Genomic DNA, 72,089 nt, shown 5'->3' with positions numbered 1-72,089 from the left:
TGGTGGAGCTTTGGATACTTTAAACATTTCCTTTTCTTTCTGAGAACTACTAGTCGAAGCAGTGGCTGCTTGAAAACTTGCTTTTATGGCTTTGATTTTTTCTTCCACATCTGGAAGAGGATGTAATGTGTCCCATTCTAATATTGTTGACTGCAGTTCTTTTAAATGTTGAATCATTCGGTTTTTCCTAATATTTAGATCTTCAGTGATTTGAAGAGTTGTAACTATTGCATTTTTTTCACAAACTTGCTTTTCTTTTTTTTCATCGATATGTATAATTAAATTGTCTTCAATGTTATCTACATTTTGTAGTGAGTTATCATTCTTTTCTAATTTTTGACAAATATAATGAATATGTTTGCAAATTAAAAATTTTATTGAATAATCAATGCAGGTGCAAGACATAGAGTGTATGCACACATTGCATTGGTCACATTTTATTGGGCAGCATTCTGTAGCATTAATTTTTTCTACACTGTAAGTAAAAATTGATTCTCCAATTGTTTTCGTAATAATAAATGTATTTTCATTTAATTGAATAGAACTATAAATATCTTTCATTTCTATGCTGCTGGCATGTCTCTTTCGAATTGAAATCATTTTATGAGTCAGCTTGCCTCTTTCTATTGATATAACTCTTGCCAGGAGTTTCTTAGCGATGGCATTCGTAATAACTGCGATTGATTTATCTAACCTTTTCATAACAATTCCTCCACTTTCTTCATACTTTATCTGGCGGTGCCACCTTTCTAATTTCATATTTGTATTTATACCTAATCCTTTTCTATAGCAGTAGGCCCACTTTTCTGGTCTTTTTTTGTAGGTTGTTTCGAAGTACTGAACAAAAGAACTTTCTTCTTCTTTAAATTTTTCGATCAAAGAATTAAAAGTTGTTGTATCTAATTCTGTTACAATATCATTCATTTGTTTTTTAATATTTTCCCTATTACAAGTTTTCACTTTTGAATTTATATTACGATTAATGTTTCTATTGACATGCCAAATACATAGCAGATGTAAAGGTTTAGAATTAAAAATGGATTCCCAAGCATTTAAAAATGAATTGGTGTCATCACTCATTAAAACTTTAGTTGTTAAATTTGGGATGCGTTTTTTAATGCTATCAAAGAAAGGCAAAAGAATGTCGCTTGCGGTTCTCGAAGAAAAAAATACAGCAACTGGCAAACCTTCATGATTTTCGTCGTGCACCATTACCGTTGTTAACTCGAACCCATATTGATTTGTTCCATGGGTCGAGTCAATCATAATGCATGCACTCTCGTATATTTCAAGCAATTTTTCTTGGGCATCATTCATTAGTCCAAATAAAAAATCGTTTTGACGTACAGAAGGATAATCTTGTAAAATTTCTCCAACTGGCTTATAAATAAGCACCGGATTTTTCTCGTCATTTTTTAATTTTTTAACTAGTATGTCGATGGATGTAGTATCATCTTGATGCATAACTGTTTCCTCTTGAATTTTAAAGCCACTCTTTATGTTACATAAATCTTTCCTGGTTGTCAAACTGAGACGATTTTTTGGAGAAAAGTTACGTCTTGTTTCATCTAGTATTTTTGTCATGGGTATTCCGAGATGAAGATTTGCAGCAATATCTGTCCTTTCTTCTTCTGTCAAGCGCAATCTTCCAACCTCCATTTCATGTCCGACATGAACAGATTGGTACAAAACCTTTATTTCAGAAATCCCATAGATAGTTTCTGTACATACTTTTATAACTGCAGGGCAAGTGAAACCAGATTTGTTCGAACCCGACGCTTTGAGTTGGCGAATTTTTCCTCCCTTTGGCTTAAAGCAGCCACTGCGATGGCAGATGTAATAAGATAATTTTTTTCCTACATCTTTTTTTTCAGAGGAGTTTCGAAGTATATAGGACGACTGGCTTTCTTTCTCAATTCTCACTTTCCAGTTCAGAAAATCTTGAGCTGAGTAAAAAGTCTCATTGATGTAGTTGAGATTTATGGAATGTTGACTCTGCATATGCTCTTGCAATTTAACTATCGTCCTAAAAGCCCCACTACATAGTCCACAAATTTGATTGCTCTTGATGAGGTAATTTTGCTCTGGATGGAAATTTCTACAGTGAGCATTTAAATTTTTCCTTTCTTTAAACGTTATCCCACATTTTTCACAACTAATGGCTGCAGAAAATGATTTTCTTTGCTCCATTTCCAAATAATAAAATTTCACAATGTATGAAATGCTGTTAAGTTTATTATATTCTAATATTAAACATAATTAAATAGCCTTGTGCAATGAATGAACCGTTAGTCCGTGAAATATATCTCGGGATCGGGTAGTTTCGGTTCGCAAATTTGACGAGTTCGCAAATAACTAAAAAACTAGTAACTCTATGGCAAAGGATACCGATGTGCTCTGATTGGTTTAAGCCTTGGCATCTTTTTGGCAATGTTTTGCACACATAATAGTGTAATTAACGCTTATTTGGCTCAAACCTTGCGGTTTTCATTATTTTTATGAAAGATAGGAGTGAATTTCAACAAGATCTAATTTTTATTTAAATAATTGTATTAAATAAATATTGTGTTTAATAAAACATTAATTCCAACCAAATAGAAAACTATTTCAATCTCAAAAAACGTTTCTATTTCTAATTTATGAAACTATTAATATAAGTAACTAATGTTATTTATGCACAGAAGTATAAAAACTATATAAACGTAATTGCGAAATATATGATGCAGCAATTAAATACTTCTTATTTTTCCGTGATTTTCGTGCCATTATTAGATAATTTTATGCAGCCATTGAAACATTTGTTACTATCGTATCAACTACATATGGGGGGGGGGAGATGATTACTTAATACCCCAAAACGTATAAACAGAATATGTGATTTCGAAGCTAATTTTTTTTAGTTGCATCAAAATTGGAAACACAAAAACATTTGTATGAAATTGTAATTTTCATATTTCCTGAATTTAGGTTTCAGGATTTGATCTTTTTTGCTGTATATGTGTTCCAGATTAATATTACATGTAAACCATAAAAAAGTGGAGAGGAGATAAATGTAAATATTTCATTTATTTATATAAAAATATATTTCATAGTAATAAATAGCATTAAGAAATTTAATATATTTTGCAAAATATTTATTAGCACCGTTGACATAAATAGTTTTAATGAAAAAATGTATACTGATTTTTAAACACAAATTTTCTAAATACTTAGTCTCTTTGTGAACTATATTTATGCAGTATATCTAAAAAACTGAAAATGAAAAACTTAATTAGGACAAGATCTCTTTTTACAAATAAATTAAAACATTCATTCTAGTTTGAAAACTTTTGTACCTATTTATTTTTAAAAAAATAAATATTTTTTTGGTATCTCACAGTGAAAATAATTCATATGTATGAAATATTACTTTTTAATATCTCGTAATAATAGCATAACACTGATTATTTTTACAATTCTTAGATTGAAAAATTTTGTGGATTAGGGATACATTTTTCCGTAATGCTTTTCCTCTCTTTGTTTAATTGATAGATTTATGACTGATATATTAATACAGCTTTACAGAAGATAGAAAAACTATAAATACTTCCTATTTTTTATATTTGAAATTTAAAAAAAAAATAATCAATTTTTGATATTCTAATATATTTTATCATTTTTAAATTGAGGCACTTTGTTAAATCCCTTCCTCACTTCTCCTTTCATCCTTTGGCATGGCTAGCCAATTTAATTATAAGGATAAAAAAGAATTAAAAAAAAAACTCTCCCCAATTACATTAAATAGATGTCTAATCATAAGTATCTAGTGTTTTATATTTTAAATAAGCACACACTATGTTTTATGTCACTAACTGCTTCCATTTTCAACCAGAAAGGAAGATGAAAGTCCTTTGATGTTATGTGCTACCCAATGCCCCTTCTCCATAACTAGGAAATAATTTTTAAACTATATTTTTGATTTAAAAAAAATCATAAATTATGTCTTTTTTTTTCTTTTTTCTATACTTAAGAGCATCTACTTTGAAAACCATTTATTCAAGAGTTTTGAAGAGTGTTGCAGAATATAATAAAAAATAAGAGAAAAAAATCCACATGGGAAGAATGACTTCAATGCACAGGAGTAAGTTTTAGAATACACATATAAAGAATAACTTCAAATCCCATCAAATAACAACTCTAGTTTGATTTTATGAAAACTTTGATTAATATATGTGAATACATATAACATGAATAAAAAAAAAATCAGGATTCTTTGGCTTCAAAGGTATGAGGTTATTCATCTTCTGAAAATGCCTCGATACACAAAAAAGCAACTTGTAAGTACTTTTTTCAACTACTTTAATTTTTAATATATGTAGGACTCAGAAATCACTACTATTTTAGAACGCACATTTAATTACATTTAGGACATATATACATTAACATAAAAGAATTGAACATTCAGTAGATTTCGTCGAATACGTCGCGTCTCGTCTTTACTTTCGTCCAGATCCGTCTGATCTGACACGTCTTTACTCTCGTCCAGATCCGTCTGATCTGCCACGTCTTTTCTCTCGTCCAGATCCGTCTGATCTGCCGCGTCTTTTCTCTCGTCCAGATCCGTCTGATCTGCTCTACGTCTAACCAGCGTCAACTCCGTCTATCAACCAGCAGATGGCGCTCGCCAACAGGCGCTCGTCACTACATTCGGCGATCCTGACGTCTCTTTCGTCCTCGAAAGTTATATCAAAGTAGAGAAATCTGAAAGAATAAAAAAAAAAAGAAAACAGTATCTGGATAAAACAATAAACATTTTTTTTTTTCTTTTAGTCTGAAGACCATGCTTTCATGAAATCAGCTGCTGTGGAAGTTGTATTTGGTCCCTCATGACATCCAACTTTTTCAACGTCATACCGATCCTTAGGTTTAACCTTGACAATCCGATACGGTCCATGAAACTTTGGTCTTAGTTTGAGTCCAGTTCCAAACTGCGTCCGTTGTATGGCCACTAATTCACCAAGTTTGTAGATGCGCGCCACTTTTCTTCGTTTGTTGAAACTTTTCCGATTCTCTTCTTGCATCTTCAAAATGTTTTCCCTTGCTTCTTCTCTCATATTATTTCGATCTTCCATCATTGCTTTTGTGTATTCTTCTTCCAATATTTCCTTTAAATGTAAATCAGTTGTATCTTTTAATTTTACACCAGTTAAAAGCTCAAACGGGGTAAACTTTGTACTCCTCGAAACAGTACTATTGATTATTTTTTGCACTGATGCAACATGTTTATACCATTTGGTAGGGTCTGTTATTGAGAGTTTTGATAGAATGGGTATTAAAATTTTATGCATTACTTCAATTTGCCCATTTCCGCGAGGAATTCCAGTGCTAATTTTGAAATGTTCAATATTTTCATCCTGACAGTATGTTTCAAATTCTTTTGAGGTAAAAGCTGAACCTCTGTCTGTTATTATTCTCGTCGGATTTCCAAAAGTAGATTGTTGAAGCTTAAGTTTAGTTATTGCATCCTGAGTAGATGTTGATTTAACCGGGTACAACCAGACAAATTTTGTAAAAGCGTCAACTATTGAAAAAATATGCTGATAGTTCTTATTTGTAGAAGGCATAGGGCCAATGAAATCTATGTGATATGTACTTAAAGGCAAATTTTCTTTTGGGATGGGGTTAAGGAAACCTTCACCTTTCCCACGTTTCTTATTACAAAGAATACACTCCACGCAATTGGCAATCACACTTTCTATTTTCGACCTCAACTTTGGTATGTAAAATTCTTGCTTTAAAATTTCTTCCGTCTTAGCCACAGCGTAATGTCCTTTATTGTGAATTTCTCGAATAATTTCTCTTTGTAATGCTTCTGGGACTATGAGCAATTCTCTACCATTATCGTATTTGTATAAAACTCCATTTCTCACAATGTGTTCACCGTCTTCTTGTTTATCTATCAAAGCTTTCAATTTCTTAAGGAATTCGTCCTGATTTTGAGCATTGGCTATTTTAGTGGTCACTTCACTATATGAACGAGTAACAACAAGTACTGCGTTTCGACTAAGAGAATCTACGTGTGCCATTTGTTTTCCTGATCTGTGAACAATTTGGTAATCTAATTCCTCTAACTGTAAAGCCCATCTTGCAACTTTTGGTGTAAGATCTCTTTTACTCATAGTTTGTTGAAAAGCGGAACAATCAGTCACAATTTTAAACTTAGAACCCAGTAAATAATGTCTAAATTTTTTTAATGCTTCGATCACAGCCAAAACTTCTAATTCATAGCTACTATATTTTTCTTGTTGTGGAGATGTTTTTCGACTAAAATAATGAATAGGATAAAACTTATTGTCGGTTCCCTGTTGCAGCAGCACTGCTCCGAACCCCTGACTGCTAGCATCTGTATGAAGTTCTAAAACTGATCCCTGTTGATAGAGATGCAAAATTGGCTCTTGAGTTAAAATATCTTTAAGTTTTTGAAAAGCTTCCTTTTGTTCATATTCAAACTTAAATGCAACGTCTTTTCTTAGTAGATCACTAAGCGGTTTTGCGATTTTTGAATAGTGGGGTATAAATTTCCGAAAATAACTAGTAAGGCCTAAAAAGCTTTGTACTTGTTTAACAGTTTGTGGTTGTGGAAATTTTTGTACAGCTACCGTTTTAGATACAGAGGGTTGTATAGTTCCGTTTTGGATTCTATAGCCTAAAAATTCTATTTGTGGTTTTAAAAACTGACACTTCTTAAAATTAAACTCCAAACCGTACTCTGATGCAACCTTTAGAACACGTTGTAATTTTTCTAACCCTTCTTCCTCGGTTTTGGATGGAATAATAATGTCATCCATATAAATCAGTACAGTTCCATCTAGCATCAAGTTCCTGAATATCACATTAATGTAACGCTGAAATACACTCGGACTATTGGAAAGTCCAAATGGTACTTTAAGAAATTCCCACTGGCCATGATGTGTTACAAAAGACGTAAATTTTGTGCTATCTTTCTCTACGTCTACATGAAAAAATCCGTTTTTCAAGTCCAAAGTAGTAAATATTTTTGATTGCTCAAGTTTGTCGAGAAAATCTTCTATGAGGGGTAAAGGGTACCGATCTTTAATCATCTTTTTATTTAGCTTACGATAATCAATGCATAACCTATAACTGTCATCCTTCTTCTTACACAAAACCACAGGTGAAGAAAAATTTGAACTACTGGGTTTTATTATCCCTTCCTGTAACCATTTATCAATCTGAGTTTCAACGAATTTTTGTTCTTTAAAAGGCAGCCTTCGAGGGTTATGACTAATCGGAATATCATCGCTCAATATTATTTTCATTTGCAAATCCGTACTTTTTGTTTTGTTTGGCGAATACTTATTTAAAAGACGATTTATTTCCTGTCTCAACGGTTTTTTTACATGACTCATGTCGATTTCATCATAGTTTATCGAATCCGTTAAATGAATGAAGTATGGGAGAGGATGTGTATTTATTTTATTGCCAGTCTCAGCAAAAATAGGTGCCTGACTGTCTCTTTTCAGCTCCGAGGAACGTAGTGATACGACCTTGACCTCGTTTCTCACCAGCCGGGTGTAATTTATTTGGGCTCTTTTTTCATGAATGATAATTTGATTTTCTTGAAATGAAAAGCTTAGATTATTTAATACGTCCATGCCAATGATTATTTCGTTCGGCATTATTTCTAACACATACACATTAGTTGATATTACATATTCATCAATTAATATATCACAATAAAAAAAATCTAGAGGAGTAATGCTATCTCCACTTATATCAGCTAATTTCACATTATCAGTCGTTAAATTAGGTTTACCAATTTTCAAATAAAAATCATAATTAATCATAGTAATATCACTTCCAGTATCAATTAGTGCATCACAATTTACACCATTTATTTCAACATTTTTACTAAGCTTATTTACAGTTTTTGGAGAATTACGAGTATATACTTTATTAGAGAGAGACACTTTAAAATCTCTTTGCGGGCAGTTACTGGCTTTGTGGCCAAAGTTACCACATTGGAAACATTTCAATCCTTTGTTTTTAAACTTGCAATTAAATGATTTATGGCCAGTCTCATTACAATTAAAACATTTATTATTACTCTTGTTATAGTAATTATCATCAACATAATTCTTTTGAGCACGAACGAACGGCAATGGTGAATTTTTAGCTTCTTTCGCGATATCAAATTTACTTCTGTTTTCGGAAACACGCCAATTTCTGTTTGTTTCCTTTTTAAGGTGACTTCGTGCAGCTTCATATTCGTCCAGTTTATTAACCAAATCTTCTACTTTCTTTATTTTGGGCAAATCGTCGAGAAAATGATCGCGTACGTCATTTGGTATTTTACTCTTTAACTGGTCAACGACCATTAGCTGCTTTAAATCTTCAAAATCGGTTATTTCTAAACAATTTATCCATTCCTCAAAAAAGTTATTCAGTTCAAAACCGAAATCCCGCCATGATGAAGAAAAATCTCGTTTGTGAGTAAAGAACTTCTGCCTGAGTTGTTCGGAAGTTAATTTAAATCTTTTAAGCAACAGTTTTTTTATGTAATCATAGTCATTAGCTGATGGATCAGGTTCGCGAGCAATTAAATTGACTATATCCAATGGTAATAACCCGAGTAAATAAGAAATCCAGTTTTCTTTTGCAATGTTAGCCCTACTTATTTGTTTCTCAAATAACGAAAGGTAAACACTTATGTCTCCGCTATTATCATAATTATTTAGCCATTTTAATATATCATACTTAGGCATATCTGATACAGTTAAAGTATTTTCTCTACTTTTTAACTCAAGTTCTAACTTTTTCAAAGTATATTCACGCTCTATCTGTTCGGCTTCGGCTTTTTCAGCATCTAACCTTTCGCGCTCCTGAGTGATAGTTAAAAGTAAGTTTTTTACGAACTCTTCGTCATAGTCTTTCGACTCTGTTATCATTGTAACTAACTGTCGCACTTTGGCATCCTGTGGTGCCGTTAGTTCTAATTCGTCTACTAAAGTTAGTAAGTCGCTCTTTCGTGCTCGTGTAAGAAATGCCATACTTGAGAATAAATCAAAATTGTACTCACAATTTCTTCAACGTCGATCCACACTGCGTCAGTCCACAAGTAGTTGATATCCAAAAGGTTTATTGTAGCACGTCAAATTTCACTCCTGTTTGGCTCTTTTTTCGTCTATGTGCCGGTCTTCATTAATATCTCGGCCGAACCCCCATATTTGTAGGACTCAGAAATCACTACTATTTTAGAACGCACATTTAATTACATTTAGGACATATATACATTAACATAAAAGAATTGAACATTCAGTAGATTTCGTCGAATACGTCGCGTCTCGTCTTTACTTTCGTCCAGATCCGTCTGATCTGACACGTCTTTACTCTCGTCCAGATCCGTCTGATCTGCCACGTCTTTTCTCTCGTCCAGATCCGTCTGATCTGCCGCGTCTTTTCTCTCGTCCAGATCCGTCTGATCTGCTCTACGTCTAACCAGCGTCAACTCCGTCTATCAACCAGCAGATGGCGCTCGCCAACAGGCGCTCGTCACTACATATATATATAAAAAATAAATTGAAAAATATATAACTTATAATAGTTTCATGAAATAAGTGCTATTTAATACCATAATAGTATTAAAATTTTATGCCAAATTAATACAAATTATTTTAACCCCATACAAATCCTGTTGGAATGTTCTAGTGCTTTTTTTAAAGCATTTATAAAAAAAAAATTACAACTAACAAACATATTTTTGAAGCATGATAATAATAAAATAAGTAAATTAGCTAGAAGTATAAATTAACTTGGAACAGATACACTCTTTTTAACACAGTGTGTCAAACTATGTTTTATTTTTGGATGATTTTTAGGTAACTCAGAGAAAATTCCACATGCATGTTCTTTTAAGACAGATGATAATACTCGCTTCAGTGGTCTTCCATTAACTTTAGTTTTTCTTCCACTATAAATTGATTTTCTTCTTGAAATTACTATAGGTTGGACAGGTATTTGATTGCCTCTCCTTCTGCTGCACATCAAAATTCTGCTTAAGTAGTTAAGATTTCTAAAAGGAGGGGGAAAAAAAAAGAAGAAATCTAAGTAAATTTCTTTCAACTTTCATCATACAACTGAAGAAGTTAGTGGAAGAAAGTTCTACATGACATTTGAATGAATTAAAGAAATTTAGCTTTAGAATATATAAAAATACAAGAAAGCCACTTACAAAACCCCTTTTCATATTGAAACTATCTTATAGAATTTTCTAGAGAATAGATTCTAGCATATTATTAAAGATGAATGTATGAGTTTTCAAACTTCCATTTGACACTTTCTTCAACTAAACCAGACCAGACTGCTTTCAACACATGAAACTGACAAAGTAAGTTCTCTTTCTTTTAGATCATCATCTGTCATTACAATCAGTGGCCCATTTTGCAAATAAAAAACATTTTTCAGGAAAACACTCACAAAGAATTTCCACTCCTTCATGAAAAACAATAGTTTCTTCTGTATTTGTGATGATGCACCCAATATGTTCTCCTCCAGCTACATCTGGAGACATAAAAAAGTAAACACGACGATTTAATCTGTCCATGTGGCCAGATGCATCAACCATTATCTATCTTGAACCAAGAAAATCCATACTTCGCATCATTATCAGAGCCACTATAACAATTGCCAAACTGTTCTTTTCTTTTGAAAAAGCAGCTTTACAGAATGGTTGCTGATTGTAAGAAAAAAATATTTTTCAATTTCTCTGATGATATCACTTTTTTTTCATCACCCATAGATTTTCGTTAATTTATTATTCAGCAAGTGATTTATGACAGATAATGATGGTAGCTTAGAACTGTCCACACATGCTTCATAATCTTCATTAATATGAAGCTTTAATTTTATTTGCAACATCTGTCTTGCAAAAACTGCGGTATACCCTAATTTAAACAACTCTATCAGATGCTTTCAGGTTAGCTCTGATAATGGTTTGAACTTTTTAACAGCAACACTATCAAGCAAATTATTATGCAAATACAAAAGCTTGCATAATGCAGGAAACTCTACAACTTCTGGAAGTGGTTCTTTGTGTTTTGGTAGTGAAAAGTAGCTGTAAACAAAACAATTAGAATATTTTAACATGGAGTTTATAAATTCCAAAAATAAAAGCAAAGCAAACTTAAGATTTTTAAAATATAATTCATAATAATATTAGAGATAAAAACTTATTATTGAAAATATAAGAAATAATTATTGATATTGAAAAATAATTAATTAAATGAAGGAGATATTAGGCATTAACAAATATTAAGAAAAATGTAATCTGATTTTTTTTAAAAATTAGTTTTATAAGTAACTAAGTGACAAATAAATCCAACAATCACACTAAATACAAATTTCTTATCTCAATCTTTTGACAACTCATGATAAAAATGTATAATAAATTCAATTTTATTTCTATGGAGCACAGGTTTAATCATAAAAATGAATTCATTAGTTAATTATTGATGAAGTTTTATATTAGAAGCTTAGATCACAATGTTTATAGAATAGGATAACCATTAGTTAAAAGTTACGAAAATAAAAATATTTTTCATGTACAGATTATATACATTACATGACAAATCAGAAATGTTTTATGTTTATTTTTATTTTATGCTTATGAATTTAATTTATATTTGTAAGCTATTAAAATAATTCAGAATTTCTTTTTAGTTAGGAATTTTATTTTACACTTAAGATATGTAATATTAGATAAGACTGGATTATGAAATATTGAAATTTGCTGCAAAGGTACTACATAAAAGTTTGAAACTTAAAAAAAAAAGAAAAGAAAAAAAGACAGAAATTTAAGGGCAATTCTTAAAAAGCCAAACTATGGAAATGTTGTTCCTGCATTGTAAGACACAGCAAAAATATTATTTTTTTTTAAAAACTGAGTTCAAAAGCCAGTGCTTACCACTGTACATCAAGTATCTGCAATCTGTTTCTCAATAAATACCATCAATGTTTCATATATTTTATTATATATATTATTTGTTATTATTATAAATCAAATTTAAATAATTAAAACTTACCTTTGAATAGTAATTTTAAGAATTAAAAAGCAGCAAGTATTTTTACTTTCTTTCTTACATTTTAGTAACTGTAAAAATAGTTTTCATATAATTATTAATAATGAGAGCATTAAGTGTGGATGAATTTCAGTAGAAGAAAATAAATATTATTTATAAAGTATGAAGTAGTGTTTTAAAAATTTCAACTAATAATAAACCAATCTTAAGTCTTTTTTTTATTATTTTATTTTAACAATATTTTAAATGTGTCTAAAGATCATAAATTTATTAAAATCATAAATAAATCAATATTTTATTTCAATTCTTAACCCTTCATTGGTTGCAAATGGCCTATCAGGTACAGCTTTTAAATTCAATTCAGGTCCAGATCTGAAATTTTAAAAATGTTTTCTTAACATAAAATGTGCTCTTATTAATGAAATGTGCATTGTGCAAATCACAAATAACAGCACACACACAAAAAAAAAATCACTGGATTTTCTTTTGTTCATCGAACTGATCGGAAGATTGAAAATAGAATAAAAAGAAAAAATATTTCCATACCAGGAAAATACATATAAACTATGCACCATTTGCAAAGTGCTGTGTAACAAGGGAGGCATCAAATATCATTCATGCCTCAAGCAAAATGAACTTTAGATCAGACTTTGGTTAAAAATATATGTCAATATATAGTAAAGAGTATGGAAGCTCTAAAACTTTTAAGAATTTGTAACATTAAAACAATTTAAAAAACATGAATAATAAAAATATTAGAATGAAATTTGCTGCAATTAAATATATCTGTAGCTAGACAGATACAAATATGTCTCTTGCCACATGCAAATAAACTTTAAATCTAACCTGTTATTATCTAAATAATAAAATAAAAAGTGTCTAAAATCACACATGTAATGTATTTGAAGCAATAAAATATGAAATATTAGTTATTACTTGTCACACATTGTACTGGCATATTAAGTCACATTTATAAACATTAAGGCACCCAGTTGATTTGTGTATTTTCTGAAAACGCCTGTTTCTGATTTTTATTCATATTCTTTAATCCATTCCTAACATATGTTTTACAAAAATGCAAGCAATAAGTATTCAAAAGAGATATATGAACTATTTATATATTTATAAATCTTGATATTAAGTTAATAACTAAACAAAATTCAATTCTCTGTTTTCTGAAAATTCCAGTTTGCCAAAAAAGAACTTCCTAAAAGTTTACAGCTCAAAGAAAAGTCAGAAATCTCTGGGCAATCCTTAAAAAATGAAACCATTGGGAATGTTGTTTCTTAATTGCAAGATAAGTCAAAAATATTGTTATTTTTATCCATAACAGAGTTGAAATATTCGAGGAGCAACTGGTGCTCACCACTTTACTACATTTATCTCTTTCTTGATACATACCATTAACGTTTCATATTTTACAATATGAATTTATAAGTGAAGTAATTTTTTTATTGCCACAAGTAAGAATTTTATCTAAATTTGAACTCTTTTTTTTAATAAAATTATATATTTTGTTTTCAGATAAACATAGATAAATTTTAATATCATATTTAAATTTAAAAAATCAGCAAAATAAATAGTTCGATTTTTAATTCATCTATTTTGAATCTCTATGGATTCAATATGTCTCCTCTTGTGATATTTCATATGCATATTCAGAGTGAATTGAAATGATTTCTATACCATTTAATTTCATTGAAAATACCTTAATAAATATAATACATTTCCAGATAGACATCTAATGGTAATAATTTTGATATAAAATTTAAAAAATAAATCTCTTCTTGCACATACATATTCAGTAGGAATTATAATGATTTCTATACCGTTTAATGTCATCGAAATATCTTAATAAATATAATATATCTGCATATAGATATTTTATGGTAGCTTATAAAAGCTTGATTTTCAAGTCTTATTTTAATAATTCTCCACGCTAATTATTTATAATATCGGAAATACGGAAAACAGCCAAATTCCCATCAATCTCAATTACTATATACTTATATTTCTATGAAGATTTATTTTCTCCGTTTTGAAAAAGAGCAGACGAAAAAGAACGCATAAATTAAACTAAATAACACGTATTGGTTGCAGCAAATACAGCACAGAAAATTCTGTGAGAAAGAAATCTACCAATTAGAGCACGTCGGTATCCTTTGTCTGTACAATTGGCTAACTCCTGCAGTTTTGTAAACAAAAACTAGTCTCCTCCTCTTAAACCTTATCCCTACGAAAAAATACGTCATTCAATGGACTCCTCCGTCTCATTCACAGCGTGTTGTGCTTTAGATGCTAGTGTAGTGTGCACAGTGAAGGAGATCTCTTTCTTTCTGGTCGAGTGTTACATTTTATTACAGGCGTTACGATCCCAAATTATATATTCATAGTAAGGAACAATCCATTGCAAGCATTTGACAGAGTATGGCACCGGGGATAAGTATTGTTTTATAAATGTTGAGTTTTATCACAACGTTTGTCGTGGAGCGTTGTCAATGGAATGGGTATTAGTTTCTAAAGGATATGAATACGAATTAGCTTAAAACATATTTTTTCAGTAACCTTTCTACTTATTTATCGGATATTAAATGCACATTCCATTTAATCTTATTTATGGAATGAGTAATTAATATAAATTCCGTTTCATATTTTATAAGCTTTTCTTTGTATAGTGTTTCATTACAGCGAATGCTGGAGAAAAATTTATGTTAATCATTCAGTACAAATGAAAAATTTTAAACTGTTTATTTTTTTCTGGTGGCTTTTACTTATTTTCTACTGTTTTTAAATGACTTTTATTGCTGCTTTTACAGGGTTCTGAATTTCCTGATATGAATGAATCTTGAAATTAAATAAAAATACTTTTTGCCTGACGAATATTTTTATCGATACATCTTCAAAGGTGGTGATTTACTGGGTTTAAAAAAAATTAATAGTAATTTATAACGCCCTGTGGTTGGTTTCAGGCGCTGGGTTAAATAAGGAATCTTAATCGATGCTTGTATACTGTACAAGCTCCTCAATAGCAGTAGCTATCTCTATGGGATCGGCGTATCCATCGCAAACTTTACTTTTCACTGGTAGGAACGTTTGCGAGTTCGCAGACTTAAAAAAAAATCAGGATTTTTTTAATTTATTAAACTTAATTTTCCTAATACCAGTATAAGAATTTCTATATAAGACCTGTTTTTTACTTAATTCCCTTTGAAGGTTTTGGATTGAATGGAATAAAAATGTATTCCATTATGCTCGTGCATTTGTATTTTAAGTTCTAAGGAAATTTATTACTTCCTTTTAAAAAAATAATATGCAATTAAAAAATATATAAAACATGTATTTGCTAAATATCATAATGATAAACTATCAATTGATAATTTTCGACATACTTTGAAGCATATCTTTGTACACTTAAAATCATAAATGAAATTCTGATCCCAAATATTAGGTTCCGAGAAACAACAAATGAGCATGGCCTGGTTCCATACAATAGCTATGATTATTTAGATTATATGAGTACTATTTCTATCTGAAATTTTTAAATCTAAATACAAATATGTTTGTAATTCAACTTTATTAAAAATAAATTTACCAGAGCATGTTGCTTAAAAAATTTACAATTAAGTTATTAACAAAATTATCACATAAAATTTAATTTTTACTAAATTTTTCCTACTCTAATACATATCAAAATATTTTGTAGATGGTTAACATATAATAACATTGCAACATTGGTAATGAAGGGTTTAAAACTTCAATATAAACTGCTTAGATTTAAAATGAAGGTAATATTAAAAATAACTGTTGTAAAAACAATAGTAATAGTGAGGTACTTGGATTTTTATATTTGTAATGAATTTATTTTTAAATTTATTACATGAAATACCTGCATTAGTGCGTAATATGATATTTTTATTTACATTGAGCGTAGAAATGAGGTAAGGAAAAATAAGCAGGTATACAGTTTTAATTTTATGAAAATCTTTACAACATTAATAGAAAAAATAAATGCAACTATGTATGTTTCATACAAAATTTAATTTAAATATTAATCCTTATAGTTTGTACCAATTAAATGAATAACAATGTTGTAAAGAAGTTTGATTTTGATTTGTACAGAAATGAATTATTTTAACTAATTTAAAAAAAGAAAATGTTGAGTTTTTTTTAATAAAAGAGTTGATAGTGAAAACTAAAATTTAAGAATTGGTCATAATTCTTTTGGGTTTCTTAGGTTATGGTTTAAACATTAATCTGAATGAAATTAACATTTCACAATCAGCGGTCACAAGTTTGAATTTCAGATAAATTACATACATGAATTAATTTTTCCTAGCTATCTTCTTCATTTGTAAATGATTGGGCATTTTCTTGAATTGTATTTTTATCTTTTTGGTTCAATAAATTTAAATTTCTTTTTTTCAATTGATCCCATCATCCCACTGTAGAAGCTTTTAATTATGTGATCTGTATTTGAGAATAGCTGCTTTATCAGACGTCAGACTTTTTTTTTTTTTTTTTGCATTTTTTTTTTGTTTATTTAAATTTTTTTTAAATATAAATAATAAGCATATTTTTTCCTCTGAAGCAATAACAAAAAAGTTTAATTAATTCTAACAAAAAAAGAGCATGATGAATTTAATATATGGTGATACAGCATATAAATTTAGTAACACCTAACAGAAAAAAGCTTTGGTAAAATATCTATGTAGCACAAAAGTTGAAAATAAAAAAAATTCCCTCAATTTTATAAAAACTGGAAATGAAAAAGACATAATAAAGCTGATACAAAAATTGGTTTACCATAAAATGACCAAACTGCTGCAAACCGATTTTGAATGTGAGGAGTTCACTGAAGTTTCTTCTAAAGAATGAATATAACAAAATTAAAATTTTGAGTAAATTATCATTAACTGTAAATTATATTTTTGAGCCGGCGTCCTGGCATAGGGGTAGCGCGTCTTCCCCGTGATCTGGGCGTCCCGGGTTCGAGTCCCGGTTTGGGCATGGTTGTTCTTCTGTTGTCCTATCTGTGAGATGTGTGAATGTGCCCTCCTGTAAAAAGGGGTTGTGCAACCGAATGAATGATGCGTGAGTGGCAAAGTCGTACTCTTGGCCCTAGTTGGCGCTGCTATAAAAAATAAGAGACGTTCCCCCTCAGGCTTAAATCGCTGTCTTCGTAACAGCGGGCTTGTCAGTGGCAAGTGCCATAAGAAACAAACAAACAATATTTTTGAGAAATGTGACGAATATTTGAACAAGTAAAAATAAAGCATAACTTTCTTCATTTATCAATTATAAACTAGTTAAAAGTTTGAAACTTGGTAGATTTTTTTTCAGACTTCAGCATTTTTTACAAAATATGGCATTAATTTTTTTGATTTGTTAACATCAAAATTTTATTAGTTGAATGGTATTACCAGCAAATCATAATATTGATCTTTGTTCTTATTTATGATCTTTCCATGTTCTATAATATATATTGTAATGATTTATAATCATACAAATTGTTAAAACAAAGCAATTCCCTTGCCTTTGGTAAGGAATTCACAAAATGTTTATAACATTTTTGTTTAAAGTGTTTATTTTGTTAGAGTGCATTTTAATGAGCAATTGATTAGTATCCTGAATTTTTAATATAATAGAGGGAGAGGAAATGCAGTATATAAATTCTTGCTTACAAAGCATTATGACTTTCATATTAGTAAATTATTTTCATTTACACAAAACATTTAAATTTCCAAAGGCTATTTTAATTGCAATTAAAAGCAGTGATATCTTTGACAATCCCATATAATTGTTTGTATGAAGTTTATAACGTATATTACAAATTTCTCTTTATTTCACTTTCAGCATTTATTGTAAACAAATAAGTTTTAAACTTCCACGATATGTATAAGCTTCCAATATGTATTATATTTCCAAAATATGTTATATTTGAAAAAAATAGTAATATTACTTTTGGTGTCAATATTTAAATATGTATTAGCTGTCAACATTTTCGGTAGTTTTGGAAATAACATTTTTTTTTTCTTTTTTCTTTTTCTCAAAGCTGAAAAAAAGTAAAAAATGCTTATTCTTTGCTATGCTTTTATTTCTGAAGTAAAGCAAATATGAAAAAATATGCTTATTGATTATCAAAATATTAAAATTTTACATGTATAATTGCTAAAAAAGATATAAATTTATACATATAAATGTCAGAATATATACATATTAGAAGAATATATACATTCAGCATATATGCTGCAAATCAGAAGATTCAAATTATAAACAAAAGTCATTGAAAATTGTAGATGAATATTGAAGACAATAGCTATTTCACCAAAATAAATATTCATGTAGTAAATTTATATAATATATTGTTATTGTGGAAGTGAAGAAGCTCATTTATACCTCATATCTAATACTTTTTGTAGACAATGAATTTAACAAATCTTTAAATTTGAATGAGATAATTGTTAGCTTGACAACAGTACTTGACAATCTTGGCGTTACAAATCTGTATAAAAATAATATAAATATTGATGAGAACCATACTTATTTTAGAACTGATATCCCTGAATAAAATAAATATTTAATTTGTACATCATAAGCATTCACTTTTGTTCAAATAAATTGAGTGGCAAAACATTTATAATTAACAGTAAATTTTTTTAACACTTTCTGCTTAATGATTCAAACTGAATGAAAAAGTATCACATGTTAACTTGATTAGCCTGTCAGAAACTAGTAATGACATATTAAATCTTTCAAGAAAATGTGATATTTTCCATTTGTTTCAAGAAGCTCTTGCCTCAATGAAATGCTCTATGAGGTTTGCGTAGTATAGTAAAAAACTGTTAAAGATGAACTCTAGTTATAAAAGTAATATTAAAAGTTAATTAAAAATGATTTTAAAAAATACTACATACATACATTATCAATTTTTATTAACTTATATCGCCATAATAACATAATTAAAAAACACTCTTAGACTACACAAATGATATGAATATGTATAGATACAAAACAACTTATTTTACTAGCAAGTCATTATATTACTCAGATAGAAAATATGAAATTAAATGTTTCTAATGAAAGCATTTTAAGGAACAATCATTTGACAAAAAACAGTATAATCATACTAAACTTGATGAGTTTTCTAAAAGGTATTAATAAGGTTAGCAAATTCTTTTAATTATAATTCATTTGCTTCAAAAAATTGAATGTTCAAGGAATTATACAAATGACAGATTCTAGTTTTAATTTCTAGGAATTAATTCTAGAAAATAATAATCAAAAATCGACTCGTATATAATAATAACAAAAAGGGATTCCCATATGAAGGATATAAAAGAGATTAGTGTAAACATACCTCAAGTCGCTCAGATTCATTATTTGGTAGGTAAATGAATCTTGGCCTCATTTCAGCCATACATCTAGATACTTCATTTATAGCCCGGTAACATGATGACTGGCTAGTTGGATTGAAATCACCAATTATTTGTTGATAACTTCCTGAAGCAAAAAAACGTAAGGCAATACACAATTTCTCTTCAGTAGTTACAGCACTGTTTCGTAAAATATTGGTGCTTAATTTCTCCTTCTCAAAGATAAAATGCATTCAGCAGAATTACGGGGAAGTCTGTACTTCGAAACAAAATCATATTCATCTAACAAATCCAAATCAGAAACTCTGTAAATTATTCGCGACCTCCTATCTGATATCAACTGCAATAGTTCCAATGTATCTAAATCCTCCATGTTTGTTTCAAAACTAATATAACAGTTGTCCTTCTTGAGAACTGCGCATGCGGAAAACCGTTGATGAAATTTGATCATCGGAAGTCCATGAATCAAAAAATAGGGCAAAACAGTGGGAAATCGGCAATCAGTTTGGTCTTGTGAATACCGATTTGACTGCTGATCAGCGTTTAATCATCAGTTGATGTTTAACTATGATTGGTGAATACGGCCATAAGTCATTTGATTTTTATTTGATAGTCACTTAAGAATCGATACGATATTACTGAAATTTACTGGAGCGGTGACTTCACTGGAAAGTAACAATCGATACGATCTGTCCAATGGAAGCTCTCGAACAAAACAGAAAAGGAGAATCTGTGAATGGATTGAAAAGTGAATGAACCGGTTATTGGAATCATCGTATCATTGAATTAGGGATGACGAATATTTTCAGAGCGGTTATTACGTAACCAATATCAAAAAGTCACAAATACAAGTTATCAATACTTTCCAAAGAGGGGTGTGATTGAAATCCTTGATACGATCTTACTGATGATATTTCGATTACAGGTTTTGGATCACGATAGGAAGTAACAATTGATACGATATCACTGAAATTTGCCGGAGCGGTGACTTTACTAGAAAGTAAGAATCGATACGATCTGTCCAATGGAAGCTCTTGAAAGAAATCTGTGATTGGATTGAAAAGTGAACGGACCGGTTATTGGAATTATCGTATCGTATCATTGAATTGCATATCACTGAAATTTATCGGAGCGGTGATTCCACCGGAAAGTGCGAGGCTTCACTTGAAAGTGCGAAGGGCATTTCTCATGCACGATTCAGTTATAACTTTAATGCTTTCTTTTCATGCAATTTTGAGTGAAAGTATGAATTATAGAATGAATAATAAAAATAAATTGATAATTGAAAAATATAAAGAAAAAATGCTGTGTATGAAATAATATTAATAATTAATGAAAAATTTAATAAAAGATATCAAATTGAAAGTAAGAAATGAAAAAATATTACTTGCCCTTTATTCTCTCTTATTAATGTTTAATTCTAAATTTATTTTACTGAACTAAAACTTTTTTTCCTAGGAATCGTGAAATAGTCATTATAATTTTATGCTACTTTCAACATAATGCTGTAATCTTACTAACAAAGAGGATCTTTAGTAACCGTTTTTTTTTTCCATGAGAAATAATGAAATCCTTGGAATATGCATCAACAGATCCTAGAAAGGTTCTTAACAGAAGATAATGCAGTATAAAGTTTATCTACTAAAACAATAGACAGCACTGAAAATACACTGAACAATTGATAAATATATAATTTTTCCTCTCGCTCCACTTTTGTTGTATGAGGAAATCACGCAGCATTTAAAATTCTTACTTCCGATTCAGAAAAAAAAAATAATAATAAATTGATCAGATAAAGGAATTCTTTTTTTTTTTTTTTTTTTTTTTTTTTTGCCTGCCTAAATTGAAGATTATATTCTGCTTAGGAGAAAAGATTGGGAAGTAGAATTTTCAGAAGATTCTTCTAAAAAACAAACTCTAATAAATATTTCCTCCATAAACTTTTACGTTTAAATGAAAAAAGGGCATTTAATTTAAATTTTTTCCAAATCTAATGTAGGCGTAGATACACAACCACCAATTCGGTGATCTCATGCTAATCTGATAACTGGAAGCTGGCTTTCTACAATTTTTCTCGCTAAATAATAGCCTCCCAATAATAACTATTATGCAGCAGAAGAGTTGCTCCCTAAAATGTGGACTATATCATAATGCATTTAAAAAACGCCATTTTAATTTCATAGCTTTATTGCGAATGCGACACTTGGGAGCTCCTCAGGTTTCACCAACACTTACAACAATTCAAGTCATAACAAACTACAAAGTTCATGCATATTTTGGCGATCGCAGCGCCACTTCAACGTAATTAATGAAGAAATTCAATACACTTCCCAGAATTAATTAAAATAATTTCAATAAAGCTCCAAGGAAAATTAAATGTTAACAAACACAAACGAAGATATTTAAAATATAACATCAGTAAACAACAAAATTTTGATATTGCACTGAAATTTTGTCATTCATTCCGATTGCCCTCTGTGTTTGGAAAAGATTTAAATTAGTGGTACTGTATTCGCTTGCACAACTCCAAAATACTTTTGCTTTTATGTATATTTGGTATTCTAAATCAGAATAGTTTTTAAATTCTAAAATCAATTATATTTTAAGTAATAAATTATTAAAATAATTTTATGTGAAATATATCCTAAATTTTGCATATGTATATGTTTTGTTATCTCTTTCCAGTGGTACAATTAATGGATTTATAAAGAGATACCAAAGTAATAATGCTTCCTTTGCCTCTCTCCATTGGTTGTCTGATTAAGGGGTTTGAAATACGAAATTATGAAGCATGAAATCATATATAAAACGAACATAAGAAATATTAAATAAATTCCATTGTGTTAGAAAGCATTATTCAATATAAAAAAACATTTCATATTTCAGCTTACATCTATAATCATTGTTCCGAAATATCACTTTTTGAATACAAAACTTGTATTTTTTTGAGAATTTAAAATTAATAAGAATTGTAATATATGTTTTTTCAACTGACCGAGGAGACAAAAGGGCACTATACCTGTGTAACACTTGAGTCAAATATAGACGGCAATGAAAATAATTTTCGAAACAAGCAAAAAGTGTGGAGTGTTTTTAGCGTAGAGGGTAATGCTAATTTCTGATAAAAACGACAAAGTATATCTGCAATAAATTTCAGCACTTTCATTTTCCATGAAGAATATATTCAATTATTTCTAAAAATAAATCAGAAATACATAATTATTAACCCGTGGAAATGTATGTTCAGAAGTAGATGACGATTAATCAAAATCACTGGTTATTGAAGTCGAAAGGAGAATATTTACATTTTGCTAAATCAATTAAAAATAGTGTTTCGTATAGAAGCATTAAAATATTTATCTTTCATGCAGAGATATTTGGTTTCCTATCTTTAAGAAATTATTCATAGATATAAAAAAGTAGTATTAAAACATTTTTTCTGATATAAGATTACATACCACTATTTTTAAAATCTTTGACATTATAAAAGTTTAGTACGACATCCTCCAGTTTCTTCTTACCCAACCTTCAAAATATTGTCAAACAAATTAAATAAAGAAATTGTCGAAATTAATAGAACAAAACAATTTCATTAATAAAATAATCAACGCGAATGTTGAAGATAATAGAATCTGGGAACTAGTTAAACCTCTTAAAAAGAAATTCAAAAAGATTTCACCACTTAAAGACATATATACTCTTGATCTTACAGACGAGGATAAAGCAGAATGCATAGCTAATAACATAGAAAAACAATTTCAAAATAATGGTACAATAGACTTTGACACAGACAATATGGTAAATGAAACAGTAGCCCAATTTAAATTTAATAATAACATTCTTAAAGAAATCAGAACACCTCCCACCCCCATTGAAATTAAACTAGCAATTAAAAAACTTAAAAATAATAAATCCCCAGGACACGATGGAATTAACAATAAAATGCTTAAAAATCTCCTTGACAATATTATTTTTGAATTAACAATATTAATTTATAAAATTTTAATTATTGGATATTTTCCCAAAAGATGGAAGACAGCAACTGTGGTACCTATTCACAAACCCGGCAAAGACCCAACCAACCCCACAAATTACAGACCCATATCCCTGCTACCTTCAATAAGTAAACTAACTGAACACATAATTCTTAATAGACTAAATATCTTCCTAGAAGAAAATAATATCCTTATCCCAGAGCAATTTGGGTTCAGGAAAAATCTTTCGACAACTCACCAACTATACCGTGTTACCGAATTCATCGAAGAAGCCTTTAATAACAAAGAAAAATCTGCAGCAGTCTTTTTAGACATACATAAAGCATTCGATAGAGTTTGGCAACTCGGTCTAATCTACAAATTAATTAACTACAAAACCCCCAACTACCTTATCCAAATAATTCACTCCTACCTATCAAATCGTAAATTTAAAGTCAAAATAAAAAACGCAATCTCCTCTGAAAAATATATTCAAGCTGGCGTAGCCCAAGGATCCAAAATTGGCCCAGTGCTGTTTTCCATATATATCAACGATATACCCAAACAATTCAATACTATGCTATGCATTTTTGCGGACGATACAGCAATACTTGCTAAAAACAAAAATCCAAAGTACATACAGCTAGCTTTAAATAGACACCTCAAAAAACTTGAAGGTTGGTTCGATAAATGGAAAATCTCTATTAACGTAACGAAAACAGAAGCCATTATTTTTCATAAATCACCGGTAAATAAATCCTACCCCCAACTTAAAATTAATGACAAACTTATACCGTGGTCTCAGAACTGTAAATATCTTGGAGTTATCACAGATAGAAAATTAACCTGGAAACCCCACTTTTTATGCATCAAAAATAAATTCCGTGATCTAACGCGAAAATTCTACCCCTTACTTTCATGGAATTCAAAAATGAATAGGGATAATAAATTACTTATTTACACAGCCTATTTGCTTCCAGTACTCACTTATGCCTGCCCAGTGTGGGGGTATACTGCCAAAAGTAACTTAAAACTATTGATTCAACAACAAAATCAAATTATAAAAAGTATATGTAAAGCACCCAGATATTTCTCCAATTCTGAAATCTATAAAGCTATCGATTACCCACCACACAAAAAATTCATTCAAAAAATAGCCACTAACTTCCATAAAAACCTTGTAAACATAGATAACGAAGCAATAAAATTAATCCCTATGATCCCAATCCGCGAATTAAAAGACCAAAAAACGTGCTCCTTTAACCCATTTAACCCTTTCACTAACAAGTGTAACCCTTTCACTTTACCTGTCTAAATTAAGTAAACATTCAACGTCCATGGCGCCATCTAGTGCTATTAAACTTAACCTGTAACTTCCCCTGCACTGGACACAAGGAAAATATTAGGATCGCCGGCGCCGATAGGGCGCCATCTCCGATCGACTAATACTTTCAGCAGGACGAAAGATGGTTTGCACAAGAGTGGGGAAAAGTCTTGAATGCCAATGCCAATGATGATGGGGTTTTTTGGAAGCGCCTAGGCTCGGCGGCCTTTCATCTTCCGCTCAGCTGAAATGGTTATTAGTGACAGACAAATTATGTTGAGCATGAACTAGGGTAGAATTAAATAACAATTTACCAATTTACAGATATTATAACTATTATTATTGGGTGCGTTTAAGGACATGGACGACACAGGACACACAACAACAACGACAAAACAAAAGAAGCTATTTACTATGAAGGGTTTTTTTAGTTGTCCTAATCAGTTCCATTGGCTAAATGGCGTGAGTGTAATCTAGTTGAGGCGTAGGGAGACTAGGTGTTTAAATGAGCAGGATTCTCGGTCTTCTCCTGTTTCTGTTGCTCCTTGGATCATAGGTGGGGATCTCTTGCAACGCCAAATTAGTATTTGAGTCAAGTTTCTGGTAATATTTGTATGAAATGTCTTTGTGATATTTTTCTATTGTAGGAAGTCGCAGGTCCTTGAGTATATTTTTATTACGAACATATCAAGGCACGTTAGCTATTTGCCTTGCTGCTCCGTTTTGGAGGGCTTCGAGTTTTCTCACGTGGGTTCTTGCTGCTGCCCCCCACACTAAGGAAGCGTAGCTAATGAGTGGTCTTAGCAGGGTCTTATACAATAGGAGTTTATTTTTCAGTGATAATTTGGAGTTCCAGCCCAGAAGTGGGTATAATGCGCCTTTTGCTTTTTTAAATTTATCTCCGATTTTCTTAATGTGGGGTCCGAAAGTAAGCGTTTTATCTAGGATGACTCCAAGATATTTGGTGCTATTTTCCCATTTAATGGGGCGTCTGAATAACTGTGGAGGGGGAGTGAGGTTCTTTTTCCTAGAGAAGAATACGGCTTGACATTTGTCAATATTGATTTTAATTTTCCATTTAATCAGCAATTTACCTAGTTCCAACAGGTGTTCATTCAGTGCTTCCATTAGTTTATCTCTATTTTTGTTTGAACTTAAAATCGCTGTATCGTCTGCGAAAAGACAGAGGCAGGTTGCTGTGTTTTGGCTGATGTCATTAATGAAGATATTGAAACAGAGGGGTCCTAATTTTGAGCCTTGTACTACCCCGGCTTCTGTTATCCTGTGCGATGATAGTTTTTTGCCGACTCTCACTTGGAACTTTCGACCTTTTAAGTAGGATTGCAAGAGCTTTACCAGCGTGTCCGGGATGTTTGGTTTAAGTAGTTTATAGATCAGGCCGTCGATCCAAACCCTGTCGAAAGCCTTGGCAATATGCAGGAATACTGCTGCGGTTTCTTCAGAGTTGCTAAATCCTTCCCTCACGATTTCTGTTACTCTGGTTAGTTGTTGTACTGTGGAGAGGCCTTTTCTAAACCTGAATTGATATGGAATCATTTTGTCTTCTGTTGCCTCCTGCAATCTGCTGAGTATAATTCCCTCTACTACCTTACTCAGGGAGGACAATAAGCTGATTGGCCTGTAATTTTCGGGGTTACTTGGGTTTTTTCCTGGCTTGTGAATGGGTACTATTATTGCTTGTTTTCAAGGTTGCGGGAAATATCCAAGTGTAAGCATACTATTTACTAACTTGGTAATTTGAAAGATACTTTTAACTGGAAGATTTTTGAGCATAACGTTACTTATTTTATCAAATCCAGGGCTTTTCCTCTTATTCAATTTTTCTATCGCCTCTGCGACTTCCGCCGGAGAGCATGGGGTTAATTTTGTTTTTATTTTCTTCTTAGCAAATTTTTCAATTTTCTTTTGGACTCTGTATTCAGTAGGCGGGTGGGAGAGGTTATTGTTTTGAAATTGCTTGGCTAGACTATCTGCTATTATTTCTGCCTTTTCTTTATCTTTATAGACTATGGTGTAATCTGTGCGGAGTGGGGGAATTCTAAATTTGTCATTCTTATATTTTTTAACCAGTTTCCATAGTGAGCCCTCAGCTGGATCTAGGCTTTCTATGTAGCTACTCCAATTTTTCTGCTCTCTTTCGTATTGCATTTTGCTTAGGTAATTTTGTGCTCTATTTAAGTTATTTTTGTCTGCTGGGTGCCTCGTCCTTTGCCATATTTTTCTAAGTCTATTGCGGGTTTTAATTTCCTCTCTGATTTCTTCGGTCGTTTCCCTCCTTTTATTTTCTTTCCATTTGCCTGATTCTTGGTATGCAGTTACAATTTCGTTAGTCAGCCTTCTTACTTCTTCGTCTATATCGGTTTCATCTGCAGGGTGTTAATCTATTTCGGGGTAGGCTAGTATCGTTCTTTTAAACATTTTCCAGTTGGGGATAAATTTTCTACTATTTTCTGCAGGCGAACCCGTGTCTAGCCAGAATTTGACAGGTAGGTGATCACTGGATAACTCATTAATTGTTTCTGCGGTAATTTGACATTTAATGTTTCTTACGAGGGCAAGGTCTATTGTGCTGGCGCTTCTATTGTTGTAGTGCGTGGGCTCGTCTGGGGCTATTATTTTTGCGTCAGTTTTGTCAGCAAATCTGGCCAACTGCGCTCCTATTTTGCAGGTGTTAGGGCAGTTCCATTTTCTATTTTTTGCGTTGTAGTCTCCGGCCGCAAACACTGCTGAATTGTATGCATATAGCTGCTCAAAGTCCAGGGTGAATGCCGTATTTGCTCTGGGGGGGGGGGTTGTAGATCGAGATAAAGTTGATAGGAGGTAAATTTGGGATGTTCACAATGACCATCGTGGCTTCCATATACCTCAGAGTCGGATTTGGGTGGTAGGTGTGTGGGATGGAATTTTTGACTAATATTCCTGTACCCCTTCTCCTTAAGTGGGTTCTACTGGGTGTTGAGTAGAATTGGTAGTTAGCTATTCGGACCCTATCAAATGCGGCGAGGTGCGTTTCTTGAATGAGAACCACGTCTGGGCCGGTCCTATCAATGTATTCCCGCAGGTCATTTATTCTTCCTATCAGTCCATTAGCGTTCCAAGAGATTACAACTACCCCGGAAGTATGTGCAGTCATCATTAATTGGTGTTGGGGGACCTCAGTGCTCAGTGCAAGTATCAAGCTTTTCCCACGCATTATCTTTGCTTTGCATAGCCTTTAGTGTTCCTGGTATGTCACTGATGATACTAAAGATGTTGTTTACTTCAGCGGCGAGCGCCAGAACGTCTTTCAGTCCCCCACGTGCTGGGCACGTGGCTCCTGTTATCAGTGCCGTGCTATCTTCCCTTTCTACTCCCGCGGTCGGGGGGGAGGGGAGTGTATTTACTCTTCTCTCTATTATGTCGGTCGCTTCCTCTCTGGTGGGGTTGCTCTTGCTTGACTCTGGGTTCGCTTGTCTCCTAACTGCCTCGGCGAAGCTTTTCCCAGGTTGAATGGCTCTATTGTTCGCTGCCTTAGGGTATCGCGGGCATCCTCTGTAGTTAGCTGTGTGGGGTCCTCTGCAATTTGCACATTTTACCTCTGTTTCTTTTTCCCCCTTCTTTGGGCATTCTTTAAGCAGCGGTCCAACGGCCGGATGGTCTTCACAGATGTGGTCATAAAACTGTCACCCTTCCTTTGTGGTGCCACCCCCGCCTGTGGCAGCGGACCCACGACCAGAGAAATCTTCAGACGGCACGCGTTCCCCTTTCGACCGCTCAAAACCCTCAGTTTCTTTGACTCCCTTCCCCCCCATAGCCCAAACATATTTTCCGGCTCTTTGATGTTTATCCATCTACCGACATTTTGCGGGAAACTACAGGCGTACCGCGGGCGACGGGGGAGTGTGGTCCCCTAGTGGGTTGGATGTCAGATTTATGACCAAATCCGTGAGGTCGCAGGTTGTTGGACCGCCGCTTTAGATGGATGGGCTTCAGCGCAGATGACGCACTTAGGTAGCAGTTTACACCCGTTTGATCCATGATTCCAAAGCTGGCAATTATAACACTGGTGGTTCTGCTTGGTGACATATTTCTCCACCCTTATCATAAAATACATTATCGTGTCTAATTTATAAATTTCTTGTATATTATCGGTTTTGAATAGATGTATTTGATAGATCGGCAGGGGCTCTTTGGTTTTAAATCTTCTAAGCTGGTTTATTTTGTCTACTCGGAACCCTCTCTCCGTGAGTTCGGTTTTTAATTCTTCGGTATCTAAATTTAATGGCAGCCCGTTTATTACAACCTTGGCTGGTTTTTCTGCCCTGTCAGCAATAACAAAGTACTCCTTGCTTTGTTCGTCGAGATATTTGGTCAGTTTTCGGACGTCGTCCGGTGTCTCTGCAAATAGCTTGATAAATTCGCCCGCTTCTTTTGCCTTGCATTTTATGTTGTAGGTAGTGTTAAGTCTTTTTATGATTTCCCTATATTCCGCCGTTCTTCTTAACATGATGGGTGGGATTTTTGGCGATATTTGTGTTTCTTGGGAGGGGTTGTCTACTTTATCCGCTTCCAGTGGACTGTATCTATTTTCTGTTGCTATGGGGTCACTGGCTATCATTTTTTTATTAGGGATGAATTCTTTGCTATTTTTAAAACTGCGTTTACGCTTGGGCAGTTGGAATCCGTCACTATCTATGTTTACGCTTTTTTGGCCTGATATTTCCCTCACTATTTTAATCTCCTCGTTATTTTTATGTTTTGTTCCTTCCTCCCCCGTGGGGGTAGCATTTAATTCTATTTCCTAAGTTTTACTTAATTTGTTTTTATTATTTTCCTTTTCCTCTCTATCGGACTCTTTGCCTGGTTTTTTATTCTGGCGGTTGATTTTGGTTTTGCCCTTATTGCTATCACTGGCCGGTTCATTTTTATTTTTATCCTTGGGGACATTTTTTGGGGTTGCATCATTTCCATCAATTTGCATTTGGTCGGAATTTTTATTTATTGACCTACATACATCCTGCATCATTTCTAATACTAAATTTTTATCATTTGGGCTAATTGACTCATCCTCATCGCTGGACTCACTCATTGGTTCCGTATCGGAACGAAAGCCGCATTCGAATAATCTATCTTGGAACTCTATACAAGTACTCTTAAAGTTTTCATTATCGTACAGGTTTGGGGGAATGCTCAACATAAGAGTCTGCCACTTACCCATTTGTTGGTGGAACAGTCTGTAGAGTCTCTTCATCAGTCGGGTGGGGTCCATTACGTAGTCCATACTCTTGACGACCTCCATGTCATGTAGGATCTTCCTCATGCTTGCTTGTTGCTCGTGGTCTCGATTAAGAAGCTCCACGAAATCCGGGGAGGCCTCCGTCATGATTTCTTGTTCTGCGTCGTCCATCATCTCAGGAACGTTTGGCCCTTCCGACACTAATCCTGAAAAGGATGGGTCGGGCCTATTAATCGTCGGCGGGTCTGGCGCCAGCAGGTTGGCAAGGATCAGAGCGGCTGAAAAAGACGTCCGTTCAGTTCAATCCCAGGCACTCGAATGCCAATGACTCGAATGACTGAATGAATGGCCAATGATGTTGGGGTTCTTTGGAAGCGCCTAGACCCGGCGGCCTTTCACCTTCCGCTCAGCTGAAATGGTTATTAGTGACAGACAACTTATGTTGAGCATGAACTAGGGTAGAATTAAATAACAATTTACAGATATAATAGCTATTATTATTGGGTGCGTTTAAGGACATGGACGACACAAGACACACAACAACAACGACAAACAAACAAAACAAAAGAAGCTATTTACTATGAGGGGTTTTTTAGTTGTCCTAATGAGTTCCATTGGCTAATTGGCGTGGGTGTAATCTAGTTGAGGCGTAGGGGGGCTAGGTGTTTAAATGAGCAGGGTTCTCGGTCTTCTCCTGTTTCTATTGCTCCTTGGATCGTAGGTGGGGATCTCTTGCAACTCTAAATTAGTATTTGTGTCAAGTTTCTGGTAGTATTTGTATGAAATGTCTTTATGATATTTTTCTATTGTGGGAAGTCGTAGGTCCTTGAGTATATTTTTATAACGAATATACCAGGGCATGTTAGCTATTTGCCTTGCTGCTCCGTTTTGGAGGGCTTCAAGTTTTCTTACGTGGGTTTTTGCTGCTGCCCCCCACACCGGGGAGGCGTAGCTTATGAGTGGTCTTAGTAGGGTCTTGTACAAGAGGAGTTTATTTTTTAGTGATAATTTGGAGTTCCGGCCCAGAAGTGGGTATAATGCGCCTTTTGCTTTTTTAAATTTATCTCCGATTTTCTTAATGTGGGGTCCGAAGGCAAGTGTTTTGTCTAGGATGACTCCAAGATATTTGGTGCTATTTTCCCATTTAATGGGGCGTCTGAAAAACTGTGGAGTGGGAGGGGGGTTCTTTTTCCTTGAGAAAAATACGGCTTGACATTTCTCGATATTTATTTTAATTTTCCATTTGATCAGCCATTTACCTAGGTCCAATAGGTGTTCATTCAGTGCTTCCATTAGTTTATCTCTATTTTTGTTTGAACTTAGGATCGCTGTATCGTCTGCGAAAAGACAGAGGCGGGTTGCTGTGTTTTGGCTGATGTCGTTAATGAAGATATTGAAACAGAGGGGTCCTAATTTTGAGCCCTGTACTACCCCGGCTTCAGTTATTCTGTGCGATGATAGTTCTTTACCGACTCTCACTTGGAACTTTCGGCCTTTCAAGTAGGATTGCAGGAGCTTTATCAGCGTGTCCGGGATGTTTAGTGTGAGTAGTTTATAGATTAGGTTTAATTATGCTTAAATTCACCCCAGACTACCATAGGGTCTTAGAAAAATTGCATTCCAGTTGAAAGATTAAAGACTCCAAATTAGGAAATGGTTTTATCAGGGATTTCCCTGAAGATAAAAATGAACACATAAAAATCCAGGAGTGCTGTAAGAAAAATAATTTTGAATATTACATAATACAGCCGAGAGCCGAAAGGCCGGTAAAAGTAGTAATAAAAGGATTACACATCGAGCAAATTGAAGAGGATCTTAAGGAACACCTGGTTGAAAAGGGATTCTCTGTTGATAAAGTCACCAGGCTAACCCAGGCAAAAACCCGCCGCCCTCTCCCCCTCTTCCTAGTTGAGCTGAGGAGAACTAAAAATGTGCAGGACATCTACAAAATAGAACATATCAGGTACCTCAGAGTCACTGTCGAGGAGTACAGGGGCAGGAACACCGTAGCTCAATGCTACAAGTGCAATTATTTTGGCCACAGAGCCTCCAACTGCCAAATGAACCCTAGATGCTTAAAATGCAATTTAAATCACAACACTAGGGAATGTCAGATTAAGGAAAAAGTGGACAACCCTGTCTGCATAAATTGCAAGAAACCAGGGCATATCGCATCCTTTAGGGGTTGCGAGGCCTTCCCAAAAATAGTAAACAAAAATAAAAACCCAGAAAATATCATAAGTCACCCTTTTAGGCAGAATCAGGCGTTAATACAGCCTAATAAAAGTTTCGCCCAACTCTTTAGCGGCAACAGAGCCCAACAGATGGCGCCACAGAAATTAACTGCAACCGCAGAAATAAATATAAACAAACCTGAAACCGTAAACAAAGACGAGATAACCAGCAGCTTCACTGCTATAATTGAAATATATAAGGAAATTAAGGAAATAATAAAGCATGTCCCGGAAATTTTAATTATGGCCAAGGAGCTCAAAAAAGCTGAGAAAATAGAGGACAAATTACAAATAATATTCAGGACTGTATTACAAGCCATAGAGAAGGGTAATGAATAACATTCACCCGTGACGCCCTAAAAACTGTGTACTGGAACGCAAACGGGATAAAAGGCAAAATTAACGAGCTGAAACTGTTCATTAATAAGCATAGCCCCGATCTCATTTTATTACAAGAATCCCACCTGAGACCCGGACAAAAAATCCACATTGCAAACTATTCAGGGTATTACCAATATAGGGAAATTCAGGACGACCACAGAGCGAGCGGAGGAACGGCAATTTTAGTCAAAAACATCATACCCCACTACCAAGTAAACCCTCTAACTCTGCATCATGTCGAAGCGACATTAGTTGCTATCACCCCCAGGTACAGTGATCCAATTACTTTAATTTCAATCTACGTCCCCACAAGTGCCGACCACAACTTATTCATTTTCGATATCGAAAACCTACTCCAAATCAGCCCAAACCCCATCATCTGCGGTGATTTTAATGCGCACCATAGCTCCTGGAATTGTATTCATAATAACCCCAAAGGAACTACCCTCAGGAATTTCATCGATAGTGCAGGGCTTGAAGTCCTGGCGCCTAGCGAACCAACCCGTTATGGACCAAATTCCGCATCAACAATAGACCTTACCATAATTAAAGACTTCCTCTTCCCATATTGCATCCAATCCCTTCCTGAAATGAGTTCCGATCATAATCCGATAGCCCTCACCTTCTATTTTAATTATTAAATACCCGAAACAAACGCAAAAACCAGAGTAAATTGGAAAAATTTTATAAAGGATCTCAGGAATTCACACTTTCAAGTCAACAACCTCAATCACCCAGAAGGAATAAACAAACTGGCCGAGGAAATCGAAAACGCAATAGTGACCAGCAAAAATATTAACTCCCTCCCCATTAAAAATAACCAACCTTACATAAACCCCCAATTAAAAAATTTAAATGCAGAAAGGAACAAAATAAGGAAATTGTACCAGCTAAATAGATCCCCCGCGACGAAAGCAGAGGTAAATAGATTAAACAAACTTATAAATAAATTAGATAATGATCTAAAAGCCAGAGAGCTATCCGAAAAGTTAGCCAGACTGAATAATGAGAACGGTGAGCTGTGGGCCTTTGTGAGACCCTTCAAGAAGAAAAAACACCACATTCCGACCCTTAATGGTCCGGCTAGTATTGCACAAACCGACCTCGAAAAAGCAAACTGCCTAGCGAACAGCTTGGAGACCCAATTTAATCTAAACAATTTAAGCCATGAGGAAACTGAAATCGAGGTCGAGGAAACTTTAAGTCACTACCGCGACAACCAGATGGCGCCACTGAAACAAACATGCCCCGTATCTGAACTCCCGTTACCATCTGAAATAATTGCAAACATCCAAAAACTTAATGTAAACAAAGCTCCCGGATTTGATAACATCTCCAATAAAATTATTAAGAAACTACCACTAAACATTATCCTGATTTTTACCCTGTTAATACAAAAGATTTTAGAAGTAGGCCACTTCCCAACAAGATGGAAGACAGCAACGGTGGTTCCTATTTTTAAGCCAGGAAAGGACCCCACAGACCCAACCAGCTATAGACCAATTTCACTACTTTCAAATTTAAGCAAAATTGCTGAAAGTATCATACTCAAGAAGCTGAACACAACCTAATAGAAAACAACACCCTGTTCCCAGAGCAATTTGGTTTTAGACCTAATCTCTCCACTACACACCAACTTGTCAGAGTAGTAGAGTACATAAGGATTTACTAATAAACAAAAGACAGGTGCTGTCTTCCTGGATATACAAAAAGCATTTGATCGAGTGTGGATAGATGGATTAATTTACAAGATGATTCAAAATCGGGTTCCAGGCTACCTGATTAACATCTTAGAGTCCTATCTCACTGACAGATCCTTTAAAGTCAGGGTACAACATGAATACTCAGACACCAAACTCATAAATGCAGGAGTACCACAGGGTTCCAAGTTAGGCCCAGTACTCTTCTGACTGTACATAAACGACATGCCTAAACAGTTTGACACTATGCTATGTTTATTCGCAGATGACACAGCGATACTAGCCAGAAATAAAAACGTAAACTATGTACACATTGCCCTTAATAGACATCTTAAAATTTTAGAAGACTGGTTCCAAAAATGGAAGATCGAAATAAATGCGAATAAAACGGAAGCAGTACTGTTTCACAAGGGCCAGCAGCAACCGAACTTTCCCAAAGTTAAAATTAAAAACAGCCTAGTGCCGTGGTCTCAGGAGGCTAAATATTTAGGACTAATACTTGACTGTAAACTAACTTGGAAAAAACACTTCTTATCTATTAAAGACAAGTTCCGAGCGTTATCCCGTAAATTCTACCCCCTACTAGCTCGAAACTCCAAATTGAATAGGGACATGAAATTGCTTATTTTTACAGCCTATTTGCGTCCAGTACTCATGTATGCATGCCCTGTCTGGGGATATGCCGCGAAAAGCAATATCAAAATAATACAACAACAGTACAATAGAATAATTAGGAGTATCTGTAAAGCTAAATGGTATATGAGAACGACAGATCTTAATAAAGCCCTGAACTATAAATCCTTCCACGAAGTAATGCAGAAATTGTCTGTTAACTTTTTCAATAAAATGTATACCAATGACAATGATGCAGTCAAAAGTATCACCAAATACTCTCCCGATATTAAAATTAAAAGACCCAGAAATAGCACCATCTCTCAGTAAATCAGAACACACCCCAACTATCTTATTCCCGTACAACCCACCCGAAATAGACCTGTACCCCATTGGCTATCAATGAACAATAGATTCCACACAGCATTAAACCTCTCAACCGCTAACTGCAGCACACTTCCCAGGTTTTGCACACGGCACTAGCTTACTCCCACCTCTTCCACACCTAGCTGAACGAGACGTCCCCATTGGACAAGAGCTCTCACCCCCTCCACCACCCATGCTACCACCAGGAGACCGGACGCTGAAGAAGATCACTCACCAGATTGCCGCAGTCCAAGGCACATCCGCTGCCAAGTCTACATGCTACTAGGAAGGAGATAGCCCGACTTCGCCGGGCGGGTGCTCCATAATCCCAAATCTTGTCCCAAATCTAGTATCATGGCAATATACTAAAAGCAAAGCTCTTATCAGCCACATCAATAAGGGGATAGTCCTACTCCAAGGACGTTTGCCCGATATACCCATCATCGAGATTGAGGTCCGTTCCTTCTTGGACAGGTTCCTTTTAAAATATATTCTTAAACATTTCGAAAGAAATGCATATTTTGAAAATTAGATTTTTCAACTTACACAATGTAACCTTACCACCTACAGCTCTGAAAACGGCGTCTTTTGATTGGGCGCTGCCTCGCCTACTTCGTCTTCTGTACATATTTCTACCATTTAATGTATTTCAAGAAGTGCTTACTTTTTAGTTGGCTAAAAATTAGTTCATATAGGGAGATGTTCACAGTTTGTGGAAAAAATTATTATTGTATTTCTGGAATATAGATTAAGAACAACAGCGTCAATGCTTTCTGATTCTGGAACTGTCTTCAACGTTGAATATTCATGGCGCTTACATTCAATTATATGGCCTTATGAAATACATCCTGGAATTTGTGGGGTAGGCGCATATTCGTAGGGTATCAAAGTAAAAACATTGTAAGACTGAAAGAACATAATCTCAGATAAAGCGCACCCAGAGACGGACATCGAGGGGGGAGGGATGCTATGCACCGAGGCCCCGCAATTGAGGGAGCCCCAATAATATGATCAAGAACTAAAATAATGTTCTAAACGGTAATAGCGGGATGATAAGAAGTGAGGAAGAAATTTAACTGGAACAATTGATGGGTTTTGAATATGCGAAATTTACAAACGTATTGCAGTGTGCAACATATTATAAACATAAAGTACGGTCATTTACCTTACCTACTAGGTTAAATTGCGTATATTACTTTGATAATTCATACTATAAAATGTTTAATGTTGTTAGATCTAATCAAGTCCATGCCAAGGAACTATTCCTCTGGGTGTCAAGACTCGGTTTCAAAAAAGGAAAAGGAAGAAAAGCTACGTTTCACAAAGTCATGAGTATATCTATTTTCTTGTCTGGGAAGTAATTCTGGCAATGAAATTGCCTCAATTTCAGAAGTGCAATAGAAACTGTGAAAATCTTCGAAGAATCGCATGTTTATACAAATATGATTGAATCAAAAAATGGCAATAACAAATGTGATCAAGTGATTCAGGTTTATGACCAAGCATTATAACTGATAAGTTTAAAATATTTTGTGTTGAAAACAGGTCTGAACATCACAAAATAGTTTTTGATAAGAATGCTGAAGATAGAACATTTTCCACTGCTTACTACTTTTTTTAAAAAAAGTACCAAATGGTGAAATGCAGCTTCGCATCTGGTTGATTTATTTAAAAACGCAAGACTCTGTATTTTGTTTCTGCTTTTCTTATTTTCACATCAAATGAAAAATCTACACGATTTATAGGTTTCTATAACAATTAGAGAAAGTTATCAACTGTAATGAGTAATAACAACAACAATGAGCGTTCTATTACTAAATTATTGAAAAAACTAAATTTATATTTGACTATTGATAAAACAAAGCAAGTTAATAAAAATAAGGAAAAGAAACCACTTAAATTACTATTTCAAAGAGTTGCAGATGTGATTCTATTTTTTGGCGTGTAATAATTTTCCACTTAGAGGAAACCATGAAATAATAGGAAAGCCTAATAATAGAAATTTTTTAAGTTTAATAGAATTATTAAGTTGATACGAGTCTGTGCTTATGGATCATATAAACAGAATAAAAAATTCCAAAAATAGAATTGTGCATGATTTAGCACATAGGCTACAAGAACAAATTATTCCTGCGTCAGGAAATGAAGATTTTAACAAAAGAAGATAGAAAAATAGCCGCGTTTTATAGTATCCAAATGTATTCTACATCTGATAATTCTCATTAAAAAAATTTTCAGTCTTTATTAGGTATGTAAATTTTGAAGAGAAATGATTAAGTATCAATGAATCATTTATAGGGTGTATTGAAGTAACTGATGTGACTGGAGAATTACTAGCAAAAGCTCTCTTGGAAATATTAAGTGAGCTTGATTTAGATATTATGAATTGTAGAGGGCAGGCATACGACAACGGTATTAACATGAAATGGAAATATAAAGGTGTACAATCAAGAATAATTTCTCTAAATCTTCATGCAATTTATGTTCTTTGCCTATGACATTTTTTAAATTTATTAATTTGTGATGCCGCTTTCAGTAGTATATATTTTTGGATATTGCAATATTTATATTGCTTATTTTCTGCATTTACATAAAGATGGAAAATTCTATAAAAGCATTTAAACATTACTCTAAATCTATTATGCGCCACTCGTTGGGAAGCCAAAATAGACACGGTTAAAGCAGTATATATTCAGTTTGAAAAAACTTATAATGCCCTAGAAGAATTGATTAATATAAATAACAATAATACAGCGGTACCCGAAGCAAAAAGTGTATTGGATTCAATACGAGAAATAACTTTTATTTTATGTTAAATAGTATGGTTTACAATATTGCCCAAAATTACCACTATCAATAAACCATTTCAAGTAAAAACAATTGTTCTCGACTGGGCTTTTAACCACTTAACTGTTTTATTTTCTTTACTATCTAATAAGATGGCACCTTCTATTTTAGAAATATTTTCTTATTTTGATTCAAATGGAAATCCATTGAATACTTGACTTATCTATGTATTCGAAGTAATTTTAATATTGAATTATAATCGTTATGAATGGTTTATTTTTTTTCTTACAACTATCAAAATTCGATAAATCGATGCACGTATGACACTCGGGCAATACAGTTAAGCGGTTAATTTGGTCAATAAAATTAAAACTGACATACAAAATTTAATTAATATAATTTTAGACGAAGCAAAAGCTATAGCAAGTAATTTGAATCCTTCAAGGCATTTTCCTTAAAAACGAATTTCAGATTTATGCGCCTCGGACCAAATCAATACCAAGAAATTAATGTCATTCCGTCAAATGGAGGCAAATTGCAGAAATTGCCCTAATTAAACCCATTTCTAGTGCAAGATTTCATTAAAAATATTATTAAAAGGCATGACTCAATAGATAACATGAAATACAGCTGACAAATATTGTTCACGACAAAGGACCCGATATGTGCTCTGAAATTATAGTCACTAAATAAATTTATGGATAAAGATGTTGAGGCAGATGTGACATAGGAAACATCTCTTCTCGCTTCTCACTTTTTGACATACCAACAAATACCCCGATGGAGGAACTAGCAGCAGAAATACAGGGGAAAAAATAGCCTTATTGTTGTTGAAGTGCGGAGATTTTTTAAAACAAAATTCTACAAAAGATATATCATCAACCGTAATAACTGTTATAGAAACAACTCTGCCCGACTCTACCAAAGTCTGGTTTATTAACCAGCTGATCCAGCAATTTATAGACCAGCAAATTAGCAATTTTATTTATCATTTAGCAACATCTGAGGCAGATTAAAATAAAAAATTTTTTGCTGATGTTAGCCTCGTTTTCGAAAGTGCCTACGACTCAGCTACTTTAGAAGACTTGATTTATAAATGTCTCCAACTTGGTATACAAGTAAGATCGCTAAATGGATACACAGCTTTCTCCAAGAAAGAACGTTTCGGATTAGATGGTGAGATACCATTTTTGACCCAAGTCTCCTTTATAAAGGCTTTAGGAAGGGAAGTGTTCTCTCATTGATTCTTTTTATCATTTTCATGAATGATCTTTTTGAAACATTAAACACAAATGTTGAGTATCCCATTTTTTCTGACGATATTTTTGTTTATTGCTCCCATCCCTCAATGAATTATATCAAAACTAAATTACAAAATACATTGGAAAATATGTATAAATGGTGCTCTTCATATAAAATTTCCATTACTTCTGAAAAAGTACTATCATTGACTTATCGAAAAAACACTCAATTTTACTTCTGTATATAACGAAGGGTGGAATTCCACTTCGATGGAATGAATTGATCAAATGTTTTGTAATTCCGTTTGCTAAAACTAATCGAAATGGCAAAATTTTAAGAAGTTTCAGAAATAAAGTACTTGAAAAAATACAAGTCTCAAAATTTTAGAATCCAGGAGACGCGGCCCAAGAACAAAAAATTTATTCACAATCGTAAATAGCATCATACGTAGTTACTCTATTACAGTAGTCCCATAATTAACTGATTATCTGAAGCACATTTCAAATCCTGTAATACAATCCAAACAATGGCACTGAGAATAGCATTTGGAGTTCCCCTTTAAACTCCCAATGCCATTTTATTAAAACTTTCAGGGCAAGAAATGCTTTCAGAAAAAATTAAACGCCTTGCAATCAAATGTTTCATCAAACAAATAGCTAATTTTCCTTTCTCACCTTTAACCAACAATTCTGATTAACTAAATGTCCTCTTGACTGAAAAAGAGGAAGAAATACTCAGTTACGTTTCAAAACCTTAATTGTTCTCTGGAGTATCTAATAAAAATAACAAATAACAATAAAATAATTTTACCCCATTCTAGCCTCAATCTTTGTGAAATTTCTCTGAAGGATTTCAGTGATTTTTTCTGTTTCTGAATGATTTTCAGCTTCTGCCATTTCAGCGAATTTCATTGAATCCATCCAGAACACATTTCCGAATCATTTCATCATAGCCACTGATGGTTCAAAATAACAGCACCTCACCTCAATTGCTGGTATTTCTTGTATTCAGAAATTCATTTATCGCATCCATGCCATAAAATAAGGATATCCTAATTCTTTCGGACAATTATTCTGCTTTAATTGCCTTTAAAAGCATCAATTTCTCTTCGCCTAAAATTATTCAACGTCTAGCCTAAGAAATTTACAGAAGGAAAAGTCTGAACCAAAAATCTTTCTTTTATGGGTATCTGACCATTCTTCCATCATATGGAACGGAAAAGCAGACGCTCTTACAAAAGCAGTCGAGGAATCCACGCCATTTATAGAGTGGATTTCTCCCGAGGATATGATCTCCTACATGAGAAAGAACTCTACCCAAATAAATACAAATAATTATAACAGGAACAAATATCTAGCTTTGATCGGGGATTTCCCAGACATCAGTACAATCACTAAATGGGCTAGAAGTAGGGTTCGAGATAAACTTAGTGCTCGAGTTATTTGTAAAATGATCATTACTCCAAATCTTCTTCACAAGTTTAGTCCCTCCGACAACCTCTTGCGCATCAAGTACAACGAAGACCATGGCATTTCTTTCATCTTATTAAAATGTTCAAAGAATACAGTCTGCAGAGTTGCGCTCTGGAAAAAACTTGAAATTGAACACCAGAATATTTCTTTTCCCTATCTTTTGTCTCAAGCTCTCGTAAGCAAACACCAGCTAAGTATCTTCATTTAAACCCTCAAGTATTTTGGTATTTATTAACTGTAACCTTTTTTGCATCTAGGGGATAACAGCCTTTGTCGCTATATCTCTCACTGTTTATATTTAAGTACTTTAACGGGGTCCACGGTCCCTTAGGGTGCCGAATCCCCAGTGAAGGTTGAAATAGGAAAAACATAGGCTGTAATTCAACGGCAATGGCCTGGCGGACTTATTTATTTATATTATGCTGGGTGAGATAGAGGTGGCGTTAATAACGGGGCAGGGGGAGTGCAGTTACCCTCCTGTCGATAATCTCTTGCAGCCCTGTGGGGGTGATAATGAGAATTTCACCAGCAAAAGTCTTCATCGCATTGAAGTGATTATTGGGAGCTCGGAATTAATGAATATAATAACTGAAAATGATCTTGGAATTAATATATTACAAATAATCGAAATATCCAAGTAACTGTTTAAATCAGAGAATGACTACATTTGACAAAATAGTTGACAGAGTGATAAATCAATAAGAGGTAGCTTTTTGCTGATAATTTTTTGTCTGATGATTTAGAAATCAATGAAATATATGTCGACGACGTTAAGTCTGCAAATCTTCAGACGTCTCATTCAAATGTCGCTCATTCAGCTTATAATTTAAATTATTTTTTGCTTCATAACTGACAAGATGACAGATAAATAAGGTGTCGCATTTTTCCGAGAATTTTTGGAGGCCGACTAAGAACTCAATGCGATGGATATCGCCAACATTAATTTCGTAGTTTTCAGACATCTGATTCAAATATCATTCATTTCACTTATATTTTGCTCTATATTAGGCAGAATAACGACAAGGTGACAAGTGAATAAGATTTCGCACTTTTACCGATTGTCCATTGTCTTTCGGTTAAGATATCATTATAATTTACGAAGATTTAAATCTTTATTTTCATCTACTATTTCGATTACCTGTCGTTGTAATTTTTTAAATTACAGCCAGTCACCCCGTTACTACAGAACTAAGCCGTATAAGCAGGGCTTATGTCGCTGTAATTATTAGAAAAACTAAAGCTTTTATTTTATACATGAATGGGGTCACGGGGTTGTTTTCCCTGATTCAGAATTCACTGAATAACTCGGAAAAGAATCGTGAATTTATTCATTTTATTGTTACTCCATCGGCAATGAATTTCCAATTTTTTTTAGTCTATTATGCTGATTTAATTCTGATAATTCCCTGATTAAAAGAAATAGTTAAAGAAATTTTTAAAAAATGTAGACAATTATTATCGGCATTCTTTTTTCGTGCATTTAAGAAGACTTGTTTATTTGTAACCAAATTATGTGAATTCATTATAAAACACTGGAACACTGGAAAGTAAATTGCGTAACTATAAATTAGGTTTATTGAACAGTGAAATCTCTGTGCTATTTTGCAATCTTATTTGTGTGGTTATAATTATTTCGCTAATGAAATATTATCGACTGCAACTGAATGACAAAAAATAAGTATATATGATATATTTAATTTTTATTTTTAGTATAGCTCATTAGTTTTACTAAAAAAAGTTTATTTAAGCATACACTAAACTTGTTAAATAAATTATTACATAATTTTTTCAGATTCTACATTCATCCTTATAACTATGGCTAAAGAGTCTTAAAAGAACAATCATTAAAATAGTTATTCTTAGAATTTTCCTGCATAATGCTTTAAGAAGTCAATACCTGCAAATGAGGGGGAAAAAAACTCATTTTTAGGGAGGGAAGCATATCAACTTGCAATAGTCCGACGAAAAAAATTGCTTAATGCGTAAAACACGGGCCTAAAATGAAGATAGAGTAGTTCAAATTCAAGATCTAATTATTTTTGAATAAAATGCATTGGTTTCTAAGTTTAAATATAAAGATATAAATAAGTACATGGGGAATCTAATGTAAAAGTAATTCATTTTTCATATCTTACTAAGCATTACATAAAGGAATAAGCTTGTTCATTAGGATGGAACGGAAATGGATTTAATTTTTTTTATTTTAGATTTTAGTTTATTATTAGTAGGGAAAAGTTGCCTTTTAGGTTAAAAAAGAATTTAAAAAATTTGGTTGTTATACAACAACATCTTGAATGCCGCAAAAAGCTTAAAGTTTGTAAAAAATTGGGGGGAAAAAGGACACATTTTAAAATGAGTCTTTAAAATATTTATTTAGATTTTAGTTTGGTAATAGTGGAGAAAAGTTACATTTTATGTCCAAAATCAATTTTAAAAAAATTGGTGCAATACTACAACATTTTGAGGTGCCACAAAGAGAAGGAGGAAGAAAGAAGCAAGAAAAAGTAAGTAACTACAAAAAATAGTTAAGTTTAATCAAGAACAGACAAAAAATACTAGTGTTTCAGAAATAGTTACTGGCGACAATGACAACGCTGAATATCAACAGTATTACTTACAAAAAGAGACAAACCAACCGGATACTTCAAATATATCTTAAGACTTTGGCTGAGTGCATTCTGAAAATGTATGTGTTTGTGTGCTTTAATGTCAAGTTAAAACCTCTATATACTTATGGTTCCAAACCTCTGTTTAACCTTATTTCATATTCAAGATATCTCTATGACGATCTCAAGAACGATTATTCAAAGAAATGGGTACTTTGCTGACCCAGGAAATATCCTTTTGTACATGTTAAATAATAAACGTAAAATTCAACGAAAACTTGTTTTACGACGTGTTTTAAAAGCAAGAACAGAAAGTAGAAGCAGAGTCAAGAGGTTTAAAGCTCCAAAGTCGACATGATCTCATGGCTTGGAAATAACGTAACTGACTCCCCACCCCTTGAGAAACATGTTTCCAGAGACTCTCTCAAAGTTTTACATTTTTCACTTACAGAAGGATCCTTTTCTGAAGCAATTTTGAGATTATGTCTAATATTATAGTATCACTTCATAACAGATTCGTAAATAGGCAGTTCAACTTCAAGCAGTAACTAAATTTCCCAAAAATGGGACATTCCGACATTTGTCTTGTCTTCACTAATTTCATCTCCCAATTTTACTCACAGCAAAGCACACAAGAATTCAAACTAACAAATAAATTATTTTAATTATTCACACAATAGACGGAATAGAGCTGCCAACTCAATTGAACGCAGCAAAGTTGCTGAACTAAAACCAGCTCTGAACTTGTCACCACACGTTTAAAAATTTCCGCCTCCCCTCAATAACATCCGCTCTGACGATGACCCAGAGGCCTGAATGCCATACCAATGCAATAGTAAAACTGTTTTTATATTCCTATTCATATTATAATTCCTATTTAAAACTTTTTATTTCATAACAGTTTTCTGAACAGTTTCTTTTATAAAACTGTCTGAGTTTAATTTCTTCATTCATTTCATATAGCCTCCATTATAAGAGCTCATATTTGTTCATTTAGCATGACATGCTATTCAAGCGCAATCGACACAAAGTTGAATTCATTCTTCGTCAAGAATGCTTTGACACTCACTACACTAATAGACACACGAATGTGAAGCATCTCGAATTAATACAACAAAATCGGGTGACTCCGATCTCAGAAGTGGAAGTGAAGAAATTGAAGAATCCACGAGAAATTATTTAATCAAAAGTTCGTTGCTTGAAGACGATGGAAGTTCTAATATTCGTAATAGGTTACCACTCAATGTCAAAGAAAATTGTTTTTTCTTTCTTCCTGAATTGGAAAAAGTTTATACAAATAAACATACGTCTTACGTTTATTTATTTTCTTTCGTATTTACTCTTGCGTCAACAATGTTTAGGCATTAATTCTTTTCGCATAATTATACACAGTAAAAGCAGTGCTCGCCTTCAAGAAAGATTTACTAATCAAGAAAACATTTAATGAATTCTTAGATTTAAGTATTTCATTTTATTCAGTATTATTTTGCATATTTTATCATTATCCAATATTTGGGATTTATAAATTCCTGCAGTCCTGTTGGATTAATTAACTTTTTTTTACAGCTGAAGCATTTTAAAGTATTAACAAAAATCCAGAATATTAAGAAGTTTGTTAAATTCGAGCCAAATTCAAAGTAATTAAAAACGTACTCTTCATTAACAGGCCGTATTCACTAACCGTAGTAAATATCAGCTGATCTAAAAATCTGAAATCAAATATAAACATATTCTTTCTAGAATTAGATCTCAATGCATTTAAATTTTAAGTCTCTTTAACAATAGGTTGGTCTTCTGATGGTCAGTAAAAGAAACAAAGAGCATATTTTTTGCAAATATCCTAGCAAATTTTTAACAATCGGAAAAAGGGTCAGCATTTGAATAAAAAGGAAGATTAAGAGTGCGAAGAATTTTACTGAGCTAGTTGATTAATTAACTTTATTAAATATAAAATTAATTTTGATGGTTATTTTGAAGCTAAATTAGGTAAATTCTGCTTGCCCTCCTGTCGAACATGTCTTGATCCCCACCCCCATCCCCGCTGGTAAACCTCTGGCGGTTCCTCTATAGTGAGAACGAAATAACTACACTTCTTAGTCTGGATATCATTTTGCGTAAATTTAATACTTTATGGCAATTGAATTTTCCTCGGTCTTTTGAATTTAGGCTGGGGAATGTCGCACTCTATTTGTCTTAAATTTTCGTTATCTATGTTATCAAAGTTGTTGAAGGTGGAAGTCTTTTTAATAAAATCAGTTAAGTCTGGGATTTTTATCTCTGCTCTTATGTCATGCGTTCTCATATACCATACAGCTTTGCAAATTTGGCTTATGATATTATTTTCCAATATTCGTAAAATTTTAATATTTGATTTTGCTGCTGCACCTTAAATGGGGCAAGCTTATGTGATAATTGGGCGTAAGATCGCAATATAGACGAGCATTATGTTATTTCTATTCATTTCGGAATCTCCTGCTAGGAGGGGGGTATAGTTTAGTTTTAAAATTCGTGAAATAGTTTTTCTACGTTATTCGTGAATCTAATGTTAGTCCTAAGTATTTAGCCTACAGACACCAAGCTATTATCTGGTTATTAATATGAATTTTAGATTTGTATTTTTCAATACTCTTAGCATAACAAAATAAATATGTTCTTTTTTTTTTCACGTACAAGGCAATCTTCCATATAAGGAACCAGTCGGTAAGTATTTTGAGATGTTGGTTTAGAGCTATTTCAAAGTATTGTGGCTTTTGCTCTTGGCAAGTATTGCCGTATTATTGGCGTACATTCCAATAATCATTTTATGAATTTTGAGAATGTCAATAACGAAAGTTGAATAGAGTACAGGGGGGAATTTTTCTTCTAGTGGTATGCCTGCCGTCATGGTTTTCGGTGAAAATAGTTTATTGTTTATTCGTACAAAATTTTTTCATTCGTTAAGATATGACTTTATTAGCTGAACTAGATTAGGGAGAGTGTCATATTTTATTAATTTGTGAATTAGTTCTTGCACCCAGACTCTATTGAAGACTTTCTGTTTATCCAGAAAAACTGCACTTGTGCTTTCCTCTTTTTCAAACCCACTTATTGTGTACACGAAATCATTTGACAGTTTGCGTATCATTGCGAAAGATTTTATGAAGCCCGAATTGTTCGAGGGCTAAGAATCTGGTTTGTTATTAGGTGGTCATTAATTTTTTCGAGAATGAAATTTTCTGTTAGCTTGCTGAGGATATTTAGTAGTGAAATTGGTCTGTAATTTTCTGGCTGCGTTTGGTTTTTCTCTGGTTTTAATATTGGAGCTATCATTGCTGTTTCCACGTTTCCGGGAAGTAGTTAAATTTAATAGTATTATTTATTGGTATAATTTTAAAAAATACCGAATATGGACTTTTATGGAGGATGGAATATGGACGTTGCCTTTTTAAACTATCACGTTTACGTGCATGCAAAAGTACAGACCAATACACGGTATACTCCGAAAGATTTGATTCAAAATATTGAGAGGTATCTAACTTTAGAGGCTAAATTTGTGTACCAAATGTTATGCACATAGGTATTTACCTTTTGTAGTTTTCGTGCTCACTAAAGACGACACTCCAGATTTCATCTGTATAGCTCAAGATGTTTTTGAGTTATAGTGTTCGTAGATTTATAGACAGACATAATTTCCAAACTCTGCTTTACAGGCTGAGGGAAGTCTAAATGTTGAGAGTTTTCAAAATCCCGTGCTCGAATTTTTTGGTGATAACAGCATTTTCTGTTTGTAGTAAATACGGATGTGAGTTCATAAATCACTAATTTTTTTTATGAATTATAATAAATTTTATAATAAACAGAGTACTATTAGAGGAAAATTTTGTATTCTTTCTGATCTTCGAGCTGAAATAAACATTTTAAATTTTGTAAAATCTGAATGGAATATTTTATATTCTAGCATATTTTCTGATTAAAAAAGTGAAGTTAAATAAAAATTTTTAGAAAGGAAATTATAGAAATGTTATTTCCAAGTAATAGACAAAATTAAATTAAATTTTAGAGGGAGGTGTAAAAGTGCATATTGAGTAGGCATTATATTTATTCTTTTGATTGGATAACAGAAAAGATGAACAAAAAAAAAAAAAAAAGAGAGTGAAATTTTACAAACATAGAAACAGACATTGAAAGGCATCATTATATCAAAATATCCTTTTTCTTGATTTTAATTAGGACAATATGTCTATAATTTTTTAGATAACACCATTTTCAATAAATTAGGGAGACAATTAACTCGCACTATTCTGCAAATAGTTCTTGATTATTTTAGAACAGAAAATGATCTTACTGATCTTGAATTGCAGATTCGGCTCGGCTTAATGCTAAATTTCAATTTAGGAAAAACTAAACAAAAATCAATCAAAGAATTTTTAATTAAATATTTAATTGCCATTTGTAATTTACTGCATTTAGAATGTTTCCACAAATTTAGAAAAAAATGTGATATTCCACTAAGTGATCTGACTTTGAAAATGGAAGTAACCTGCTAGAGCAACGATTAGACATTTTTGGGGGAAAATAGAATCCCCTCAATATTGACAAATTTGATTCTATCAGAAAAGAAAATTGCACTATATCACCAGAATTCGAAGATTAATGTAAATTATTACCATTCAATATTTCTTCTCATTGAATAAATATTCTTTTTATACTTTTAACTTAAATTAGTTTCAGTGATTAGCTGTTCACTCATCAAATTAAAAGTAATAATTTAATTTTTTCAACTACATTTGGGCAATTGCATTTCATTATAATAAGTGAAAATATTTTAAAGTATTCTTTTATAATAAGCAAAAAGCATACCGCTTGATTTGCTATGTATGCAAAATGGCGAAATTATTTGACGAATAAAACTGATCAGCCTGGTTATCCGGTTGTTAAAGCCGAGGGTTGAATTTAGATTTATTTTGTGATAATTCTCAAAATGTGGCAGTAGAGGGCGCAGGCGATCATTGATGTCTTAGGGATGACGAGCTCTCATTGAAATAGAAATATGCGAAATCGTACCAGTGGTTGAGAGTGAATGATTGGTTAATTTTTTTCTTTGTTATTTTAGATATATAGATAGTTGATTTAATAATATCTGTTTTTATATCTTAGAAACTCCCTAAATACCAAGGCTTTCGAAATTACTTAGTGATCTGCATTTGTCAGTATTTAAATCAGTGTTTATTCCCTCCCACCATTTCATTTGACTCTTTTTATTCATTCATTTAAAAAAAAAGTAACTGGAGAAAAATTTTGTGAAGCAGACTGGAGGGGAGATTATAAACAAGAAAATTTGCCTTCAGATTAGTATTACGATATACATTGAAATAGATTTTGAGCCCCTATAGATCTGGAGGTGTCTCCGCTACCAATGCGAAAACCACCACTGGTTGGGGCGGAGATGAATTAGCGTTTCTAGGTCTAGTGTGTATTTTGTAGGGTTGTAAAAAGGAATGCAAATTGAAGTTACGGTAAAAGTGTCTCTATTATTAAGGTTTAAGGAAACAGTTGTCGCTTCTACAAATTGAAATTTTGGACAAGGAATGTGAAAATGATATTTTTTTTAAATCAGAATGCCGACTCCTCCGCCTTAGGTGCGTATAATATTTGTTTGTTTCCTGTCTGTTCTGTAAAATTCATAGTTTGGGATATTAATAATAATTTTTCGCCTCAGCTTAGTTTCCTGTATTAAGAATATGTCGGTACTCCTGTTTCTTAATCCGTTTGCGTTCCAAAAAATGATATCCAGACTATGTACGATTTTACTTTTAAAATTATATAACCGTAGTATTGAATGTTGACAGTAGTTCGGTTACTCATGTTTCTAAGTAGCACATTATATTGTATAATATTGTAAAATTTGGAAAACAATATTATACAGTATTGTTTACAATATTAAAACAATGTGAAATGCAACACTTTCATTATATTATTCAATACTGGGTTTTAGTATTACATAATATAGTTTTTCTATATTGTATAATATAGTTTCCCGATATTATACTATGAAGTATCAATATATATTGCTTTCCATATATTCTTTTTCCAGCTTTTGTAATCCGTTATTTACAAAGCACAGAAAAAAAGGCAATACTTAACATTCTTTAAAGAAAAGAAAAAAGAATTTAAGTAATATTTCCTAAACTTCTTTAACTTTTAAATTATTTTACAATAAAAAAATACTGAAATTTCTCGAAAATAAGCTGAGTACGTCTAATTTTTCTCCGAGTTCATTTATGAAGACAGTGAAGAAGAAATGTAAATTCAGTCACACTCTTATATATTTCAATTCACAAGGTGTTTATACTCATTTATTTTACTCAAGTTTCTTTAAAGCATTATATCTCACAATTTAATTACCATGGCCTAAATTTTGTTTCCAACTTCATAAGTTCATTATAAGGTTTTTAAATCCTTTTCTTAAGATTTACCAAAAGTTACAAACCTTTATTAAGGAACATTGTGTAATAGCGTAAGTTCGTTCACTGGAAATTTATGGAATCAAAATGTAATGATATTTATGAATTTTAAAGTGCAAATTTACTGCTGTAAAATTCTATTCAAATCTATTTAAGTAGAATAAATATTTTAGTACATGAGACAAAATATTTAAAAACAAAAACAAAAAAGTTTTGACTAAGATAATAATAATATGAAAGAACTCAATTGCATTAAATCAGTTTCTCAAATCAGTTTCTTTTAAAAATGAATAAATTCAAAATGCAACTAGTTTGGTTCCTAAGTTCTTAAAAATTATAATTTTTACCAAAAAAATATGAGCAACTTTCTTAAAAAAATGATCCCACCTAGCAAGCAGGAATTTTAATTCAAATTTTTTAAAACTTTTCTTAAACATCAATAATTTGAATGAAAAAAAAATAGTCAAAAGATTGAAAAGAATGCGCAAGTGAATAAAGTGCAGTTTTTAACATCTTTAAGAACATGTTTATACTGAAAAGAAAGAAAAATGATTTCAAAACTATAATCTTTAAAAGAAAGATTAAGTTTCACCTATTGATTATTCAATAATATGAATCCGTTTATAAATTTGCCTATTTTAAGTTATGTTTTTAAAAAGCATAGATATAAGATATTCAAACTGAATAAAACATATACAGATATAAAGATCGTTTATTCTTTTAACATAAAACAGTTTTTCAAACATAAAATTAATTTTTACAATCAGGAATATTTATTTTATCTTCTTTCATCAACTTCATACTTCAAGTGATTCCACCTCAGGCGGTCAATTGACCAAATCAGATGCGCAAAAAGGAGCTTTTTTCAAATCCGTTCCAGTGAAGGATGACGCCAGGCCAAATATTTCTGTTAATTCTTTTCTTTGGGTATATTTTTATTTTGAAGTGGTTGTAGCTGTAAAAAGAGACAAGAAAAAAAGCATAAGTTCCAAAGTACTGGAATATATTATATAAATTCCTTATTTTTTATTTATGCATATATCTTGCATGAGTTTGCCAAAAGGATGATCCAATGTGACATAATTTTTTTAGTTATTCAGGACCCAATTAATTTAAGTCTTCTTTAAATTATGAATCCCCTTTTCACGTTTTCTTATAAGTTTTATCAAACAGAAATAGAAAGTGAATTTTGTGTTTTAGAAACCTACCCAAGCTATATATATTATTTCAAAAATATTTTTCACAGTACTATTTAAAATAGGACATTAAATTAGTATCTTCAACAAAAAACAATGCAATCAATTTTTTTAAATAAGTTACTAATAAAAAGAATAAATTGAGCATCTTGGCATCTCCATTCTAATAAACTATTTCTTTATTGTCTTGCTTTTGAAATTGGTTCTATAAATTCTTTCATCATAACTATTCTCTCTATTTTTCTCAAATGAAAATAATTATTGAAATTTTTGGCATTTGAAAAATATTATAATTTTTCCAATGAAAGATTGTGCAACACTTATTAAGAGATTATATAAAAATGAAAATACCTATCAAATTGCAAAAATAAACCAATCATGTAAGGTAAGTTCCCTTGATCCATAGATTAAAATTGCAAATATATATATACCGTTTACCGTTTCTCACGTTAAAGTATCAATTGAGTGATGCTTTATAGTATGATAAACATGAAAAGTGTCTGATAGTCCTCTAAGTAGTTCCAAAAACCGTGTAAAGAGATCGCTAGTATGAAAACTCCAACGGCCGAAATAAACACTTTTTTGTACAATATGAATATTACATCGCGAAACATGATAACGATTTCTTGTTCATCATTTGATTATTTCTTGAGACTTAGCTTGCCAGTACCATTATTTGAGGAATATCATTGAATACGTTTTACAAAATGGGAATAATGTGATTTGTCAAAACTGTGATCACATCTTCTCTAAATATTTTATTTATATGTATAATTTAAGTAGAAATGAGTTTAATACTATAGTTTCAGAGACAGAGAACTTCACAACGGTGAATTAGAAGAATGGAAGATTCTGTTCAAAATAATAATAAAGAATTTCTACCAAAACATTCTATGGAAGCCTAACTATTCATTTGAATTTGCCAGAGCTTTGTTCAAATATTTGAAAAGATCACTAGTTCAAGTAGCAAAAGTTAGTATACAAATCGTTTTGCATATACATATATTTATTCTTCCATAAAATGAATTAGAAGAATGGAAGATTCTGTTCAAAGTAATAATAAAGAATTTCTACCAAAACATTCTTTGGAAGCCTAACTATTCATTTGAATTTGTCAGAGCTTTGTTCAAATATTTGAAAAGATCACTAGTTCAAGTAGCATAAGTTAGTATACAAATCGTTTTGCATATACATATATTTATTCTTCCATAAAATGAATATAAGAATGGAAAATCTACTTATTATAGAATATGTATTTCAAGATATTATTAATCATTAGTTTTAAATTTGAACAAAAAATCCCTCTAAATGAACTTTATATTGTTTTAAAATTTAACAGGATATCATCACTAGAAAAATCCAACTCGAATGGTAAGAATTATTAAATTTTTCACTTTAATTATATGCCAGGTTAAATTTTATACTGCATTTTTTTCATTCTATCTTTTGGAACTTATAAAAGAAACAAAATTAGATGTTAAGAAAATATTCATTTGATTTCTATTCGCATTTAGTATCACAACGATAATTTACTCTGTAATGCATCTCTGCAAAGTTTACTAGTGACGTCATCTCCAAGTGGCGTTACTAGTGTCTTTACGACTCTTATATATTTTTAATTTTTATATAACTTTCTCTATTTCACTAGGAAGAGGGGAGACGAACTGAAACTTCACAAGGGAATCTCCCTCGTTTACCGCTTATTGTACTTCTGTGAGAAGTAATTTCGTTTTGTTCAATTAACCACACTCCTAAGAATGTTTTAATACAAAATATAATGGTTATTATAAAAAGTTTTAATATTTAATACTGATGATAAAGTACAAATTTAAGTTTTTATTTGTGTAAATATTACTAATTATTAAAATTATAAGAATTAAAGACCAATAAAAGTTGCAAGAGAAAAACTTTGTTTTTTAGGTTTATTTATAAAATGTATTTTTTAAGAAAAGATTTATTCTTACTTCTTTTGTATCTATCTGATAGAGTTCCATAATATGTTTCCAATTTGCAAAGGCTGTACGAGGTGTAGGAATATCATCTTGTGAACAATTTCCAACAGACGTGTCTTTATAATAAATTCATCAGGTTATTTCTTACAAATTTCAGAAGGTGAGAAGGATCGTACAATGCATACATTTTTTTTTTTTGTATAAAGCAAAGATTTTCTGTTGTCACATTCAAGTTTTTAAGAAGTCCTTTGTTTCATGGACCTGGAAATTTAATATGAATTCACTTATTATAAAGCAGAGAAAGAAAAATTAAAACAAAATATCTATAAAGTAGTCAAATAAATTAGTTAAATTAGTTTATATTTAAAATAAGACTGCTCAGTAGTGTAATGGTTCATTAAAATATAATTATTAAAAATCATAAAACTCTGCTAACATGGTCTCATACAATAGAGACAACCTCTAACTAAAAAGAATGCAAAATGTCAATTGCGTGTATGTCAATGTCGAAATGTCAATTACCAAATTCTTTAAACTAAAATTGTTTGTAGGGGAGGTGAAATTATAACCTAATACTTGAAATTAACAAAAATGTAATTTATTGCTTAAATTTATGAGTAAAAAAATATCAATAGAAAGGTAATATATGCATTATTTGAGAATTATAATAATTTTTGTATATATTCCTATGTATATATTTCTACTAACATATATATTAAAAATTTATAAAAAGATTTCATAATAACCTGCTTCCAATTTTTGACAATTCCTTGGGCCATGAGGTTGTCAGTTGCATATGGTGGTTTATCATTGTTTTCTTGTCTGAACGTGGTGAACCCATCAACGCAATCTAAGTCTGTAGCTTATGATTATGTCTTTATAATAAATTCATCAGGTTATTTCTTACAAATTTCAGAAGGTGAGAAGGATCGTACAATGCATACATTTTTTTTTTTTTTTTGTATAAAGCAAAGATTTTCTGTTGTCACATTCAAGATTTTAAGAAGTCCTTTGTTTCATGGACCTGGAAATTTAATATGAATTCACTTATTATAAAGCAGAGGAAGAAAAATTATAACAAAATGAGTAACAAAATATCTATAAAGTAGTCAAATAAATTAGTTAAATTAGTTTATATTTAGAATAAGACTGCACAGTAGTGTAATGGTTCATTAAAATATAATTATTAAAAATCATAAAACTCTGCTAACTTGGTCTCATACAATAGAGACAACCTCTAACTAAAAAGAATGCAAAATGTCAATTGCGTGTATGTCAATGTCAAAATGTCAATTACCAAATTCTTTAAACTAAAACTGTTTGTAGGGGAGGTGAAATTATAACCTAATACTTGAAATTAACAAAAATGTAATTTATTGCTTAAATTTATGAGTAAAAAAATATCAATAGAAAGGTAATATATGCATTATTTGAGAATTATAATAATTTTTGTATATATTCTTATGTATATATTTCTACTTACATATATATTAAAAATTTATAAAAAGATTTCATAATAACCTGCTTCCAATTTTTGACAATTCCTTGGGCCATGAGGTTGTCAGTTGCATATGGTGGTTTATCATTGTTTTCTTGTCTGAACGTGGTGAACCCATCAACGCAATCTAAGTCTGTAGCTTATGTTGATCCTGCTTTTATCAAAGTTTCATCAAATGAAAGAATAATAATTTTTCCGAATCGCTCATCAGGGATGATTGCGTTTTTAAACACTTGTTCAAATTTGGACAAAATCCTGGAGTTTTAGAAACATTATAAGTATATCTGAAATAAAAAATAATAATGAAATAATGAAATAATCAGGACTAATATTTTTGCTTATCTCAGCCATATATTTTTCATTACAGTCGACTCAGCTTAATGTGATCACTTTGGGATGAAAGAAAAAATTAAAAGTAATGTAGACATAGTATCCTTCTCTATGAATGATACAAACTCAGAATACTGTATTAAACAAACTAATTAATATAAATACAAATTAATATAATCTACATACACAATATTTAAAATTTACCTGTGTAAGGTTGCTTAGGTTGGAAAAGCGTCCTCCCACTGGTGTGGTGTGGAAGTTTGGAGGGTTCTGGTGGTGCAGATGTCGACAGTTCAGATGTCGTCCTCATTATCTGATGGCGGTTCAAACTTCCAAGGTCCGTCCCAAAATAGCCCTAGTGTTGCTTTAAAACGGGACATTAATATAAGTAACTAGCATAATTTATCTGATCCACTATTAGTTATTACAAACAATTAAACAATACTAACTGTATTTTTCAAATTAAACATAAAATTTAGAGCTACATACAAAAGCGCACAATGAAATTATATATTCTCCATAGATAACTTAAGTGTTAGTAATGATTGCATGAAGTGTTAGTATGATTTTTCATAAAATTTCCTCCATTATAAAAATTACCTTTAGTTTAAAGATTAATTGAGATAAAATAATTGCTTTTTCTTAAAAATATATATTTCTGAACCTAAAGAGTTTTGGAATAATATCATATTCAGTGATGAAAGTAAATTCAATGCTGTTGGAAATGATGGTTGAAAGTATGTATTGCAGAAGATTAATTCTAAATTACTTCAATAAAATGCAATTCTCTGAGGTTTAACCCTTGTAAGCCTACAAATGAAAAGGGTAATTTAATTTTTTTGATGGCATAACAACAATTTGAAACAGGAATAAGTGAAAAAGGCTTTAATACAGATGAATTAGCAACGTGTTGCCTTCATGTTGACAAAAGTTCAAATTAAAAGATTAAGTTAATTCTTACTTCAAACTAAACCTTCAAAAGTGTAACTTTCAGAAAAATAAAGATAAAACATGATATTTTCTAGAAGGATAAGTGGAAGAAATATTTTTATGTGAACTTTTAAAATGCCTATAGGTTTATTCCACGTCAATTCAACACGGTGTAATCCTCACCATCTCATATTTTCTTGAAATTAGCTGCAAATATACGGTAGATAAAGATTTGGAAAAACACGAAATTTTATTGAGAGGAATTTGAGGAAAAATATGAAAATTTATTTAAGGCCAGTTGTTTTTTAATTATAAATCTTTACAGTTTTCAAAAATGGAGCTAAAAACAGCGGATGGCAATTTTTCGAATTGTTGTATAAGCTTTCCTAATTGCTCCTATAGCTAGAGACCCGGAATGCCATTTTATAGCATTTTGTATGTTCTTTCCAATGAAGTGCAAGACTATATAGGTTCAGATAAGTAAAAAATTCTTAAAATCTAATTTAAAATTTTTAATTCGAAAAGTGCATATTTTAAAATTTTCAAATCAATTCCATGAATGGTTTGCATTGTTATAAATCATATAATAAAATATGAATTTAGGATGATAATGGTTTTATTTTTGTAAAACATAAATAATAAACCTTCTTTTCTATTAATTCAACTTTGAATTAACTTTAATTAATACAATAATGCTAATATGGTCATTTTTATGAAAATAAACATGAACACTGATAGAGAGATTCCACTAATATATCTAAAAAAAAAGCTTGCTATTAAATAATAAGATCTGTTTATAAATTTAAGCTCGAAAAAGCTTCATTTCTTTGGTCTACATGACTGTCAAGAACATAAATTCTTCCAGTAGGAGTCACAGGAGTTAGGAGATGGCGCAGATGGATAAAGAAATCTTACCTCTACTTCATCGAGTTCCTCATTTCTCTCTAAAACATGTCCGAGGCACCAGTTTTCTTGGTGCCGTGGAGTGGAAGATTAGAGGGGAGGGGGTGCCAGTTCAGGCGCCATCCTCATCATCTGACTGCGGTTCCAAATTAGGAGGTCCATTCCAAAATAGCCCTCGTGTTGCTTTAAAACGAGACATTAATATAACTAGCATAATTTATCTGATCCTATATTACTTATTGCAAACATTTAAACAGTACTAACTGTATTTTTAAAATTAAACATGAAATTCAGAGCTACATACAAAAGCGCACAATTAAATTACATATGCCCCGTAATAGATAACTGAAGTGTTAGTAAATGTATAAAAATACCGAATAAACGTCATTCCATTCTAAAAAATAAAACACTTGATTTTAATATTATAATGCAAAATATAGCATTCACATATTATTAAACATAATTAATTAACAATAGCGTTATATCTAATTAATTTGAGAGGGGAGACATAAAAAAACAGGTACCTGTGAGAGAGACAAAACTTTTAATTGCTGTTGTTTTAGAAAATTCTAAGTTTTGAGCTTTAGAAATTAAACAATTTAAATACAAAGCGAATATCTTAATGATGAAATCTTACATTTACGATACTTCTACTTTTTTTTCTTTACCCTTTTCGGGCTATTTTGAATATTATTGGATATAGTATAATATTATTGTTACGGTATTCGGTATTTCACGGTATTCAAATATTGCTCAATATATCCCAAATATTATGAAATACTGTGGTACTATTACGGTAAGTCAGATATTATATTCATTATTTTATCTTCCACTATATTAAGTTTAAATTATTCACTAACTGTCTGTATAAGGTTGAGGACGCTTCCAAGACCTTCCATCATTGCTTTTATTTTTCCTATGAACCCTAACTATTATCGAAATTGATTACATTGTTTTCTTGGGTCAGTTGGTGTTTCGGTATTGTTTCTCATTAGAGCTTTTGCGGGGTGTTTCATCTTTTGTAGTCTCTGCCTAAATTTTTGTACTTGTTCCGAGTGTGAAATGTTTTTCTGTCTTTTATATGGTTTCGGAATGAACTCGAGTTACGGTCTACTATAATTGATGGCTTGTCCTCTAATGAATTTTGCTTTGGGAATTGCTGGGCATCTAAGTCAAGAATAAATGTGATCGATCTATTTACAATTGATGCACTTCGGATCCTTCAGGGGTGTTGTTATATGGTATATACTCGTGTGTTCTCTGCACTTTTGACATATCGTTTAAATTCTCAATTAGTACTAGTGTGATTCAAACGATTACATTTGTAACACTGAGTCGCGCCTGCTGGTTATCGGTAGTTTTCCTTTTTTTTTTTTTTTTAAGTATAGCAATGTTTTTAATTCGAAGATCTTCGCGTCATGTTTGGTTTTCCTTATTTCAACCAGGAAGATAGAGAGAGGTGTTATGCATCTAATATTTTTTAACTGAGCAACTTTTATTATCTTAGTGTCTGATATTTCCTCATTTAATTCATATTTAATTTCTTTATCTTCAGTATTCGGATGTAATTCTTTGATTCCCACTTTGAATGACCTCTCAAAATTTTGTTCATATGATGTAGAATTCGATTTTTTTCCTCCCTGTGGTAATTTTGTATCGCTCTATGCTTTTCTGCCGTTTCTGGGTATACTTTTACAAATTTATTTGATATTGGTGCGTTTACTTTTGCCGAATTTTTGTTTTAATTTATCTAAAACCTTTTTATAGTTCTTAACAAAAGGGGTCGGGTTTTGGGAGTGGTTGACGTAGAATCTCCTTCCTCTAATTTTGCTAATTTATTTGATGTCCCTATATCGCATTGTTCATTTAGTTCTATATTTAGACTTATGTTTCTGGTATTTGGAAATATAAATTCATCGGTGTCTATCTTTTGTTTTGATTTTTCTATTTTTTGGAAGAAATTCTCCGAAGGAGGTTTTTTCTTTCTGTTTTTGCTATATATTTTTCTATTTCTGTTATCCTCCCCTGTATTACTGTTTAATCCAATTTTAGAAAATATCTTATTAAACTGTACTGGCCCATTAATATCTCTTTGTTCTATTAGCCGTACATAATTACGTCTATCCATAGGGCACATACCACAAGAATGAAGCTCACTCAACCGTATGATGACTTGATTCCGCTTCATTATCTTCCAGGTTGTTTTCCATTTGCTTAAGCATGTTGTCCAGGTTTGTGCACCTATTATTATTTCTCCTAGGTTCCTTTATGTTATATTGTTGATCCCTTGCTGTGACGAGAATCCATTGTCCAGTTCTCCGTGGAATTTGGGCAAATTTTTGTTGATATTATCAAATTAAAAAAATAAAAATAAAAAAAAACATTAGAAAAATTTAACAATTCAAGTTAAAAATTATTATTATTATTGTTAAAAATTATCATAACTTTTCATTTTATTGAAATAAGATATTGCAATGGTAATCAAAGAATAAAATCTTTTATTTTTCTGAAAAAGAAATTCCATGATTTTAAATATGCAAAATGCATTTTAAGTTTCAAGTTCTGGTTCTGAATAGCCATATTTTATGTATAAAACTACTTAAAATATCCGATTGGAATATCTTATTTCAAGAAAATGAAAAATTGTTCCTTTTCTTTAAGCAAATAGGAAAAATTATATATATATTTTAAGAAATTTTATGCATAAAATGTGGCTTTTCAGAACCAGAACTTGAAACTTAAAAAGTAGTTTGTATATCATATCATGGAATTTCTTTTTCAGTAAAATAGAGGATTTTATTCTTTAATTACAGTTCTTAAAACAAAAACCAGAAACTGAAAAAAAAAAGTAAAAATTTGATTTAAAAACGTATTTCTAAAACAAAATATATTTTTATCAAACTATAGTCAGCTAATGGAAATATAAAAATTGAAATTATAATTATTTTTATTTTTAAATTGCTTTGAAAATACCAAGTGTGGGATGCATTCTCTTCAATATTCGGCGTATACTGTTAAAAAGGAAGAAGGATATGGATTCGACATGTCGTTTTTCTAAAATAAAATCCATGGAAATAACTCAAGCTGGCATGATAGCAAAAATAACAATAAAAAAATAATTTAGTAAACTATTTTTTTGATTAATAAGGCAGCGATTTAAACAATTTTAAAAATTACTTCTGATGAAGTTTCAAAATATCACTTCAAAAGTACGAAAGAGAGACATTTAATAAAACTAGGGATGACGCGCTAATTTCAATGTATGAAATTACTTCACATTTTTATAAAATTTGCATAATAGCTCAGTCAGCTTACGTAAGTTAGAAAGTTTTTTAACAAAAAATTTACTGTAAAATATTAAGCAAAAATAAAATGATCATGAAAAAAAGCTAAACTCTCAGGCTGCAAAAATTTTCATATTTTTCCTTTTCATTAAACAGAGTTGCATTCATTCATTCAATAAAGTTTATTAATTAAAATCTCCTGGACCAGATGGACTTTCTGGCCGTTTGCTTCAATACCTTGGAAGTATGGGAAAACAAAGACTTATTGACATTTTCAACTTATCGTGGAAGAAAGGACGCTTACCACAGGAATGGAAAAAGGCCATCATTATTCCAGTTAAAAAGCCTAACAAGAATTCTTCCTCCCCTGAGGATTTTAGACCAATAGTACTTACATGTAAAATTAGCAAGGTTATGGAAAAAATGATCCTTATTCGACTACAATTCTTCCTAAACCAAAATAATCTTATGCCTTGTGAGTAGTATGGCTTTCGAAGGGGCCACAGTACCATTGACCAAGTTCTTTACTTTGCCCAGACTATCAGAGATGCTCATAACCACAAGCCAACGCATCATACCGTGGCTGCTTTTTTAGATCTTACAAAAGCCTTCGATAGAGTTTGGAAACACAAATTAATCATTAAGCTGCATAATACCTTTAACATCCGTGGCAATACTTTGGCATGGATCTCAGATTATCTACAACAGAGATCTATCAGGGTTAGGTTCAATAAGACACTTTCAAATAATTTTCATCTGAGCCAAGGTGTCCCACAGGGTACAGTGATTAGTCCAACACTATTCTCTTTGTTTTTAGCAGGTGCAGAAAAAGTTATCTCTTTTGGAACACGCATTGGTATGTTTGCTGATGACATTGCGCTTTGGAGCTCTGGATTCGATATAAACCTTCTACAGATCAAACTCAATGAGTCTTTGAAGGCCTTGTCCGAGTTTGCTGCAGAACTTAAACTCAAATTTAATCCTGCCAAATCAATTACCATCTTTTTTACAACCAATAAACACTTATACAACTACAAACCAAAATTGATGCTTGAAAATCAAGAACTTGCACATGAAAAACACCCAAAGTATTTAGGATTTGTTTTGGATTCTGAACTTACAAGTAATAAGCACTTTGATTACATAGTCTTAAAAGCAAGAAAACGATTAAACATCCTTAAATATATTTCAGGTAGAGACTGGGGAGCTGACGCGATTACCCTTAGAACTACTTATCTAACTATCATCAGACCTTTACTTGAATATGGATTCCCAATTTATTGCTGTGCCTCCGTTTCCAGCTTGAAGAAACTTGAACTAGTTCAGCTGAGTGCAGCTCGTATAATAACTGGTCTGAAACGAAGTTGCCCCTCAGATATTGTCCTTTATGAAGCCGACCTTAAACCTCTCCATGTTAGAAGGCATGCTAACCTTATCAAATATTACAACAAACTTTCCAGTTATGGCATTCAAAACAACACCTCAAAATACCTAAGAAATTGGACTAACCTCCAGAGACTCGAGAAAAATAGTCCCTTTAGTCAAATCTTGTCTCAGAATATAATTCCTAAAAATGTAGAGCCACATTCTCTTCACTCCTGTATGAATCCTACTGAAGAACTTACCAGGGTTCACTTTCATTTCAACCTTCCTGTTCCCATTAATAAAAAGGAAAATGCGTCAAAATACCTTAGATAATTGGCCTTGGGAGTCATTAATAAAATCCCTAAATGTGACATTAAATTGTATACTGATGGCAGCAAAATCGACAATTCTGCAGGTAGTGGATCTATATTGTAACTCCTCAGTCTAGTTTTTCTCTATGTCAGCGAAATCCAGACTTCTGTTCCGTTTTTAGAAGCAAACTTCTAGCAATCGATGAGGGACTTAAGAAAATTTTACACGAAAATAATTATAAGAACCTTTGGATTCTTAATGATAGCCGCAGCTCAATGGAACACCTTAACAATTGGACCTATGTTGGAGATAAAGCAAGTTTGTCTATTCTTCAGAAGTTGAAGCTGATTTCACTTCAACATGATATTCATTTCCAGTGGATCCCATCTCATGTGGATCTACTTGGTAATGAAATAGCAGACAGGCTTGCAAAGAAAGGAAGCAGCCTAGAGACTTCATCTTCTGCTGAGCTCTCATACTTAGAACTGTTCTCTCAGGCGAAATTCCTAAATAAGAGGAATTGGATGGTTCCCCCTGCTCATGATTGGTATAGAGCCAATAAGCCGGGGCAGTCCTTAAATCTTCCTTATGATAGAAAAACCAACACTTGCCTGTCGCACCTTGCCAGTGGCCACCTTAAATGTCTTTTCTTTTCTCAGGGTGAAAAATTTTACTCTCTTTGCCCGAAATGCTGCCAGCATCAGGCCTCTGCTAAACATATTCTGGAATGTTTAGGATTTCATTGGGGAGAAATTTATTCTTCTCCCTTCCTCGTTTTTCTTCTTGTCAACGGATTTTTGGATTTGGTCTGACTAAGTCAGACCATGGAGATTAGCAACAACAACAATTAATTAAAATAGCAAAATGCTTCTTCCAATATTACCTAGATAAGTTTGCATGATTTGTCAAAACAACAACAACAAAAAGTGAAAACAGTTATAGAAAAATTAGAAGGGAAAAACGGCTTGTAAGACTTTGTTGTTCTTAAAAGAAGAAAATTAATAACATTTAAGAAATTTTAGAAACAAATATACAACATTCATGTCCATCATTAAGTATCTAAAGAAGTAAAAGAATTAAAAAATGTATACATTTTTGCTTCTTTCTTTCTTATCAGGTACACATTTTACTTACTTTTAGAAATTTGAAAATGCCGCACTTCAATAAAAATGCTGCGCTACAATAAAAATGCTGCGCTGCAATAAAAATGCTGCGCTATTTGAAGAAATTTTTATGCTTAGGTTACAAGATTATATACTTGTAGCCAAATTGAAGTTTTTATCAAGTACTTTTTTAATTAATCAATATAATTTTCGTAATGCTGTGAGGAACCCTTATTTGATACTAATAAAAAAGTTTTTTTTTTTTAATTCAGTTAATTTAATTTATTTTTTTCAATTGAAGAAAACTTACCTTTACTTTAGAAAACTTACCCTCGCTTTTACCTGTTATCGCCTTTGCACATTTTTTAGTTAATCTTCCTTTCGTTTTTTCGACAAGTGGAAAGTTGCAGAGATTTACATTAGTGCTTCATTGAAAAAATTATGAAGATTTTAAATTCATCGTTGTGGAATTTCCTTTATTTGGACTTGAACTTTTACTTTTAAAATTTTGTTCATTTTCGGTCCATGAAAAATTGTTGAAGTATTTCTTTTTGCTGGACATCTTTTTTTGTTAATTATTATCACCGCTGCCAGCAGACTTGTAAAGTGACATAAATGTCAGAACACAACAATGACTATTTTTTGATTCAGATACAGAAAAACATTCATAATGTCCGAGATACCAGAAATATTTTTTAAATTCACTCTGCACTGATCAATAATCAGACCATTTTCACATGTAACAGGATGATCATCAAAACCTAAATTATCATTTTTAGGTTGTTGAATAATGTTTCAGTTAAAAGAATTTTCTTTTTCTTTGCCCTTCTAACAGTATGGATACGTCATTTCTCAATTTGAAGGACAGCTTTTGCACATTTTTTCGTTTTGTTATGCTAGTAGATGTTAGTTCACTGCTTTCCTTTTGATTCTACGAACTATCTTGGCTCTTGAAAGCTGTATTTGCTATACTATAAGAAAACTACTGCTTACATAGCAAATACAGCTTCCAAATTGCCTTTGCTTCTACAAATGTGCTTTATTCTGAGATTTATCATTATGCTTACAGTTCGCAATATTTGTAATTTTATCAAGATTGAAAATAGGACATGAAGTAAGGCTGCCATTCTATGTGGATGTCACACGTAAGTACCATGTAAGGAATATTTTTCATTCTATTGTCTAAGAAGTGTCTGTGTCTCAAGAGTAGGAAAATAATTTGTTATGTAATCAGATAGAAATTCATCTAGTTCTTTATTAATATGATATTTATTTGTTAATTGCTATCTCTGCTGCCAGCGGGATTGTAAAGTGCCATAAATGTCAGAATAATACATCGACTATTTTTTGTTTCAGATACAGAATAACATTCATAAATGTCCGAGACACCAGAAATATTTTTTCAATTCACTGTGCACTAATCAATAATCGGACCATTTTCGGACCAGTTCGCGATATTTGTAATTTTATGAAGGTTGAAAATAGGAGATAAAGTAAGGCTGCCATTGAATGTGGATGTCACCCGAAAGTACCATGTAAAGAATGTATATCTTTCATTCTATTATCTAAGAAGTGTCTGTGTCTCAAGAGTAGGAAAATAATATGTTGTATCAATCAGATCGATATTCATCTAGTTCTTTATTAATATGACGTTTATTTGTTAATTGCTAACTCTGCTGCTAGGGGGCTTTTCAAGTGCCATAAATATCAAAACACAATGTCGACTATTTTTTGTTCCAGATACAGAATAGCATTCATAAATGTCCAAGATACCAGATATATTTTTTTAATTCACTTTGCATTGATCAATTATCGGTCCATTTTCACATGTAACAGGATGATCATCAAAATCTAAACCATCGTTTTTAGGTTGTTGAATGATATTTCAGTTAAAAGAATTTTTCTTTTTCTTTCTTTTTCTAGCACTATGGATATTTCATTTCTCAATTTCAAGCACAGCTTTTACACATTTTTTCGTTTTCTTATGCTAGTAGATGTTAGTTCACTGCTTTCCTTTTCATTCACCGAACTATCTTGGCTTTTGGAAGCTGTATTTGCTATACTATAAGAAGTCTACTGCTTACATAGCAAATGCAGCTTCCAAATTTCCCTTGCTTCTACAAATGTGCTTTATTCTGAGATTTATCATAATGCTTACAGTTCGCAATATTTGTAATTTTAACAAGATTGAAAATAGGAGATGAAGTAAGGCTGCCATTCTACGTGGATGTCACCCGAATGTACCATGTAAAGAATATCTTTCATTATATTGTCTAAGAAGTGACTGTGTCTCAAGAGTAGGAAAATAATTTGTTGTATCAATCAGATCTGGTAGAAATTCTTGTAGTTCTTTATTAATATGATATTTATTTGTTAATTGCTATCTCTGCCGCCAGCGGGCATGTAAAGTGCCATAAATGTCAGAATACAACATCGACTATTTTTTGTTTCAGATATCTTTCATTTTATTGTCTAAGTGTCTGTGTCTCAAAAGTAGTTAAATACAGCTTTGTATTTAATTGTATCAATCAGATCTGGTAGAAATTCTTCTTGTTCTTTATTAATATGATTTTTATTTGTTAATTGCTATCTCTGCTGGCAGCGGGCTTGTAAAGTGCCATTAATGTCGGAAAACAACATCGATTATTTTTTGTTTCGGATACAGAATAACATTCATAAATGTAAGAGATACCAAAAATATTTTTTTAATTCACTGTGCACTGATCAATAATCGGATCATATTCACATGTAACAGGATGATCATCAAAATCTAAACTATCGTTTTTAGGTTGTTGGATGATATTTCAGTTAAAAGAATTTTTCTTTTTCTTTGCCCTACTAGCAGTATGGATATTTCATTTCTCACATTCAAGCACAGCTTTTGCACATTTTTTCGTTTTGTTATGCTAGTAGATGTTAGTTCACTTGTTTACTTTTGATTCAACGAATTATCTTGCTTTTGGAACCTGTATTTGCTATACTATAAGCAGTCTTCTGTTTACATGCAAATACAGCTTCCAAATTGCCCTTTCTTTTACAAATGTGCTTTATTCTGAGATTTATCATTATGGTTACAGTTTGCAACATTTTTAATTTTTTAAAGATTGAAAATAGGAGATGAAGTAAGGCTGCCATTCTACGTGGATGTCACCCGAATATACCATGTAAAGAATATTTTTCATTCTATTGTCTAAGAAGTGACTGTGTCTCAAGAGTAGGAAAATAATTTGTTGTATCAATCAGATCTGGTAGAAATTCTTGTAGTTCTTTTTTAATATGACCTTTATTTGTTAATTGCTATCTCTGCTGCTAGGGGGCGTTTCAAGTGCCATAAATATCAAAACACAACGTCGATTAATTTTTGTTCCAGATACAGAATAGCATTCATAACTGTCCAAGATACCAGATATATTTTTTTAATTCACTTTGCATTGATCAATTATCGGTCCATTTTAACATGTAACAGGATGATCATCAAAATCTAAACTATCGTTTTTAGGTTGTTGAATGATATTTCAGTTAAAAGAATTTTTCTTTTTCTTTGCCCTACTAGCAGTATGGATATTTCATTTCTCACATTCAAGCACAGCTTTTGCACATTTTTTCGTTTTGTTATGCTAGTAGATGTTAGTTCACTTGTTTACTTTTGATTCACCGAATTATCTTGCTTTTGGAAGCTGTATTTGCTATACTATAAGCAGTCTACTGCTTACATAGCAAATACAGCTTCCAAATTGCCCTTTCTTCTACAAATGTGCTTTATTCGGAGATTTATCATTATGGTTACAGTTTGCAATATTTGTAATTTTTTCAAGATTGAAAATAGGAGATGAAGTAAGGCTGCCATTCTACGTGGATGTCACCCGAATATACCATGTAAAGAATATCTTTCATTTTATTGTCTAAGTGTCTGTGTCTCAAAAGTAGTTAAATACAGCTTTGTATTTAATTGTATCAATCAGATCTGGTAGAAATTCTTCTTGTTCTTTATTAATATGATTTTTATTTGTTCATTGCTATCTCTGCTGGCAGCGGGCTTGTAAAGTGCCATAAATGTCGGAATACAACATCGATTATTTTTTGTTTCGGATACAGAATAACATTCATAAATGTCCGAGATACCAAAAATATTTTTTTGATTCACTGTGCACTGATCAGTAATCGGACCATTTTCATATGTAACAGGATGATGATCAAAATCTAAACTATCCTTTTTAGGTTTTTGAATAATATATCAGTTAAAAGAGTTTTTTTTCCCTTGCCTTTCTAGCAGTATGCATATTTGATTTTCACTTTCAAGCACAGCTTTTGCACATTTTTTCGTTTTGTTATACTGGTAGATGTTAGATCACTTGTTTACTTTTGATTCACCGAATTATCTTGCTTTTGGAAGCTGTATTTGCTATACTATAAGAAGTCTACTGCTTACATAGCAAATGCAGCTTCCAAATTTCCCTTGCTTCTACAAATGTGCTTTATTCTGAGATTTATCATAATGCTTACAGTTCGCAATATTTGTAATTTTATCAAGATTGAAAATAGGAGATGAAGTAAGGCTGCCATTCTACGTGGATGTCACCCGAATGTACCATGTAAAGAATATCTTTCATTATATTGTCTAAGAAGTGACTGTGTCTCAAGAGTAGGAAAATAATTTGTTGTATCAATCAGATCTGGTAGAAATTCTTCTTGTTCTTTATTAATATGATTTTTATTTGTTAATTGCTATCTCTGCTGGCAGCGGGCTTGTAAAGTGCCATTAATGTCGGAATACAACATCGATTATTTTTTGTTTCGGATACAGAATAACATTCATAAATGTAAGAGATACCAAAAATATTTTTTTAATTCACTGTGCACTGATCAATAATCGGATCATATTCACATGTAACAGGATGATCATCAAAATCTAAACTATCGTTTTTAGGTTGTTGAATGATATTTCAGTTAAAAGAATTTTTCTTTTTCTTTGCCCTACTAGCAGTATGGATATTTCATTTCTCACATTCAAGCACAGCTTTTGCACATTTTTTCGTTTTGTTATGCTAGTAGATGTTAGTTCACTTGTTTACTTTTGATTCACCGAATTATCTTGCTTTTGGAAGCTGTATTTGCTATACTATAAGCAGTCTACTGCTTACATAGCAAATACAGCTTCCAAATTGCCCTTTCTTCTACAAATGTGCTTTATTCGGAGATTTATCATTATGGTTACAGTTTGCAATATTTGTAATTTTTTCAAGATTGAAAATAGGAGATGAAGTAAGGCTGCCATTCTACGTGGATGTCACCCGAATATACCATGTAAAGAATATCTTTCATTTTATTGTCTAAGTGTCTGTGTCTCAAAAGTAGTTAAATACAGCTTTGTATTTAATTGTATCAATCAGATCTGGTAGAAATTCTTCTTGTTCTTTATTAATATGATTTTTATTTGTTCATTGCTATCTCTGCTGGCAGCGGGCTTGTAAAGTGCCATAAATGTCGGAATACAACATCGATTATTTTTTGTTTCGGATACAGAATAACATTCATAAATGTCCGAGATACCAAAAATATTTTTTTGATTCACTGTGCACTGATCAGTAATCGGACCATTTTCATATGTAACAGGATGATGATCAAAATCTAAACTATCCTTTTTAGGTTTTTGAATAATATATCAGTTAAAAGAGTTTTTTTTCCCTTGCTTTTCTAGCAGTATGCATATTTGATTTTCACTTTCAAGCACAGCTTTTGCACATTTTTTCGTTTTGTTATACTGGTAGATGTTAGATCACTTGTATCCTTTTGAGTCACCGAACTATCTTGGCTTTTGGAAGCTGTATTTGCTATACTATAAGCAGTCTACTGCTTACATAGCAAATACAGTTTCCAAATTGCCCTTGCTTCTACAAATGTGCTTTATTCTGAGATTTATCATTATGCTTACAGTTCGCAAAATTTGTAATTTTATCAAGATTGAAAATAGGAGATGAAGTAAGGCTGCTATTCTATGTAGATGTCACCCGAAAGTACCATGTAAAGAATATCTTTTATTGTATTTTCTAAGAAACGTCTGTGTCTCAAGAGTAGGAAAATAATTTGTTGTATCAATCATATCTGGTAGATATTCATGTTGTTCTTTATTAATATGATTTTTATTTGTTAATTGCTATCTCTTATGCCAGCGGGCATGTAAAGTGCTATAAATGTCCGAATACAACATCAACTATTTTTTGTTTCAGATACAAAATAACATTCATAAATGTTTGAGATATAAGAAATATTTTTTTAATACACAGTGCACTGATCAATAATCGGACCATTTTCACAGGTAACAGGATGATCTTCAGAATTTAAACTGTCGTTTTTATGTTGTTGAATGATATTTCAGTTAAAGGAGTTTTTCTTTTTCTTGTGGGAATTCTTCTAGTTCTTTATTAATATGATCTTTATTTGTTAATTGCTATCTCTGCTGCGATCTTGCTTGGAAAGTGCCATAAACATCAGAACACAACGTCGATTATTTTTTGTTTCAGAGACAGAATAACTTTCATAAATGTCCGAGATACCAGAAATATTTTTTTAATTCACTGTGCACTGATCAATAATCAGACCATTTTGACATGTAACAGGATGATCAGCAAAATCTAAACTATCGTTTTTAGGTTGTTTAATCATATTTCAGTTAAAAGAATTTTTCGTTTTCTTTCCCCTTTTAATATTTCATTTCTGACTTTCAAACACAGCGTTTGCCCTTTTTTCCCTTTTATTATGTTAGTTATCTTGTTTCCTTTTGATTGACCGAACTATCTTGGCTTCAGGAAGTTGTATTTCCTATACTATAAACAATCTACTGCTTATATAACACATACAGCTTCCAAATTTTCCTTTAATTTTAAAAATTGCTTCTGATTAAGTTTCAAAATGTCACTTCAAAAGTATGAAACTATTGAAGAGAGGTAATTTCAATGTATGAAATAACTTCACATTTTTATAAAATTTGCATAATAGGTTAGTCCAATAGCTTACGTAAGTTAGAAAATTGATTAATGAAAAATTTACTGTCAAATATTAAGCAAAAATAAAATGATCATGAAATAAAGCTAAACTCTCAGGCTGCAAAAACTTTCTTATTTTTCCTTTTCATTAAACAGAGTTGCATTCATTTATTCAATAAAGTTTATTAATTAAAATAATAAAATGCTTCTTCTAATATTATTTAAATAAGTTTGCATGATTTGTCAAAACAACAAAAAAAAAAAGGTAAAAACAGTTATAGAAAAATTAGAAGGGAAAACGGCTTGTAAGATTTTGTTGTTCTTGAAAGGAGCAAAGTAATAACATGTAATAGATTTTAGAAACAAATATACAACATTCATGTCTGTCATTAAGTATCTAAAGAAGGAGAAGAATTCTAAAATGTATACATTTTTGCTTCTTTCTTTCTTATCATGTATTAATTTTACTTCTTAGTTTTAAAAATTTGAAAATGCTGCGCTACAATAAAAATGCTGCGCTAAAATAAAAATGCTGCGCTACAATAAAAATGCTGTCCTGCAATAAAAATGCTGCGCTGCAATAAAAATGCCGCGCTAGAATAAAAATGCTGCGCTAGAAAAAAAATGCTGCGCTACAACAAAAATGCTGCGCTATTTGAAGAAATTTTTATGCTGAGGATACAAGATTATATACTTGTGGCCAAATTGAAGTTTTTATCAAGTACTTTTTAAATTAAAATATTAAAAGTGGATCTACTTGGATTCATGTGGATCTACTTGGTAATGAAATAGTAGACAGGCTTGCAAAGAAAGGAAGCAGCCTAGCGACTTCATCTTCTGCTGAGCTCACATACTTAGAACTGTTCTCTCAGGCGAAATTCCTAAATAAGAAGAATTGGATGGTTCCCCCTACTCATGATTTGTATAGAGCCAATAAGCCGGGGCAGTCCTTAAATCTTCCTTATGATAGAAAAACCAACACCTGCCTGTCGCAACTTGCCAGTGGCCACATTAAATGTCTTTTCTTTTCTCAGGGTGAAAAATTTTACCCTCTTTGCCCGAAATGATGCCAGCATCAGGCCTCTGCTGAACATATTCTGGACTGTTTAGGATTTCATTGGGGAGAAATTTATTCTTCTCCCTTCCTCGTTTTTCTTCTTGTCAACGGATTTTTGGATTTGGTCTGACTAAGTCAGACCATGGAGATTAGCAAAAACAACAATTAATTAAAGTAACAAAATGCTTCTTCCAATATTACCTAGATAAGTTTGCATGATTTGTCAAAACAACAACAAAAAAAAGTGAAAACAGTTATAGAAAAATTAGAAGGGAAAACGGCTTGTAAGATTTTGTTGTTCTTGAAAGGAGCAAAGTAATAACATGTAATAGATTTTAGAAACAAATATACAACATTCATGTCTGTCATTAAGTATCTAAAGAAGGAGAAGAATTCTAAAATGTATACATTTTTGCTTCTTTCTTTCTTATCATGTATTAATTTTACTTCTTAGCTTTAAAAATTTGAAAATGCTGCGCTACAATAAAAATGCTGCGCTAAAATTAAAATGCTGCGCTAAAATTAAAATGCTGCGCTAAAATAAAAATGCTGCGCTGTAATAAAAATGCTGCGCTACAATAAAAATGCTGCGCTACAATAAAAATGCTGCGCTAAAATAAAAATGCTGCGCTACAATAAAAATGCTGTCCTGCAATAAAAATGCTGCGCTGCAATAAAAATGCCGCGCTAGAATAAAAATGCTGCGCTAGAAAAAAAATGCTGCGCTACAACAAAAATGCTGCGCTATTTGAAGAAATTTTTATGCTGAGGATACAAGATTATATACTTGTGGCCAAATTGAAGTTTTTATCAAGTACTTTTTAAATTAAAATATTAAAAGTGGATCTACTTGGATTCATGTGGATCTACTTGGTAATGAAATAGTAGACAGGCTTGCAAAGAAAGGAAGCAGCCTAGCGACTTCATCTTCTGCTGAGCTCACATACTTAGAACTGTTCTCTCAGGCGAAATTCCTAAATAAGAAGAATTGGATGGTTCCCCCTACTCATGATTGGTATAGAGCCAATAAGCCGGGGCAGTCCTTAAATCTTCCTTATGATAGAAAAACCAACACCTGCCTGTCGCAACTTGCCAGTGGCCACATTAAATGTCTTTTCTTTTCTCAGGGTGAAAAATTTTACCCTCTTTGCCCGAAATGATGCCAGCATCAGGCCTCTGCTGAACATATTCTGGACTGTTTAGGATTTCATTGGGGAGAAATTTATTCTTCTCCCTTCCTCGTTTTTCTTCTTGTCAACGGATTTTTGGATTTGGTCTGACTAAGTCAGACCATGGAGATTAGCAAAAACAACAATTAATTAAAGTAACAAAATGCTTCTTCCAATATTACC

At 32.1% G+C, this 72,089-nt stretch overlaps 1 protein-coding gene and 1 long non-coding RNA gene across 3 annotated transcripts in view; both read right to left on the bottom strand.

Moving 5' to 3' along the window:
• The window catches only part of LOC129959350 (uncharacterized), a 4,685-nt gene extending 2,104 nt beyond the window's left edge, over positions 1–2,581 (bottom strand). The window contains exon 1 of the mRNA XM_056072169.1: positions 347–2,581. Coding sequence (XP_055928144.1) covers positions 347–2,190 — 1,844 coding nt within the window. The 5' untranslated portion in view covers positions 2,191–2,581. The remainder of the gene's footprint in view (positions 1–346) is intronic.
• Positions 2,582–50,518: 47,937 nt separating this feature from the next.
• LOC129958627 (uncharacterized) lies at positions 50,519–59,162 on the bottom strand. Of its 2 annotated transcripts, none has more exons than XR_008783271.1 (7): positions 58,752–59,162; positions 56,646–56,816; positions 55,005–55,164; positions 54,494–54,754; positions 53,719–53,996; positions 52,985–53,233; positions 50,519–50,779 (listed from the first exon to the last, which is right to left on the bottom strand). It is a non-coding gene; the product is annotated as an uncharacterized LOC129958627 (long non-coding RNA). The 2 variants fall into 2 exon arrangements; XR_008783270.1 differs by having other exon boundaries at positions 58,773–59,160.
• Positions 59,163–72,089: the final 12,927 nt, after the last annotated feature.

This window comes from Argiope bruennichi, chromosome X1 (genome assembly GCF_947563725.1).
Source record: "Argiope bruennichi chromosome X1, qqArgBrue1.1, whole genome shotgun sequence".
In the NCBI taxonomy this organism is placed as follows: domain Eukaryota; kingdom Metazoa; phylum Arthropoda; class Arachnida; order Araneae; family Araneidae; genus Argiope; species Argiope bruennichi.
This window is presented reverse-complemented; position numbering and strand designations above follow the sequence as displayed.